The sequence below is a fragment of the Pararge aegeria genome, chromosome 3 (genome assembly GCF_905163445.1).
Source record: "Pararge aegeria chromosome 3, ilParAegt1.1, whole genome shotgun sequence".
NCBI classification, from domain to species: domain Eukaryota; kingdom Metazoa; phylum Arthropoda; class Insecta; order Lepidoptera; family Nymphalidae; genus Pararge; species Pararge aegeria.
This window is the reverse complement of record NC_053182.1, coordinates 6,526,468-6,598,556: the sequence shown is the minus strand read 5'-3', so window position 1 is coordinate 6,598,556 and position 72,089 is coordinate 6,526,468. Positions and strand designations below refer to the sequence as shown.

General features: G+C 34.9%; 2 protein-coding genes across 2 annotated transcripts; both read left to right on the top strand.

The window, feature by feature from the left end:
• Positions 1-27,849: 27,849 nt before the first annotated feature.
• LOC120637268 (ras-like protein family member 11B) lies at positions 27,850-61,915 on the top strand. The gene is made up of 7 exons (XM_039909024.1): positions 27,850-28,066; positions 46,172-46,261; positions 52,180-52,236; positions 52,343-52,443; positions 55,425-55,619; positions 57,322-57,499; positions 58,063-61,915. The coding sequence occupies exons 2-7, from the start codon at positions 46,189-46,191 to the stop codon at positions 58,161-58,163; spliced, it is 705 nt and encodes a 234-aa protein (XP_039764958.1). The 5' UTR covers positions 27,850-28,066; positions 46,172-46,188; the 3' UTR covers positions 58,164-61,915.
• Positions 61,916-64,158: 2,243 nt separating this feature from the next.
• On the top strand, positions 64,159-70,276 carry LOC120637316 (class E basic helix-loop-helix protein 22-like). Its single transcript, XM_039909101.1, has 4 exons — positions 64,159-64,456; positions 67,026-67,122; positions 68,623-68,762; positions 69,947-70,276. Exons 1-4 carry the CDS (start codon positions 64,257-64,259, stop codon positions 70,089-70,091), a joined length of 582 nt encoding a protein of 193 aa, XP_039765035.1. The 5' UTR covers positions 64,159-64,256; the 3' UTR covers positions 70,092-70,276.
• Positions 70,277-72,089: the final 1,813 nt, after the last annotated feature.

Here is a 72,089-nt window from a genome sequence, read left to right as displayed (position 1 = left end):
CTTTGGTTAAGTCTGGTTAAAAAGATTTGTTCTGCTCAATGTTCGGTCCCTGAAAGCCACGCAAAACAATAAATGCAAATATCTCAATAAAATTGCGATATTTTCCGGATTAGAATAAGAAAATCTCCGACCTGCGTTTCAGTTTCTCTATTTGTTAACTTTTTCTGATTTTCAATTGTCAGGTTCGTAAATATTTTTGTTATGTAAATATGGCACACTAAAATGTCGAAGATTTCCAGAATAATTTAATTATTGATTCCGGGTGCCAGACATAGTTATTTTAAAATTATCAATAATGTGTTTCAGAAACTAAAGGTAATATGCTAGATAAGACTGTAGGTCAAATTATAAATAGCTTATCGATGCGATTTTTTGCCAATTATAATTCTTAAATGGGAATAACCTACAACAACTTCTTCTTATCTTAGCGAGGTGTGACATGAAATTAAAATAGGAAATTGCGGAACAAATTAAATCCGACAACAAAAATAAATCGCAATGATAATTAGTTAGGAATATATTTGTATCATTCTTAAGAAAGAAACGCTATCCGAAGTAAATTTTAAAAATATACTTAGTACTTAGTTTTATTTAGTAAACAGGGAACGTACCTACGGATAAACTCACTTCTATTTGCCGCAAGAGAACAACGAGGAAAATCATAAAAGCGGACAGAATTAGGCTAAAGACATCGTAATGAACATTAAGAGTAGGTTTCCTGTGGTGTTTACGTTTTTGGCGACAAACGGGACCGGAGACTGACGATGTCTGCGACTCCCTCCATGGCGACGAGTGGCGGGCCTGACAGAACACGCCACGCTCTAACTTTAAAGCTAAACAGGAAATAATTATTGCGTTAATAATTTCGTCTTTCATATAGAAACACAGCTAACCAAGGTCTTTCGAAAATTATGCTTGAACAAAGCCTTTCTTTGATCAAATGTGTGTCACATAGCCCAAAACTGCCTCGAGTGTACAGCAGTTAGCGTATTGAACTATGGACTACATAGGGCTGAGTTCAATACCCGGGTCGAGTAAAAAATGTTAATGTATGGTATTTCTATTATAAAGTCAGCAAAGAAATTGTTGTGCCCTGTCTGTGTGTGAATAGGTGTTGCCCCCGTGCGTCGGTCCCGGTTATTTTTACCAACACCTGAGATCAATCGTTAAAGACTGAGGGCGAGAGTAATGCGGATCAACAACAAAATCCTGTCTCCTATGTGAAACATACCCAATAGAGAAAGTGTATGGGAAACGACATTTGGCACCTATTTATATATATAATATATATAGTGTTATATTATATATAGTAGGTATTTACTAAGCCCACAAATTAGCACCTACTCTACTACGTTGCTCACTAATAAATTATTAAACTATTTGGTAACTTTTTATGGTGTCGCGTCGCGTTTGCATGCCGCAGGAAAGCTAAGCCGAAAGCTAAACTAGTGGTTGACTTGTGCTGCGATGGTGTGCAAAACGGCCAATCACAAGACATCGGTTAGAAAAGAGTCTTTGTATTGGGCCAATGCAGGACCAAAACTTTGCGTGTAACCGAAGACGCAGGTTGAACGCCACGGTGTGGCCTTCGCATTAATACCGCTCAGAAAATCTGAAACTGGTATAGTGCTAGTTACACTCGTATACAAAGGCTTCTGTACTTAGATGCAATATTTTTTCTTTTCCTAGTTATGGAAATCAACAACCTTATGCTAAGCAAACCAGCGCCCATCAACCTGAGCCGTATATTGAGCCTTATGTGCCTTTTATTACAACGGAAATCACGTCCTTCAAACTCCTTGGCGGCTGAAATAAGCATGGCGAAGCAAGCGATCTATTGCCTACTACTAAAATATGAAACCCATACTACAGCTTAGTGTGAATTTTAAGTGCCTTCAATTTTCATCTTTTTTTAACGGCAATAGAAATTACAAAAAAAACGGCTGTAAAAATTCAACTCTCTACCTTTTATGGTTCATGAGAACAGTACAGCCCGCTGAAAGACAGGCGGACGGACGAGCACCTGGACAGCGCAGGCTGAGTAATAGAGTCTTTTTGGCATTCTTCGGATACGAAACCATATACAAAATAGAAATAATCTCGAATTAAAGTTTGACTTTTATTTTAATTTACATTGATATTCATTTTACATAAAGATTTGTGGAAAGACGACAGCTAGCGAATTTGGCGGCCGGCGAAACAGCTGCGATTCATTCTGCTAATTGTCACGTAAGTAATACCGCGGATGTATTTCACAAGCTCGCGACCTCTGGTGAATAATAGTCGTATCGAATTAATTCACTTTATTTATTTTCTTACTGAAAAAACAATCAAAACATCTCGCGAAAACTGGGATAATTTTCTCAAAGGCCTGTGAAGTCTACCAATCCGCACTTCACCAGCGTGGTGAACTACGGCCGAGAGGCAACCCATAACATATAGTGGACTGGTACTTTGATAATGGTAGTGTACCAAAACCGTCCGACATCTGCCTGATGATTGTAGCAAAATGAACATTTATTTAAAAATTTAAAATATTTATTTATAATTTTTTGAAGACATCAATCACTACAGCGATGACATACAAACATTTCGCCACTCTGCATTATACCTACTTTAAATACTTAGCGCTATTTCAAAATGTGTTGGATTTTTCATGACCAGTGGCTTAATGTTTTTATTTTGAGGGAGTTGCAATCCGACAATTTGTGCCGGCAGCCATCTTGGAGCGAGTCATCAAACGTAGTTAAGAACATATCCGACTAATTCACCTTTCACAAAACAAAAACAAAATCAAAATTGGTTCATCCGTTTGGGAAATACCACAGACAGACACAAACACACAGACACAGAAATGCACGCGCGTACTCTCTCACACACATACACGCCAAACTTTTTTGCGTCGGGGGCTAAAAATAGATCTAACTACTAACTGCCCAAAATTATTAAATCGACACTGCTTTGTTGAAAGGATTCCAGTAATCAAAATAGACTTCTATAACAATAGGGCTCCTCCGTGCAAATGCCCAATAATTGTAGAGTTGAGTTCTCTATCTTTATTTATCAATTCCAGTTGGCATTTAAATGTTTAGTCTGAAGCTGTTCCAGATAACCTTCCGCTTGAATAGCCACATTTCGGAAGTTTTTAATCTGGTTTATTATTTTGAGAACACCAGTTTAGAAACTATGTAATAGAGTTGACTACGTATAATGAGTTAGAGTGGAAATAGATGTAATGAGAGTATGAATGAGAGACAATCAAAAAGCAGTGAAATTATCCAGCTGTAAAGGTCCTATCTGTATTTGTATGAATTTTGTCACTGTTTACATCGCAGAGTGCACGACGGGTCGCGTGTGTGGCCTTAGCCGAGGCCACGCGACCTGAATCCGACAACCGGTCGAACGAGAGTGACTCATTATTTTCAGTGGGTATTTGTAATGCGCACTGCGTACTGATGTTGCAGTTTCGTACATGTGTTCGACGAGATACGGTTACTGGTTACTTTGTAATTTAGATCTAAGGCCGATTTATTTGGACGACTGGCGCAGTGGGCTGGGTTCGATTCCCAATTGTGAAAAATCCCAAAAAACTCCCAAGTGGAAAATGTTTGTGTGATGAACATGAATGTGTTTCATTGTCTGGGTGTTTATCTGTATATTATAAGTATTTATATATTCATAAAACTATTCATTAAATCATTAGCTATCTTAGTACCCATAGGGCCATATCACGAGCTACGCTCACTTTGGGGCTAGGTGGCTATGTGTGTATTGTCGTAGTATATTTATTTAAGGACAAATAATAACACCATCATGTATAAGTGTACCTATTATACCATATAATTGTATTATTAGTATTTTTTTATTACCTATCATATTAAAAAAATCTTTTTATTACTTTTTAGTAAAAAATATTTTATTGTTAAATAAAACCCTAGACAAAATATGTAATTTGATTTTATTTATTTTAAAGTTTTATACACGTTATTGAGTTGGCACACCATGTATGATATACAAGTACAAACCTAACTATTTTTTATTACCTGTCATATTTAAACAATCTTTTTTTATTACTAAAGTGAAAAAAATATTTTATTGTTATAAAAAATCGCTTGTCTGTAAAGTCGGTTTACGGACGATAGTTGAACGTGACAACGCCATAAGAAAATACTAATGGAAATTATTGTTGCATTTTTCAAAAGATTTTAATTTTATTTGTTTGATAGATATTTTGTTTGGATAAAGAGAAGTAGGTAAATGGAAATCACAATTGAATTGATCAAGTTACATTTGTTTTTACGCATAAATACAATTATGTAAATTATTCATCACAATTGACACCACATTAACTTTTCACTGAACTTCATACTTCACGAAAACATGTAAATGTATTATTCTATAGCAGCTGTCCACGCGGACGCATCACTCACTCAAGTAGAAGAGAGTCAGATGTCGAACGCGGAGGCCGATTGTGCCTCTTTGTCGCTCGTTCCAAGCTCTCGCTTGCACTTCAAGCCTTAAATGGAACGCCTCAAAGCGAGGTAACGCCGCATGAGTCATGTTTTTCGTGTGTGCAGCTGGCTCCATCGAATTATAAGACGTTTTCACGTCATAAAAACCTTAGACAAAATATTTTATTTTTAATTTGATTTTATTTATTTTAAAGCTCGTACATAAAATACATAAAATTTACATAAAATTTACACAAAACATTCTTTACACCAAAAATCAATTAAAAGATTGGATATAAGATCGGTAAGAAAAATTTAGTTTAAATAATATTAGGTCTCATAGGAGAAAGGACTCGAGAATCGAACCCAGTACCTCATGATCGATGAAGACATTTATAATCGGTATTTATTACTAAACATAACAACGAAATATCAGAGGGCATTAAAAAGTTGTGTAGGTTTCTGGTATAATATTTGTGTTAATTTGAAACAATTCACAATTACTACCACGAAAATCCCGTGGTAGTAATTATCTACATAATAATACGTACGTTACTAATTTAATAAATAATAACTGGTGAGTAAAATAGCCCAGTATTATTACGTAGTTACAGCTCGCGCCATTAAAGAATAGATTTATATAAGCGGCCGATGTACGAACTAATTCGCAGCTCTGTTTACGCCATACATTGTGCAAAATAGATAGCACTACTACAAAATTAAGGACATACAGAATACTTAGTCAGCCGTGTGTCGTGTCCAAAAACAGTGAAAACGCCACGCGCACGTCTATTATGAATGTTGCTAGCTAGGCATGAAGTAACTAACCGTTTATTCGAGAAACAACTCTAAAGTGGAGTGTTTTTTGATGCTTTAATATATGTCGAGTACACGGTTTTTTACGCTCTTAATTCTGTGAGCACGACATCAGTCGCCATTTATATATCAAAATAATTGTTTAAATCGGCTATAATTTGTCGGAGTTATGGTGTAAAATCGTCAAACACTCATCCCCTCTCCCAAAGAAACCGAGCTTAATGTCGGGATAAAAAGTATTCTATATTCTTTCTAACACTTCCAAGAATATGTGTACAAAATTTTATGAGGATCGGTTTCACGCAAGAACTTGTTTTTGCGTGAAAGCGTAACAAACGAACTTACATTGACATTTATAATATTAGTAGGGATATAATATTAGTAGGGATTCTTTAATGGCTTGCGATATACTTACTAGACTTACTCAGATAAATACTTAGGAGATGATTTATTTTCCTATGCTTTAAGAATGAGGTGGGCTATCTCTAAAAACACGGCTGCAAGATTTAGCCGTGGTACCGTCTGCCAAACAAAACATTGTAAATGTGTAAAACGGCTACGTTTGTAGAGCACTGTGAATTGCGGACAAGTTTCAGTACAACACCGGTATCGTGAGGAATTTGTCTACCTCCCTGGCGCAGTGGATGTGATAATAATATAAGTGGGAGTCTCAGGTTCGATCCCCATCGGGGGAAATTTGGGAATTTATAATTTCAGAATTTTCATTGGTTTAGTCTGTTGAAGGTTTTGGATGTTGCTTAGTTAGAAATTTCACAGCAAAGATATATGTCGCTAAACGTTTAAGAGCTCTGGTACTATGCTAACGTAGACACAGATTAAGAGCACAACTTGAAGGGTTTAACATAAATGCCATGTCCCGTACCTGGGGCTGGCATGTCTTCGGGATCAAGCTCTGGCTGCACCCAACGACGTTTTTCTAGGGCTATAATTACCGTTCCCGTGGTAACTTAGCACGGGATGTCATTTTGTTACTACTACAATTCTATTAAAATTAAAAAATATTATTTATTCATTTCAACCAGAATATAAAATCGAAATATGAAATTAGCGCAGTCCGACCCCAGAACTTGCCACTTATAAAACCTTCACCACACGACCTAGGGCCGTGAGAAAGAAATGCACTTCTAGACTTCGCATATTGCATATGAGAAAAAAGAATTTTGATTTTGTGTTTATATTTGATTTCTTACTTCAGACGGAAAAAGGGATACCCTTATATGACGCGCGGCGTACGCACGTTATTATAAAGCTTGAATTAATAAAACAATACTTGATTGTAATAAAGCTTACAAATTATCGCACGTGGCAAACGAAGCTCGGTCATCCATAAACCTGAAAAATTCCAAATGTGTGCTGAAAATAGGTCACCTTAATATTTTTCTTGCTTATTGTTTCTTTATCATGGACTACCTTGACTGTGGTAAAATAGTGATATCGACCTGTTTTCTAATTAAGCTTTATACACGTTATTGAATGATATACAAGTACATACCTAACTACTGAAGCGATCTTAACTAAACATTTTGTTTTTTTGACGTGACAACGTCTTATAAATTGGTTTGCCGGGTGACACTTCAAGAAACTGCGTTACGCTCCGCTCACGTTATGCGCTCACAGAGAGCGAGTGAAAGGCACGCGCCCGCCAAAGAGCGAGAGAGACAGACATAAAAAGTGAAAGGCACGCGTCCCTTTGTAGTAAACGCTGTTTCATTGTACGCAAATGTATTGCAAGTTATTGTATGTATATTTGTATATAAATACGTATGTATGTGTAAAGGTAAAAATAAAATTTTGTTAATATGAAATTCAGTGCGAGATTTTTTTTATAAATTAATGTTTTACATATAATTCTTTGTATAAATAAATGTTTTAAATTGTTACTATTATTTCATTCTTCTTCCTACTATACGAATGAATATTCACATTAAAATTATTTTACCACTCAAAGTCGTTGTCACGTAAAACTTTCGCCCGTATACCGACTTTACAGGCAACCAATTTTTTTTTAATGAGAAATCTTCATGGATACAATTGTGCCACCGAAAGACACTTTGGTATCTTGGCCCTCCACACCACGTCCACGAACAAGCCAGCGGCACCCGCAAAGGCAGACTCCTCCTACAATATGAGGAGATCTCCAACGGGCGGTGATCAAGAGGGTATGACGCGGACATGTGCAAACCACGTACGTTACTATTACGGCGGATCGGTTGAGATTCCACGGTGTCCTTCTCAACCACTTCGCCGCCACCTTCACTCTACGCAGCTCATCGCTTCCCAAGACCTGTCACTGCCAGCCATAGCCTTGACTACGGGTGGCAATTACAGATCTTGCCCGAGACACATGTGGCAATATTGCCTCACGTGGCTATTGGGGTTAAATAGTATTACAGTTTATCGATTACAAACAAATAAAATTGATCCCAAATCTAAGCATGAAACAGGAACAGGAAAGCATGTATGGTGAAAATCGATCCAAGATGACCGCCGCCACAAAAGCGGTTTAAATATTTTTCACAACTCCCTGAACAAATGAAAAGGAATTACTAGTATAATCATGTACACTATATTAAAAGTCCGGGGGTGTTTAATTTTTTTAATTTATGTATTATGAAATTTTCTTTATTAATAATTATTGTGCACTAGAAGGAAAATTCGATTGGTAAAAATTTAATCCACTTGTTGAGATCGTATTTGAAAACTAAAATAATCTTTTAAAAATAATGATAACGATGACGAATCAATGCGCGATTCACGGCGTTTTTCACGCTGCAATCGCGGCGCAAACTCGGCGAAGCGAAGAATTTGTGAATCGGCTCCACGCTCGCGTTTTGCGGCTAGTTTTCGGCTTCGCGTGCTATTTGCTCGCGAATCTGAAACGGACATTGTAATCTTGGAAATAGAGCCCTTCCTGTCCAGCACCAGGTAGTTGACTTTCTCTTGTCTGTACAGTGCGGTAAGAAGTAATTTTGTATTGATTCTACAACCGTTTTAAGTTGCAGATTCTACTTAGAAATTACATCGTGAGACACAGCAGTTGTTTTTTTTTTCAAATCAAGTGTGCGATGATAAAAAATAAGATTTCTTCCGAGCAACGTTGACATTACGTTTTACTCTGACTTTATAGAGTAGGTATAGTTACTCGAAGGCTTTCGCGAAGTCTGCATTCTTGTACTAAGGGTACTTAGCTGAATTTTTCAGCTTATTGATTATCGATCACGATACAAAGGATAGGTTTTCCACACGTGAAAGGTTTATACATTCAAAACACGACGTGCTGACCTTTTTCCCATTTACATTTTGACCGTTGTTTATGTTGTTTACATAAACAAAGGTAAGAAGTTTTTCTTAAATATATTATTGTTATGTGATTGCACATTCATCATCAGGACAATACAGGACACGGGCTCACACGGACACACACACTTCCCTCTTAGCGGAAGGGTTAAGGCCGTAGTCCACTACGCTGGCCAAATGCGGATCGGTAGACTCTCTCTCAAGTTTCCTTGCGATGTTTACGATCATCGATAAAGCTAAAATGTTTAATTGTGTAAAATACACATAACTCATGAGCGGTGCGTGCCGGGTTTCGAACTCGGTCCCCCCAAAATGAGCCTAACCAATTTCTAACCACTTGGCAATGACATCATCATCATTTTATACTGCAGTTTTTTTGTTTTTAAAGTGAAATGTAACATTAATATAATACTAATAGGATATATTAAAAAACGGAATATTTTTCAGGCATTTTCACGATGAGTCAGACTAAATAAAACAAAAAAAAAATCTACAACATGCAAATAAACAATGTCGACTATCCACTGCCAGTCGTACTTATTTGCTTATCTTCTATGTGCAGTCCACAGCAAACCGACATACAGAGGCGTCAAGGGCCGGCAGCTCCATTCTGCAAAATGTAGAAGCCATATTACTTGACTTCATTAGCCCATTGTTATTATGCTTGTATAGGGGTCAGAGCATTGTGTCCTTATTATTATACTTACTCTGTATATACCTACTATGAATAGAAATTGAATCAAGTTAGACATTTTCTATTTCGGTGTTTTAATAATAATTAAAATAAAAGAAGAAGAAGATTCTAGGTTACAGAAAATGTTTGGAACCCGTGCTTCGAAGAGTTCGTTAAACAGTTGGTCCCGATAATTATCACCTCTCAGTCAAAATATTCGTTAAAGCCCACCAACCCGCTTCGTTTTATTTATTCATCTCTACCTATACTTAATATTATAATCTGGAAATGTTTCGTCGTTTGTTTATAATTTATAAACTATAACACTACGGAGCCTATTCTAAAAACTTTTTCAACATATAAAAGTATTTTATCGCAGCTATAATCATGTTTCAGCTTAAAATAATAGTATTCTTAAAGCAAGCTATAATTAAATACACTATCGAGTTTCCTAAATTATGTGTCGTACTTGTGTATCAAAATACTAGTCTTTAGTACTTAGATCTAAACAAATTCTACAATACAAAAAACCTATCTCCTAAATGGGTACACAGTAATGCATTTTATTGCGAAAATAATTATTTACTTATTATCTTTCCATAAAAAGATATTTTCCTATTAAGATATTCTTATTTACATAAATAGTTTGTTATTCATAGTTTAGGAAGTAAATTAACGAAATATATACGCACGGGAGGGGTATTTACGTCTACCACTATGAGTCGCAAGCATAATTAAAACATTAACGCGCGTGAAACCACGGCATAGAACGATAGAAGAGAACCACTAGTTTTATTTAAGTTTGAAAGTAACTTTGTTTGTCTTTGTTTTTTTTGTTGTCTGTTTTTAAACCACGAGATATATGGCAGCCTAGAAATCGAACGCGTTTCGCGGAACATTATCATCATAAATAGATAATCTTTAGAAAAAGACGTAGCCTTGTTTAGGGGCTCGTTATTGAGACAAAGCCTTTTATCATATTCCAAAGAACGGCTAATTGCCTACGCATAACTTAATTTTTTGTTGAATTTACAAAACTCACCAAGTAACAAAAGATTGATTAAAACTGGCGGACGTTGACCCTTCCGAATGCTAATGTGCTTTAACTACGCAGGAATGAGGACGAAATCAAGAGGGATTACAAACATTCTCAGGTGAGGACTTTGACCGAGCTCTTGACATCGCGGGGATTCCGAAGCGGCGCCCAACAAATTAGAGCGTCAAGATTAAGTTGTCACGGAAGAATTTGGAAGCAGCCGGTGGAAGTTCCACCCGCTCAGTGACGCCGGATGCTGTCTCGGCCGGAAAAAGTACCTATCGAACCGATCGTCTGTGATTGGGATCGATTAACTTCATATTGACTACCGTTCGAGAACCGAACAGTAAAAGAAAATAAAGTTAAGCTATTCTTTAACTAAATAGAATTCTACAAATTCGTATTTAGGGGTTTTAACCGAAAGGTGCCAGTGACATCCTATCATTCTAAGCCCACTACTACTACTGGTTAATATACTTTGTATCCTGCTTAAAATAAACCTTGCCCTAAACTAACTCCCACTGTCCCATGGCTGGATACCTGCCTCCTCCCACATAGAGCTCAAATCCATGGTGGCTATTCCAATATCAATTGCAAGGCTATCTAAATTTGTTACGTTGATATTGAAAATGGAATCGAAAATTTCACTAATAGCATTTATATTTTACTAGCTGTTGCCCGCATTGATTTGGCATTCAATTAAGTTATAGTTCTAAAAAAAATTAAAGTATTCTGTATCGCTAAGCCTTAAATGAGGGGTTTGCCGCTGTCCGCTGAGGAGTTCTGTCCCCTATCTCCAACCATATTCATCAGATCTACACAAAGTTTGGGCAAAATTAAAAACATGTTATAACCTATATAGTACAAAAATAATTATTTCCGACCGGTTATAATTTGTCAGAGTTACGGTGTAAAATCGTCAAACACTTTCATCCCCTCTCCCAAAGAAACCGAGCTTAATGTCGGGATAAAAAGTATCCTATATTACTGTACAAAGTTTCATGAGGATCGGTTACGTAGTTTTTACTTGAAAGCGTAACAAACAAACTTACATTGACATTTATAATGTTAGTAGGGATTATATTTTATACAAATCAAGTAGGTAAATGTTTCTACTCTAGACTTAAAAACTCACTTATTGGAATCTCGTTGCCGTGTAGATCTTGCATTGAAATGTAAAAGAAAATCGGCCTCCAAATGCCGATGTTCTTTAAACGTTATAAATATGTCGATGCGGACAATTAACTAAATTAATGCTTGCTTACCATTTGTTTACAAAGTGTTAACGCCTTATTACACTGTTTCGACCTAATGGCGATTAAAAACCGGGAAAAAAATGTTCCGTATCAGGCCCTGTAGTGAGTAAGATGTATGTTTTCTTTGATGCCATCAACGTAGTTAATGTTATTTCAGTGTACTCGTAACTCATTACTTCTTTTATGATAATTATGTTATCATTTTTTGAAGTCTTCCGGGGGGGAATACATATGAAATCACTTAGGTTTGTTCCACTTCTGATACTGTTTTTTTTTCATTTGAAGCTATTGCTATGCTACCTTAACATGCCTGTTTGTTGATGTTATAGTGTTTTCCCACTAAATGCATTTAATGACTTTAATCATTAAAATAGTCTTACAATTACCAACACAAAAATAATATAATGATTGTACGATGGATGTTTGTAATAATATATGTGTTTATAGCCTCCCGATATTTTAACGGCTGAATGGTCATTTCTTTTCAAAAGTTAAAAAAAAACAACATAGGTGTAACACCTATGTTGTTTTTGTTGTGGTGTAGGTGCACATACGCGTTTGGTTCATTTTATGCGAATGATAATAAAAAGGTTCCTTGAACCTTTTCGTAAGTTATTGTTTGAATGCTAGAGAAAAGTAATTCTACAATTCTTGGCCGAAACAGCAAATAACGGTCTCGTTCAATTTGGTCCTTATAAAATAATTTCGAGATAAGCTGGCAAATCGTGTTTTAAATATTGCTCGGCTGTCAATTGCTTTATTTTAGGCCTGGGGTCTTTATATTATTAGCAATATTATTTCATTATTTTTTAAGCTCTTAAATATTGTTCTTTTAAGGTTTTATTTTAGGGGAGTCAAGGTTCGACCTACAAAATTACATTTTAAAATAATACTTACTGCTTTCGGCGATCGTTTGTTGCTCTAATCATTCACATGGCGAGACTTCAGGCGTATTCAATAGGTAGATTTATTATAGGAATGCATAATACTGCATTGTGGAAGCTTGAGTGAATGTTACCCTGGAGTTTATTCGGGCTTTTATTATCTAGAGGAGCGTACACTCAACGCAACAAAATATTTATGTTTGGTAATCATGAACAATGTTATTTCAATGTCAAATTTGCTTATTGTGTTATTTAACAATATTGCTTTGGTGGTTCATGTTAACCCAGTAGCAAATAAGAAATATTATAGTATGTATTATTTAGCAGTTTGAGTTAACTTTGAAAATAGAAAACATGTCGGTTTCTTTTCAAACTGATCACAAATCTTGTCCAGTACCTACTTTCAGCACGTATATGTTGTTATATATATGAAAATGACTTAAGGTTAGGGGATTCCAACATACTATTACAGAAACAAAAGTAGTGTAGAAGTGTAAAAGTATTAGGGTTGTGTCTTTTCCAAATGTATTGCAGATGTTCAAACTTCAACTCCTCAGAATTCACGAAATTATCCCCTTCTTGACTGCTCCAACGCAACACTGGCGAAGTGTCATGTGCCCGAGTGGCACAAAAAAGGCAATTAAAAAGTTTTGCATTATTTTAAATCGTAATTTTACCATAAACAATTTTTGTTATATAAATATATGTCTATAGATGATATCTTTGATGTTAGAGTAACCGCTATACCTACTTACACAAAGAATAAGTATAAATAAACAGAACAACATTCAAATCCACCCAAACTGGAGTAGGTAGGTTCTCGCGTAAAGTCTTGCGCGTAATCTAACGGTCCTTCGCGCCATTGTAAAAACTGATAACTTAAATTACACACTGCAATGTTGGTAAGATGAAATCTCACAATTAGGGTCTATCTTGAACATAGACCCTAATTGTGTTCAATTTAATTTTTAGTTATCCATCTTTAAAATAACTAAAAACACCGATGTCAATATCAATAATTCCCTTTAACATTAAAATTGAAATACGATGTTGCAGTGAATGTCAAATTCTTAGCATTATTCGTGACTTGGCAGTTCAAAACACCTAAATAACAGCTAATTTCATTGAACAGTTTTGTACAGGTAAGATCTGTAGTATTAATAGTATAAGGTTTGATTGTAAAGAAATCTAAAACCGTTAGCACACGATACTTTTCCATAAAATGTAATAAATCTAGAATGTAATGTTCCATAAAATGTAATAAATGTAGGTCTAAGAAACGTCTTAACAAGCAATCGCTTGACTGTAAAATAAGTACCTTATCGTATCTAGTGGTATACTTTTTTTGACGGTTTTTGGTCATTTGACGATTTAAGGTCATGCTTATTTGTGCCGCGTAGCAGCATTGCTTAATAAGCTCCTTAGAGTCGTCGCTCAGGCATCCCCTGACAGCGTATTTATTAAACATTGGCGAAAAGTGCACCAGATTCCAAACACGAAATAATATAAAATAGTTGGATATTAAGTGAAATTTAATTTATTTTTTAATTGAAATTTAATTTTTTCTAATTTTTAATCCTAGAAAATCATTAATTCCTGTTTTTTTTTCTTTATTTATTTATTTTTAAAATCTGTCTTTTATATTTATTTTGTGTTGAATTTTGTATATGGGTCCCCGACCTAAAATAAAATGATTTTATTTTGATTTTTATTTATTTATTGCTGCGTTACGTGGCGTGGGCGTGGTTTCCGGTGAATTACAGGCACGTGAGGCTCTACCACGCCAAAAAAAGGCACATGTGACTAAATACTCACGTTTCAAGTTGATGGACACAGGGCGGCATGCCGTGTTCCTTGCGCCGTGTTAAGTTTATGGTTTTGGACTTCCTATCAGGCCATCTGCATCGTCCTTCATTTAATACTTTAGAAATAAACATTATTTGTCTTACTATATTAAAGCAAGCTGACATTGATGAAGATTATATAATTGCAGATGCAGAAGATGATTTAACAAAAAAAAACCTATACTCAAAAATATCTTAATTCAAGTAGGCCCATAAATGGCACTTATAATGCATACATAACATGAGAAATGTATACACAGTGGTAAGATGATGGCGATAAACATATAACTAAAGGTACGAGGATTCCAAAGGCGCTCTGGTCTAAGAAGATATATAAATCCGCAGTATAATCGAAATTACACCGATAGTTTGGTAAAATAGTTGGCTTAATCTATTAATTCAAACCTTAGACCGTAGACAAGCGTCGCATTCTTGGAAACTCATTAATCACTAGGCGATCTCGGCTGAGTGAATCACGAGCAGCTTGGAAGCGGTGGGCGACAAGTAATCCCGTTTATTTTTATATGTTCACTTGTGATACAATAAGAGAGTAAATTTAGAAACTTGTTACGTCCCTGTGTTTATTTATACGACTTTCCTTTTTGGTAACGTGCGCATCCTTAATACTTACTGTTTGACAAACTGGAGCAAGTGATATAACAAAGCCTAAGTTCGGCGCCGAGCGGATTCTTTGATATTCATAAACAAAAAGGATGACAAGTTTCACCTCGTTTTATGTTTCAATAATTAGTGTCCTTGTTAAACAACAAATTTTATGAGTGATTAACCGGTACCTACCGCACCGGTAAACGCAGCGTTGGTCGACCCTCAACGAGGTGGAGAGACGTCATCAAACGAGTCGCTGGGAGCAGCTAGAAACAAGCGGTCCAGGATCGGGATATTGAAATGCCCAACAAAAGAACTATGTCCAGCAGTGGACCTTAATCAGTTGAAATGGATTGAATATAAGGATTTTAAAATATGTACTTACACAATTCATCAACTCGAATACAAAGTGTAAATAGTTGCAACTTTCTATACACATGTTGATTCCTGCGACGAAGAATCTAGAAAAGTGATCGACATTTAATCACAATGTGAACTAAGGTTTCATCGCGTTTTTTCCAAAACAGAACTATCAAGTTGAAATGTAAACTGCAAAATCGGTTGGTTATTTATGATATCGCTCCATTTCCGCGAATGTGTTATTCATATATGTATACAAACTACTTAACAGCTTAAAAACACGTAGACGTTTTTAACCGCTTATTTTACATAGGTTACTCAAATCTTCCAGTCTGTATTAAGACCAAATCAGTGAAACCATACAAGACATACCTGGTTAGTCGTCAGAGAGTTGTGTAGTCTCTTCAGGTTCCAAAAAAGCCAAGGTTTCTATGTATAACAGTAGGTATCGTATTTTTCCTTTGTGTCAAGCTGGAAGTTATACAAAATAGCTCCGGATGAAGTTTATGTTATTACTTTTTTTAGTCATAGAGGATAAGGCAGACAGACTATGTAGGCCTCACTCCGTAGTCTTGACCATTTCGTTGGACCTTCGTACCCTTACCACAGGCTTAGGATAGTAATAATGTAAAAAGTTCACGACAGTTTTGCACATTCGCGCGTGCATAAACACACGTTAAGCTTCATAAATACCGACACTAACTTTGCATAATTCCATGACATGGCATTCCATTACGAAAAATTATATGACATGGCATTCCATTACGAAAAATTATACGGACAAAAGAAGCTTATCGTTGTGTATGATAGCCCCTATACTTACTTAGTGCAGGTAGTAAGATACATAAACTAAATATTTATTACGTTAGTGATCAGCACGTTCGACTACGGTTTACAAGGTAAGTAAGTATCGGTTTTTCTGGCAAATAATTCTTAGTATTAGCCAAAGTTTTATCGGGTTGATACTGATAGACTTAGAAATGGGATGTCCCGGTTTCGATCCCAGGTAGGGACTATTTAGCATTTTATAATTTCTGAATTTTAAATAAAAATACAGCTCGGAACAGGTACACATAGAAACACCTGGAGGAGGCCTATGCGTCAGGAGACACGCTGATTATTATAAACTGTAGTGCGAGATATTTGTGATTATAATTTGAACATATTGTACATACTTTATATCAGCAATAAAAGCTGATTTATTTAATAAAAATAAAAATAAAGAAATTCAGCCTTGCTAGCCTTCAGCCGTGATTTATATTATTATTATTTATATTTATTTATATTTTTTTTATTTTCTAGCGATTTAGCATAGAAGTCGATTTCGGTTATAAGTTTAATGTAACTGTAAAAGTGGTTTAACCCATCACCATTTTTCATTATCGGACCCATACGCTAGCACTTGGTATAATAATTTAAAATAGAAGATATAAAATTTAAACCGACTAACAATGTTTCTGTAATTTCTGTAAGAAACAGTGAGATGTGAATTATCAAAAATGCAAATATGTATATGCAATCTGAAATAACCGTTCCTTTTGTTTGCTTATATGTTTGCGTTGCTCAAATGTATTGCATTCGGGAGAAAAGTGGAGAGTAAATAACAAAATCACTTTCTGCTTCCTGCGATGTGCATGCACAAAGGCGTTGTTTGCAAATGAAATCGAAGATTACAAGAATCGTGAATGAACCACTTGATCATAATAAAGACAATCCGATATCATCATCATATAATGGTATACATTATATTTAATTCACTTCCAAATGATCTTATCCTGTATAATAAAAGTAAAAATTATTACCGTAATACAATAATATTAAAGATTATATACCTATTTTCACATTAATAATGCGTTTGATTATTACTAATAGCGTCATCAACGTAATTTATCACTAATATTATTGTACTGGGCCATCAAAGAACCCAAAGCGGTTCCTGTTTTGACGAACATTTGTTTCGCGAACTAACAAAGCAATGGAAACTCTTCTAAAAGTGGGTGTTAACAACTTAAAAAAATCTCAACGTGCACTGTAGATAGAGGTCTCATCGATGTTCACACTTTTTTCACTTTTACTTTTGAACCTTACTTGCTAAGCCTAATTGGGATGGCAAGCTTAGAAAGCTCTATCAGGATGTATGCCGTAAAACTCGAAAAGACAAGAGATCGTTGGCCTCGGGGCGCCTGATGTAAAGACAAACCTCAGCGTAGGCGATGCAACGATTGAAATGACGGGGAAGGTCTGACGGTGATTATTCGTTTGCCTCCGAGGCATCCCAGGCGCCTCCGTCGCTGGTGAAGATGTTGTGTTGAGATTGTAGGTGTATTAATTCTTATGTCTTGAGTACTTGCATTGTCAGTAGTGATTGGATCGTCTGGAAAAAATCTGCACCCCACGCAAATTCGTTACTCTGTTGCTGATCCGTTGCATAGTCCGCCATCCCGCATTGGAGCAACGTAGTGGATGATGCGTTGCGTTATATTCACATGCAACGTGTCTCTTTATATAAATCTATTTATGAAGATAGTAAACGCAGTTGGACGTAAAATTACGTCGACCGTGTGGGCGACTAACAAGCATGCATGCGATTTAGATTTACGTGGAATATTTATAGGCTTAAAAAAATAACCAATAGTTTGGGTTTAGGATATACTATATAATGATGATGAGTTTTTGACGACCTTCCTGGCGCAGTGAGTGCTGTGAATTTAAGCAGGAGGTCCCAGGTTCGATTCCTGGCAGGGGCAATTTAAGGATTCATAATTTCTGTATTTGCTCTGGTCTGGTGGGAGGCTTTGGTCGTGGCTAGTTACCGACAAAGACGTCCCGCTATGCGATTTAGTATACCGGTGCGACGTCGCGTATAAACCATACTCCCTAACAGGTTACTGGTTAGCTCGCTACAAACTTAGACTTCATCCTCACTTACCACCAGGTGAGATTGCAGTCAAGGGCTAAGTAGTAGAGGAATAAAAATAAATAAAAATTATTAATAAGTAGGTAGGTACATTTAGTGAGTCAATTTCATATTGAATGTACCGACCTCCAAGTAACGGTGAAGGAAAACATCGTGAGGAAACCGCATTCGCATTTATAATATTACTAGGATGGTACGCATGCATTCGATCATTGTCCCATATGCCTTGCGACTTGCTGTTATCTGGAAAGAGTTTATGTCCTTTATGTCCGACAATATTTATCAGATCTTCATTTAATTACACAATACATGCTTGTTAGTATACACTTTAAAATATTTATTAAAATTTAAAATTAAAATTGAAATTATGATAATTATTATTATATAAATTATGCGGGATGGCGGACTATGCAACGGATCAGCAACAGAGTAACGAATTGGCGTGGTCACTACTGACAATGCAAGTTCTCCAGACATAAGGATTAATACACCTACAATCTCAACACAACATCTTCACCAGCGACGGATGTGGCTGGGGTGCCTCGGAGGCAAACGAGTAATCACCGTCAGACCTTCCCCGTCATTTCAATCGCTGCATCGCCTACGCTGAGGTTTGTCTTTACATCAGGCGCCCCGAGGCCAACGATTTTATTATGAATTATTAAAATCGGTTTAATTTGAACAGAGTAAAATTGATAAAAAAATTCTTCCCATTTCCCGGAGGAAACTTATTATATAGTTACCCGGAATAACAGCTACCACTATACAAAACTGTATCTAAATCCGTTCAGTAGTTTTCACGTGATTCCCGGACAGACATGCAGACACACAAAAATTAAATAACAATCTGTTTTGGACTCAGTATCGATTGTAAAGCGTCCCCGGTCAAAATTTTCAAAAAATATTTATTATACAGAAATCTTCCAGTTACAGTTTTATTATAACTATAGACAACTCATTTTTCTCTAGAAAATCCCGTGGGAACCCTTTTTTTTCCTGGGATAATTAGTAGCCTATGTTACTCTTTCTCCATACACTTACTCCATGCTAAAAATTGATCAACTTTATTGGTTGCTTAGTTAGGGCGTAAAGGAAGGACAAACAAACAAACACACTTTCGCAATTTATAATATTAGTATGGATTGTATTCCTAGTATAATATCAAACGCTTCCTCGTTGCCGGCAAGCAATAAACATCCCACGTCTCTTTGAAAACTATATCTATTTTATAACCTAAGAGACATTCTCACAGAGTAAACTATCAATTGAAAAAACTATTAACTTCGTATTCACCCACACCGTGCTTCAAGTTACCTGATATACGGCCAAATGACCTTAAACTCCTACCTTTTTTATCCTGTAGCTATATTACGGCTGGGTATTAGAAAATTCGGATGGTCTGTAGATAAAAATATACCGCCAAGCGTCTTAGTATTCCAGTAACAAGGTAAATAGACTGAGTAGGAAATAGCGGTAAAAACAGGACACTAGTTGTTTTTTATAGCGGTACTTATTGTTATTATATTATTATTTTATTAACCAATGAACCTTGGGGTCAGAAGGTATTGGAATGGCGACCCCGCACCGGTTAACGCAGCGACCCCCACCGAGATGGGCAGACGACATCGGGTTAGGAGCCGCTGGAGGCAACAAACCGAAGATTGTGGATTGTGGAATTCAATCAATTGTTTGATTTGATGATGATGATGACGATGATTATATGATGATATTATTATTTTGGGTTTCACTAGGCCCATATCTAATATATACCAATAATAATCTTATACATATCATACATATAAAACTATAAGCATGATAGCATCATAACTAAGACCGGAACAATTTCTCGCTTCACTATAGTAACGGTACACAATTTCCTCAGTCTAAAAGTACTAGCTAAGAAACACGTCCTTTCACAGGGCCATAGAGCACATAGAAAGTACTGAAGGTAGCCCAGGGTCTCGCTGTATATCTGTATTGCGTATTATTATGACGAAGAGTATTCACTTTTTTGATGTTACGAATTGACTATTTTGCAGTCGCTTATGCAAAACCAGGCTTAAATAAAAAGTCAATTTTGAAAAAATTTTGCACAGCCAAAGCTTCCTTCCTAGAAACAAACATATTCTACTTTTGGCCTGGAAGAAGAAATGGTTCTCGCAGGTTTTTACTACAACGAAAGAGAAGCGTACAAAGTCGGTGACAACAGCTAGTACCTAGTTAGTAGGTACTCGTATATTTCGGTACTCCAAACATTATAATTTCCGCAGATTTGTCCAATAAACGGTGGGTTTAGTGAAATCTTTCAATGAAGATGTTATGACCCTCACAGTAAGCGGAATAATTATAGTTTGACAATATCCGTACTTATGAGTCAGGCTTTCATTCTACGAAGTAATACTGTCACTACTGGATTCACAGTTCGGGAATGTGCAGCTAGCGCTGTATTGTAGCAAGCGAAATAATTATAAATCCCCAGGAAGAGCACTTCGAAACTCGTAAATACAAATCTAAACTTCTGAAGCCATATAACGTGTTCTTGGAAGTGTTTGCAACACGTTAATTTGCAATTCTCTGAAACTGATATTAGTAAATGGTTGTGAGGTAGGAAGATGTGGCGTGGTCTAGTTGGGACAGCTCATACGGTTCCCTGACCGATTTCGGGCACGTTAGCCTATCTCCAGAGATTGTATAACTACGCCGGAGATATTATATTGCACAAGTGTGTGCGCAAACACAGATGCAATCTCTATTCCCTCATTCTTATACTCCGATGGGACGGTAGCTCAAACACGACTCGAAAGAGATCAATGGCAGGACCGATAGAGGCACTCGGTTGAATCACCACCAACTTCCAAACTTCGGGCTGGTACCAAGAACTTCTTGATAGAAAAACCCAATACTTATTCATTGGTCCGACCCAGGGATCGAACCCAGAACTTCGCGATCTGCAGTCTAGTATGTTTACGACTATACCAACGTGGCAGTTAAGGTACTGCTCACAGCCGATATTTCGTGTCACCTGATTCGATTTCTACCTGGATAAGTCCCAACTTTAGGAATCCAATCCAAAGTTCAAAGGTACCACTTACACTAGATACAAATTTATTTATTAATTTACTTATTTAGTAAAAACATAGTCTTTTCCGTTGAGTCGGAGTCGTTCCCTAAGCCAGCCAGCCAAATTGAAATAGCATGGTGGCTCCAGCGTCTATATTTTTCTCTCCCTCTTCCATGAAAGATGGATCTCGCTCGCGATAATATTATTAATTATTATTAATTATTCAGATGTAAAAATATATTAGGCAGGCAGGCAGATAAGTACAAAATATTCTGTATTTACATATAATATGCCAGTTTTATGCTGGCTTACTGTAAGTGGCGGAGTAATAGGAGTTATTTGACACTGACTTGCGCAGTCGGCAGCAACCCTGCTTTCTGAGTCCAAGGCCGTGGGTTCGATTCCCACAACTGGAAAATGTTTGTGTGATGAAAATGAATGGTGTTCAGTGTCTGGGTCATATGTATATTATAAGTATTTGTTTATTTTATTCATTCAATTATTCATTAGTCATCTTTGTGCCCTAAACACAAGCTACGCTTACTTTCGGCTGCATTGTCGTAGTATATTTATTTATTTATTTATTATATTAAAACCATATCAGTATCTACGCCACATAGTACCTATAATTAGGTTCTCGTTCAAAAGTGAATAATAATATTTCAAAATTGATAGGACGGACCTACTCACCTACTGATTAATGTCGATCCAACCGACCGTAAAGAAATGCAATGATTATTATTTATATTCAAATCACTTCACGCAATACTAAATACTTAATCTTCAAAGATTTACCTTTTGATGTATTTAAGAATTTTATTGAGTAATAAAACTGAAATTCCTCCGGCCGCTGCCGGGACGGAAGTCATTCTATATTTAGATAATTTTAATAACAACATCTCAGAAAATGACGTTTTTCTAGAGTATCCTTAGTCATTAATTCAAATTGTGAACGCGACGTCAATCGGTAGATTACGCCGGTTAAATAACTCTCACCCGATTCAGTAACTGGATGGGAGACTCATTTCCGTGATCCATATTCGAACCTAGTTCCATATTATTGATAACTTGCGTCAACAAGACCTTGCGTATTATTGTGGTAAAATATAATGAAATTATTAGGAAATCTACAGAGACTTCAAAACTAAAACATCCTGCTCTTACTTTTAATTTTAGATACAAGGTTTTTGTATGACTTTTATTTCTTACAAGTTACAGCCCATTTTATCTGTTTTAAAATAATTTCATAGATTTTTTCCCCAAATAAGTTCCCAAAATAACTGTATAATTTGTATAGGTAAAAAATATCTAAAAAAAGATCCCCATATTTGACTTTTACAAAGCACGTCTATTAATAAACGTAATAAGCACCCACTTGACGCCATGTGAATTTCCATGAATCGCGTCTCTAGTACGTGTCATATGACGTGCATGCAATTTGTAATTTTATTGCCACTAAAATCCAATAACATATCAAATTTTGCCTATCGTATCCAATATTAGACAACCTCCTTGGCGCAGCGGTTTGCGCTGTGTTTTTAAGTGGGACGTCCTGGGTTCGATTCCCAGCTAGTTACTTCCCTACAAATAAAGACTTCATGCTAAGCGATTTAGTGTTCCGGTATAATGTCGCGTAGAAGCCAATTAGGGGTATGGTTAGCCCGTTACCATTTTAAACTGCATTACCACTTACCACCTGGTGAGATAGCAGTCAATGGCTTACGTGTACTGGAACAAAAATGATAATTAGGTTAGTAAATCATGTCCACAACTTTAAAACATCGTTAGAATAGACAAGGTCTCCGTTTGTTTCCCCGAATGACTTATACGGAAATAATTTCACGCACTAAAAGGTATTCCCAGTATTTAGGCGACTGTCATCCATGACGGGGGCGTCATGGATGACAGTCGCCTATAGAATAAGTGAAGCCAGTAGAATAAGTGAAGAGACTTAACAAATGTCCATAAGAGATTTTTTTTATTAACGATAGACCAGCGCTTGACGACAATCATGCCCGTAAGAAAGCAATGATGAGGTCTAGGTTGGAGCACGCTTGCCTAGAAAAAGCCTAGCCCAAGCCCACATCTTAGCGGCACGTATCAGAAACGTGGATAAAAAACGTTTGGTGCGTGTTGATGGAATATCAACCACATAAGGATATTATTTGGTTCATAAAAGGGACTGGTAAGTTTCAGGGATGCTGTCGGGACACCGGTAAAACCTGCGCCTCAAACATGGGGAATAGGGTTAAATGACCCTTACATAGTGTAGTATAGGGGTGGAATCACCCGTCTAGTAATGGCAGGCTTCCCGATAATAAATACAATACAAGCCTTTACGCCGAGCTCTCGCCTTTCAGGTTACCCTGTAAAAACGTCCAGCTATAAAACACGAGAAATATATCTTTACTAGCATGCAGTGCCTATACACATCTACGTTTTCCGGATATCTAGATTTAGTTATTTATTTTGCATGAACGAGATCACGGCATGATCATCTGATAGTCTGTTTATTATTAACCTTGTTTTGCGTTCTATATCGCCTGTCCCATTGATTGACTTTTACGCGGGACTAAAATAACTTTCTCTAAACCATCACGAAAGGGTTATTATGTTTCCAGCAGTATATATTTGTTCGTACACGATAAATAAACTTAAAACACTAAATGTCTTCAGGTTATATAAATAATATGAAAATTTCAAATTATATTTTTTTCCATTACAAGTTAGCCCTGCAATCTGATGTGTAAGTGATGATGAAGTCTAAGATGGTAACGGGCTAACCTGTTAGGGGTATGACAGTTATATTTAACGCTCAATCGCTCTGCGGCACGTCTTTGTCGGTAGAGTGGTAACTAGCCACCAGACCAGACCAGAGTCAATTCTGAAATTATTAATATTCTATTGGTTCCTGACGGGAATCGATCCGGGACTTTCTACTTAAAACCACTACCCTAATGAAGGAGGTCGTCAAAACAGGATCTTACTGACGTCTTAAAGTAACATTCTACAATGCATACAGAAATACCTATCATAATATTTACGAGTAAAGTGGACGTAGGTAGTTTCCTTCAAGCTGGGGAATATTTTGTACATTTGTTTATTTACAGTACTATTTTACTCATCTTATGTAAGAGTCACGTCGTTTGACATATAGATATATTGTACAACACCAGTTATATAGAGTCCACAGCATTAGAAACTTCGAGAACCCTCATTCATCTATTATTGCATGCAGTGCTTTGTATCCAAAAACAATGAAAATGCCCCGCGCGCGTCTCACACCCTCACCCGCAGAATGTTGCTAGCTCACAATTTTTTCCCATTTTCCTCATTTTATGGTTAACGTTAAGAAAATCAAAGGGAAAATAATAAGAGTCAACTGCTAAATGGAATGAAGTTACTAACCGCCTGTTCGAGAAAAACTACAAAATTTGAGTGGTTTTTGATACTTCAATACTAGTCGTGTACACGGTTTCTGTACATTCTTTATTCTGTAGTAAAGTCAATCAGTACTTCTACTAAATACCTACACTTTCTAGTGAAGGTCAATAACATTTTACTATATACATTTTACATATAAATACCAGTAAGTAAATAGTGAAGTTTGTTAACTGTGATCACAGAGTTACACAATGTTATTGTTACGTAATTGAATTTTGCTGCGTACTTATAAGCTAAAAGTTTTACACAGTAAATTAAAAAAATATTTCTTTTATGTGGTTGGAATCCTTACTGCTTCGTACTTTTAACTGACTTTCAAAGAAGTGAAGGTTTAGGCACCGATTATCGGACGTTTAATTGTATGTAACCTTAATTTTCTCTATAAGAGATGCTTTCGGACGGACACTTATAAAATTCCAAATAATAGTTTTTTTTATTATACGTAGTTTTATTACACATTTTATTATATTTTTATACGCTTGTCCGTTTCGCAACAAGCCTGCTCTTATATGACACTGAGATATTTAACGTTGTAGGTACGTTAAATATCTTAGTGTAATATATGATCTTTAATGGAAACGCCAGTTAATAACTTTAAGAGGATCTTCTAGCGCTAAACATATAAAGTAGGTCGCGACTCTCAGTCCTTTATGGAACTTTGTACATAAACATGAAAGCGATACCTAGAATGCTATTCAAGCCTCAGTGATATGTAGACAATGACTTCGTAACGCATTTGCTACGGCTACGTATAAGTTGCTACGTCGTGGTATATTGAAGCACATATTTTATAAAGTCCACGCAAAATAATGCATAATATTATTAAAATGAAATTAACACAATTTTAAGATTTAAAAAACGCATAGGTAATAATCAAGCCTGCGCCACGCATGTTGACTCAAATAAATTGTAAGTATTTTGGATACCCAGGTCCCGCTTTTGCTCAAAAGTATATAGTTTCGGTAATAAAATAAAATGAACTTTTTAGCTTTTTACCTTAAGCATAGCAGTTAATTAACTACACAGGGCTGGCTTATTTTTATAAGCCATTTTTTACACAAATATATAAATGATTCATGCGTCCGATGTGTACATGTTTAGAATCTATCGAAACCAAACCTGACCCGATAAAATCTATAAATATAAACCACTCTCAAATAATATTATTTGTTTTTTCTCCGCTTCAGAGTTGGTGCCGAAGCTTGCCGAACAAAATGCATACACTTTTGTACAACATAGAAAAAAATAACAATAAAATCGACGTAAACGTAGAGCAAGTTAGATAGAAAGTACAATTTGGTGACTTTGTCGATACATTGCAATATCTTTGTCTGAGTGAGTCGCCGGGATGTACCATACTTCACTTTCGGTATTTCCGCGTCTTAACCACCTGATCCTATATTTCACAGACAAACCCTTCGGTTTCCCCAAAGAGATCACCGAAACGCAGCCATTGCAGGGACGCTTTTTTATCCACATGTGGCTCATGAAGAGCTTTAAAAAAGCGTCCGTGCAACTCCTTCACCTTCCATACGGTCTCCCGATCAGAGGTGCTAAGTACAAACGGTTTCTGCCACTCGGTGCTAGCCAAAGACAAGGGAGTGAGTCCTTTATCACATTCTATGACTTCCATATGCATCGGAGACTCGGTCTCGAAGTTGGTCCTGAGATTGGACAACTCCCGATTATGCATAGTCTTGACGCTTAAGAGGCCTCGACCACCACACTTTCTTATTATTATTTATAATATTATAAACCCTGTGTGGTTTGAGACGAGGTCAGTTATCGAGCTATCGTTACATGATTTAATCTTAGTTAATCAAAAAAAAAAAGGAATTGCAATGAGGAGATCCATAGAAAAACAAGATTAACTGACAAAAATAAACGACTTGGAAACATAGAGAACAAATGAGAACTGATGGACACCTGTTTCCCGAGATGCTGGAATAGCGACATCATATAGTAATCCACAGCGTTGATTGACCCCCACTTGGTTGACAGACGACACGGAACGAATCGTAGTTAGTTGCTGGACGCAAGCGGCACGAGTACGTAAAACATGTACGCATCAAAAGTGCCACCTGTGGGCTTACTTGAATAAAGATATTTTTGACTTTGACTTTAAAATTTGGAAATCCCTAAAAATACCTTTGTTGTTTGTTGACGTATACCGGCTGATATGGTGTTGATGATACAATTATAGTAGACGGTCTAGCAGACGACCCATTTTTACTTTAGTTATATTAAAGAATTTATTTCTTTATAAGTAATGTATAAATATATAAAGGAAGCCCAGTGGGTAGAACTTCGACTTTCACTTTCGGGGTGCCGAGTTCGAATCCCAGCACGTGCCTCTAACTTTTCTAAGTAATGTGTGTTTTAAGGAATTAAAATATCACTTCATCTGTGAAGGAAAACATCGTGAGGAAACCAGCATGCCTTAGAGTTGTCATTACTGTTCTCAAAGGTGTGTGGAGTCCACCAATCCGCACTGGCTTAGCGTGGTGGATTACAGCCTTAACCCCTCCTCATTGTGGGAGGAAACCCGTGCCCTGTAGCGGGCCGGTAATGGGTTGATATGATGATGATGATGAATGTATAAAGAAGAATAAAGATTTCTATACGTAATTAATAGTTGCAAGTGCCATACCATTATGTATTCGATGGAACTAGGTGCTACTTATTTTGCGCTATCACATGTATTGAGACCGCACCATTGCAAAGAGTTATTTGCAACTCTCCGTTGTACTGTGAACAATCAACCTTTTCATGACGATGCTCCAATTTCGGTGAGTAAAATGCGTAGAGAGAATGTAAAAACTCAAAAGGTATGATGTAAGACTCACAAATTTGTCTGGTTGTCGCGGATTAGACAAATCAAGCTTAGTGTTCATTGTATGCCACATTACGGTCCCACCATATAAGGCAACTATAAAATCAGGGCGGATTAATAAGTAAGTCGGTCATTGGAGGCAGATTGAAAGAATCTGGTCAGCTGTCTCGATGCACGGAGATCAACGCTCTCATTGTGTCGGGAAAGGTAGTGACAGAGAAAATTAAGCTCCAGATTCCTCCGGTATTTTTGTGTATGAAAATCGCTCGCAAGGCGGGCAGATGTGGCTAGTTACGATACGTATATATAGAACGCAGTACGCCAGCGCCGCCCAGTCGTTTACAGCCGTTCGCTCGCGTCGCTTGTTATTTCGCGTACACGGTGCGGTTTAATCCACGTTTCTGTAATCAAATCAATTTTTCGTACAACGTTTTTTGTATAGAGACATAAATGAACAAGAACTATTGTTGTATTGTGTTTTGTGTTAAGACTGTTTAGATAAGTGCTGTCTTGCATAAATTTTACCTGAAACTGAAAGCTCAGGTCGCATATTTCATAAATTAACAGGTAAGAGGCTAGACCGTAGTATATGTATTTTTGTTAATATATTTATTTTATATAATAGATTATTGGGTTTCTATGATTTTTGCTGCCAGTATACCTAATGGTATTTTATACATAGCTAACTACTAATTTTATGTTGTTGTTATTATTCATATTATGTCAATGGATGAGGCTGTGTTAAGAACCTTCTTCACCACTTTATATAATACATTAATTACACACATCGAATAGACTGGTATATACTGACATATGTTTCTAGATCTATTTCGTAATAATACTAAACAGCCTCCAGGTTCCTTGTGTATGAATTTTAGTTAAGTTAAGTTACTCTTATATAGTTTAACATATATATAGTATAACATATTAGGTGTAGATAATTAACTAGCAGATGAGAGAACTGAAAAGCTTTACGCAATCGTAGTTTGAGAGAGCGATTAAGCAATTTTCTCGAGGTTCCTACACCTATTTTCAACAAGCAAGCTACAGTCAAAGCTTAATTCACATATGTAGCACGTTAATCTTATTTTTTCAAGAAAAGCCAGTCAAAATTATATGAAGATATTTCGAAAAAAAATGTTTCATAACTAAGGACTATCATACATAATTGTAATTCTCTATTTCACCCGTTTGTAAGTATTATACAACATTCCACCCCGATTTAGGGGTAGAATTAAAAAAAATCCTTTGTAGGTCTATAGGGTAAAGAATATTCTCTCAATTTTTTTTATATTCTACGTTTGAGCTGTTAGTTCAACGATAAAGAAAATCGCATCGTTGTACATATTATTTAGGACATAGGGCTATGATTTAGGCTGATTCCATAGGATACGACTTGTTAGGGAAAAAATATTTACAAGCAGTTTCCAGTGACTTTGTGAGCGCAGGTACAATTTCTGATTAGTACTCTTTCCCCCCAGTAACAAACCGAAGCTCTTCGATACGCTTAGCGTCTTTTCTGAGTTTCTTTCTTGCTGACCATTCAGATCAGCAGTCCTAAGGGGCGAAGCGTTCATATAGACTAGACTTTCTCAAGCAATGCTCTATCAAAAGATTTTACAAATCCTCCGTAACTACAGAAATAGACAATAACGTTAGCGAGTCAAAACAAAATCTATTTAGCTAAACATGAATTATTATAATTATTTAAATATGAATTAATTATTATAATGGAACAACGGGAATTCAAAATACTAAGTTTTAGGCTAAAGAATCCTACGAATCGCGCACCAATGAACACACAGGTTGTACAATGTACGTTATGTCTAGTCTTTGAAGTAGCCGAAGCCTACGTTTTAGCAGCTGCTGCTTTGTTAAATAATTGTTATAAAAGTCTTAAGCACCTCGGAAAGTGCATAGTTAATTTAATTAATTTTTTAAACATTAATTATTCAGCTCAGATAAAATTGATTATACATACTCGTAGACGTTTTTAAATTTAAAAACTGATACAGAAAGCCATCCGTGGTTTACACGAGACCACTTATTTCCGTTAACGCTAACTCTTTCCTACTCGTTAATAGGTATCCGCAACATGATAATCCCCATAACATGTAGGTATTATTATGAAATGTAGCGGTGTTTTTCCAACTCTTAATTTTATTTATAGACGGTTTTTGTCAAGAGCTTAGATTAAATTGTGATATAGTAGATTCTAAATTATGCCCACCAATCCGCACTGGGAAAGCGTGGTGGACTACGGCCTTTGCCCCATCTCATTTTGGGAGAGACCCGTGCCCTGTAGTAGTCCGGTAATGGGTTAAAATAAACACAATAACATTTCACAAAGTACAAATAAGTTTTAGAAAATTTGACCGATAAAACGATGTTTTCTTTTCGATGGATCACAATGGATATTATTATATTTGTTTGATATGGATATAATATATATGTATCGATACTTTTTGGCAATTCAAAATTCAAACGCATTAAAAAGTAAAAAACGTTCTAAATCCGGAAGGAACACATTTATAGACGATACTATCATAGCTAATGTGGATACCAACGAAAATATTATTTATTGGAAAATTGTTAACTGTTTATAAATTTTTTTGTTGTATTTTTTGCATTAGTATACTACCACTGAGATATAATTGTAAGAGCAACAAAAAGCCAGGTTTCCTACTTTGTAAGCCATTTCGTAATTAAATGACGTTCGTTTGCGATAACTCTCAACCGCTGATGCCAAAAGTTTGCAATTTACGTAGGTAGACTTAGCGTTATAGGTAATCGCTCCGTCAAATCTACCAAAATGGTTAAAAGCAAGATTTGTGCGATACTTTTTTCATTTGTCATATTTCTGTAACCACTCACGCTATGGAGTATACTACAACACACATCGCCATCAAGGCCAAAAGTAAGCGCACCTTGTGTTATGGGTACTAAGATTAATGATGAATAATTTTATGATATACATAAATAGCATAATACATATACATATACATATAAAATGGGTTTTTATGGGACACTGAAAAATATTAATATTCATCACACAAACATTTTCAAGTTGTGTGAATCGAACACGGCCTTTGACTCACAAAGCAGAGCGCCTGCCCACTTCAACAGTCTGTCGTCAAATAACTGTAGACATACTCAACTATATTTCAAATAAAAAGAAAAATATTGCTATAGGGTAGAAATTTTTAGGTTCCTCCATCAAAAGGGTTTTATTTTCACACTCTCAATTAGACATCATAAAAAAAGCTATTTAGAAATCCCACTCAGAGTAATGCAATGGCAGTATGATTTCAAAACATCAGTAGTATTTACATCAAACAAAAAGTACATTTTAAATTCGCTTTATTATTTTGTACTATTAGTAGTTTTAGTAAATATCAAACTTTTACATAATCGATGTTATTGAAACTAAACCAAGGCTTCGATCTAATAATGCTAACGTAACAAAAAATGACCTTAATATTCAATTTCAAAGTTATACATCTAACCGGGTTAAATAATAATAATTAACAAAGAAACCACCAGACTTTCTAGTAAACAATTTCTGTTTAATCCCAACAAGCAAAACTGTGGTTATTTAGACAATCTTTGTTATTATGATAACATATTATGACATTGGATCGTCTGTTAATTGATCGAACTGGGGCACACATTAATGTAAGAAATCGGTTAGGTATAGTGTGGCGTAGGTAGTGGTGTGCACCGTGGTCTTATAAGCAGGAGTACCCGGCTTCGATCCCCAGCAGGAGAGTTTTGGGAATTAATATTGGTCTGGTCTGATGAGAGGGTTTTCTGTTTTTTTTTTTAATTATTAATTGATTGACCAAGAGCCCACCTGATGGTAAGTGGTAAACCATCGCCTATAAACAGAGCAAAGCTTCCAAGATAATGCAAGGAACACATCCAGTGGCGTGCAATTCATACATGCACAAAAGCACTGCATACCCAAATTATCTTATATAACTCGTATTGATGGGGAATTTTTCCGTTTTATGCCATGTACCTTCTTTATGCATACCCTGGTCACAAACCCTGCGCACGCCACTGAACACATCCTGCCAATTGTTGCCCTGTGTCCATCAACCTGAGGCGAAGGGGTTAAGCCGCATGTGCCTGTAATTAAACCGGAAGCCACGCCCTTCAGACCGAACACAAGGGTTTAGCTGTGGCTAGTCACCATCCTAGCGAAAAAGTCAAAACGCCCAGCAATTTTGCGTTGCAATACGATGGCGAGTAGAAACTGATAAGTTGGGCTTCATCAAACAATCAATCCTAACCGTATTCGGTGACAGCGACTGTTTCGGATTTCGGCTGAGAGCGCCGCTGGTGAGCTCTTAGGTGACTCGCATAACCTAATTTTGTGCTAAACGTTCGGCTGCATCGCTACACGTCAACACAGGCAATATAGTTATATGATACGGCCGCTGGTGGTCGGGCCTTTAGCTCATCGCGTTTAGCATCAAACTCCTTAAGTCGTCACAACTCAAATTTCTTCACGTTCGTGTTCACTAAGCGCCGCCAATGTGAGCGGTCTTTCGTAAAGGTCTCCCATCTTGCCAGAACAATGGAACATTGCTTCATATGACGCTTCAGCACATCTTTATACCGCAGAAGCTGGCCGCCTTGTTTCCGCTTGCCATCTTGCAGTTCGGAGTAGAAGATGCGCTTTGCAACTCTCGGTGGGCTTAATATAATTAACCCTTAACATATTAGCCCGCTACCACTTACCATTAGGCGATATTGCAGACTGCAGTCAACTTGTAGGTCAAATATAATGACTGAATGAATGAATACACTTTTATTGTACGCCACAGAGAAAATTTGCAGAGATACAAATACAACAGCACAATAAGGTAGAACGTACAATTTGGCGGCCTTATCGCTAAATAGCGATCTCTTCCAGGCAACCAAAGGCATACAAGAAAATGTTATAAGAAATAAGTAGGTGGTACAACAAACAAAATTAAATATTAGGACTTAAAACTAAATTAACATAAAAAAACATAAAACATAGTATATACTAAACATAACATATTAAAGATATGTACAAAAATATAAAATATATTCCATACATATATACAAACATATAAACATACAAATACGCTACTATAAATACTTAATTAAAAAAATAAATAAAAAAAAATATAAAATAAAAAATTTAATAAAATAAAAGAACCCTCAAAAATATGTAGAAAACGAAATAAACAAAAATGAATACAGTGATCATTCCCATCAATGCCCGGCCGATACAGACAAGTAGTGATCCTTCACTTGTTTCTTAAAAATAAATATAATAAATAAACTACGAAAATGTATATCGCCTTTATGCCCCAAAGTAAGCGTAGCTTGTGTTATGGGCACTAAGATGGCTGACGAATATTTTTATAAACAATATACAGAAATACTTATAACAAACAGATGAACACCAAGACACTGAGAAACATAAATGTTCACCACACAAACATTTCCCAGTTTTGGGAATCGAACCCAAAGCAGGACTCAGAAAACAGGGTCGCTGCCCACTGCGCCAATCGGCCGTCAGTCGTACTTGAAGTACAATGAAAAATAAAATAAAAACCCAGAAAATTAATGGTGCCAAGTAGAAGACTATATCAATTATAATGAGTCACTTTATCTTAGCACCAATAGACGCTAGTATCCTAAGATCCAAAAAATATCCTAAGTTCCAAAATAATAATAGTTTCCTAAGATACATAGTATCCTAAGATCCAAAAAGAAAAGGCAATCCGCATCTTAGCTGCTTAAATTGGCCTTTCAATCAAATTAATTGTGTTGGGTAAATTACCGACAAAAGTGGATGACAAAACATCTCACTCCGATATCAGATAGTTTAAAATTTTATACATTTCATACTGTATAGTATTATTACATTTATTTATACATCAAAATATTATCTCGACGCGTCATTCGGTAAATTTCGTACGGGTAAATGGATTTGTCACTGTCTACGGGTCCGGAAAAACCAATTTTTTATCAGAATTCCGCCTGCGGTGTTACCCGTTAGTTATCGTTTATGTGCCATTTGTTTTGCTTAACTCCACTTTTAGTTTTAGTTGGTTTCAAATAAGAACACCTGTAAAAGATTTACGGGAAAGTTACAAATATCTTCTATTGATTCTCATTTAATTGTTTCACTGCTTTTGACTTGTAATATCATTAGTACAGAACATGATTACTTATTGGTGACGATAGATGGATAGATAGATGAAATCTTCATTGCGCAATTTACAGAGAAAACAAAAGATGAAATAACAAAAATAATTGCGCAAAGGCAGCCTATTACTATTACTTTACTCTTCTCCAGACAACCCTTGATGGAAGAAATGAGAGACCAACGCTGCTACCCCAACGTCCAGCTGTTCTGCGGGCTATGTACCTAGTAGTTCACATAAAAAAAAGAAAATTACTAACATAAACTCAAATATATTCGATAAGAAGTAGGTTTACCACAGCGGATTTTCTTGACAAGCGAAATTAATAACTTCATCCATGTGACCGGAAGTCGGGTGCTGAACGGTAAACGTGCTGGCAGTTTGTTTTGTATTAAAGATTTTCGTTTATTTACGTATTTCTCCTTTACATTGTGGCTAATTTTCAGTTAGATACTAAGTTTATATTGATGCATATAAATTTAAGAGATTTAACAACTTGTACATCTAGTGATTACGTTTTTCATTTCTCCTCGCATGGGAGGAAACTTATTTTAGCAGGTAGGTACTGTCACAATATATTGGGATTAGAAAACATCAATTTGCAAATCAGTTCTTGTACTTAAAATTTCAATGGCATAAAATCCGTACCCGAATCAGAATGAAATTTTAATTATAATGAAATATAAAGTCGCAGAAAAATTAAAAAAATATCTTCATTATTCATTCTTAAATTTTTTATAATAACATTCTTACAAATCTTGCATAGTAAACTTTATATTTTAAACCGTCTCATTAAAGCATTTTTTTGAGAAATTCTTCCAATTACATAATACGAACAACTGTTTTTTAGTGATGAACATCGTTCGATTAAAAATTCATCATTCATTTAATTGGGCAAAATTTAATTTTACTTCGAAGTCTGCATTCCTACTGTCTCGTCCATGAGGTGTTCGTTTCTCGTTCTTTACAATGCACAGTAAATTTTCATTTTGTTAAGCTGTCAATTAGTATCATACAAGCAAAGGACGACATACATGATGTAGACACTGTGTTCCGTTTGTGAGCCCTCATTAGCCTAATTTTAAACGCTTAACCTCCTATGAGTCAGCCGAAACATTGTGCAATTTTCATGACTGCGTTGGATCTTATTGTTGGGCCAACAACTAGGTCAAGTTTACTACGAACTCTGGTATCAAAATCTCCGTATTTTATGAATATTTCCACGTTTTTCTCAATTTCACGGGATAGCCTTTCATCTCCATCGCCATTAAACAAATAAACTCCCAAGTTCACGAGCCCTTCTATGATACTGAAGGTCTGTTCTCAAAAATATTCCTGTAACGCTCTACATTGAACTCTAGCAATTGATGAACATTAAATAGCAGTGTAAACAACGAGCAATGAATGTACGCCTTGATGAATGATGTATACAAACCTCCAAATCGATGCCAGAAGTAAAAAATATTTTTGGAATGGAATAGTTTCATAAAAGACCTTCAACTTTTCTGATCTGTTTGTAAAATTTCGTAAGCGATGAATGAATGCATCAGAGGTAGCACTAGAATATACAATTTGATCTAATGAATGAAAAAATAAAATAGTAGATAAATTTTTTCTTGATATTATAGTTTATTATTTCACGATTAAATTATTTCCTGAATGTTTTTTCATCGACAAAATAGTAAAAAATTTTCTTCGTCGCGCTGTAAAAATAAAAATGACGGAAAAAAAATCATTTCATGAAAAAGAAGTTATAAGGTCTGTTGTATAAAGATAGACAAATTGGGTAATATTAATAAGATACTCAAAGAGTTGTTCTTAATTGGTAGGCAGGCAGTAAGTATGCCCAAAGATCTTCAAACGCGTTCTGAATAACTTCGGCCGTCAATGTACCCAATGATTAAAAAGTCTAGTACCCAATGTTGAGAAGCTACGCTAATAGAAGAAATTTTAAAATTAATCTCTGAATAAGATAAACGAAATTCCTCTTTAATTTGACAACGAGACAGGATCCAATAAATATATTTTGACAAAAAATGTATAATAAATTGCGCATGTCAAACGAGAGTCATAAATAGTTCCCAGATAATGGCCGAACTGTGGCCATTCAGATCCAGAAGGCGTTCACCTCGTGGACTAAATATAAATCGATCCACATGCCTGCTAATCCAGTATAACGATGCATAATTGACTGCTTAATAACAATATTTTTCTTATTTTTAAAGTTAGCCCTTGACCCATACCCATAATCGGTTTTTAACATCATACCGGCACTAGCCACAGCCAAAGCTTCCTATAGAGAAAATATAGCATATGATCACAGATATTAGCTCAGGTCTTAGTTCTGAGCTCTTGCTTGATTAATTATTAATTTCCCGACTCTCCTCAACTCACCAAAAGAGGAGAAACTACAAAAGAGGTTTACTCACCCATTAAAACCATTATTGGGGCGGTGTGGAGGATCTAAGGTATTCAAATTCAAACTTAATTTATTAAGTAGGCTTAATTAATAAGCACTTTTGAAACGTCAAGTCAGTGTTTGTAGTGACTCTACCACCGGTTCAGAAAGCAGATTCCACTGAGAAGAGCCGGCAAGAAACTTTCTGTTTTGTGAGAGATGAGAGCGGAATGGCCTGCTTCCAAGCAGCCTTGTCGTTAAGGAATTCATCAATCGTGTAGTAACTACGATTTGTTAAATGTGTTTTAATATATTGTTGAAACTTAGGTAAAGGTAGATCTAATATTACCTACGGACTTTAGCGTTGTTGGACTACGGCCTAACCACTACTGATCTAATATTAATAGGGGTTAGGCCGTAGTCCAACAACGCTAGTCCATTGAGGATTTGTGGACTCCACACGCCTTTGAGAACATTACGAAGAACTCTCTGGCAAGCAGATTTCCTCACGATGTTTTCCTTCACCGTTGAAGCAAGTGGTATTAATGAAATAAAAAACGCTCATAACTTTGAAATATTAGAGGTGCGTGCTGGGATTCGAACTCGGCCTCCTCAAAAGTGTAGCCGAATTCCTTGCCACTAGACTATACCACTTCAGATATTTTTTATAGTAGATTAGTATAGAATAATTAAAAGTTCAGAAAAACATTCACTAGGTAGATACCTAGGTCACGTTACACAACGCAATGCAACCACCCGAACCAAGCAATCTAGATAGGCGTGTTGACTATGTTTCTGACACCACGTGTCTATCTTTCACAGCCGTCGACGCTTATGGTGCTCCCACATTGCCGTTAGAAAATGTTTAATAACGTTAGTAAACATTTGTTAGCAAACATTTAATCACAAATAAATTTTCATGTTAGAAAATGTTTAGTAATGTTAGTAAACATTTTATAACAAAACAAATTATAACAAAATAAAACATGTGTTATCTTTTGTTTGTAAACATTTTATAAGGGTGATGGCGGGATAGGCGGCATCCAATAAGAGCGCTTTTTCTTCTTTTTTAAACAAAAAATAAAAGCTATTCCAATGAGCAAATCTTCTTCCATTTTCGTGTAGACGTCCTCAGCCCTCAGAAGGCGAAACCAAACTGCGAGCCAATACTAGATGTTATAAAATGTTTAAACATTTTCCATCAATGTAGGAGCACTTATAACATGTAACAGTTTCTAACAAAGTGCAACAATTGTTAACATTTGTTAGTAAATGTTTTGGTGTTATAAAATGTTTACAAACATTTTATAACGGCAATGTGGGAGCACCATAAGGGTCACGTGCAGGTTCTGGGCAATGTAAGTGATACACGTGACTTGTCGATAAGCCTTGCCGAGTGGGATAAATTCATTTTTTAAAGTTGGTCTGTTTCGGTTTGAAAGGCTGATCGTGCATAGAAGAAGCCGCCAAGAGACTGATTTTTGAAAGAGCAGTTGCTCTTTTCAAAAATCAATGTAGAACATTTTCTTACCAATATATTCGAAATTATTCAAAAGGAAACTACTTTCCAAAAATATTCTCTTATAATAAGTAATTAATGTCCGATTCAGACCCGAAATTACTAAGCGTCACCGACGTTGTATTTAAATACATTTCAAATCTTAAGAAGAGATGCAAAAGTGTAAAAATATTAAACACGTGGAACATGAAAATGAATTTAAAAAAATTAAATAAAAATCTGTCCTCATTTCCTATCTAAAATCGTTAATAATGTTTTGATCTCAAATGCTATGGGAAAATTGTCAATTATAAGTATATATACTTTGTAAGAAAAACATGTTCCTAATATTTACAACAGTTTTCCTGGTTGTAGCCATATTGCAATAAAACTAAAGTTTATTATTTTAGTAACCAGTTTATGGCTTACGAAATACTGTATACTTAACAAATATTTACGGTTTTCTCTTTAGGTGCTCTTCAAATCTCGTTCAGTAGGTTTATTACTCTCATTGTGATCTTTGTGTGAGCGGTATGACTGAAAGTATCCGCAAAAGTTACAGAAAGAAAGTCTTTGATCTCTTAAATAAACCCGGCTAATGACACCGCAAAAGATATAATCCAGTTTTGGGACACCGGATATTGCATATTAAGAAATGTGCTATTTCTTATGTAACTGAAATTGTATAATTTCAAATGTTACTTGGTCTTGCTTCTCTCTGTGGCAATAGAGTAACAAGTAGGTAACACACATTAAACTGATATAATAGTTGACTGCTGTGATAAGTCAGTCTCGCTCGAAATAATTGTCTAATCTATTAATCATACCACATTTTAAATACCAACCTACCAGTTAATAATGTAAACAAGGAAGTGAACAGCGAGACCTCGAATCTCTGTCAATGTCAAAGGATTCGCAAGCTTGGCTAAAGACCTTGAGGCCGCCTTGTGCACTTGGGACGATGGGAATTAGCCGCTTCTATTGGAAGGTCTCGACCTTCGTAACACAGTAAACCAATTGGGGTCTTTATACAAAATCAATATGTAAACAGGAATTTGTTATTGGAATTGTGTAACTCGAGGTCGAAGATAATATTAAATTATATTCGCATGAACAATATTAGAATCGGCTCATTGGCACAACATAAATAAAATTTGAAGAGTATTCTCTCTAACATGATGTTATTTGTAGAGTACCATCATAATCAATCCTTTACCGGCCTAATGCAGGGACCAGGTGTCCCTTCTATGAGATATGTTAAAGGCGTAGTCTACCACGCTGGCCAAGTGCGAATTGGTAAATAGACTTTACACGTCTTTGAGAACGTTATGGATGACTCTCGGGTATGTAGTTTCTCTAACGATGCTATTTGCGTCATAGTTAAAGCAAGTGATATTTTAATTGAATAAATTTAAAACGCACATACCTTAGTGCATGCCGGAAATCTAACTCGGTAAAATGGGATAGTACCTACTATCCCATTTTTATTCGTCTATTTCACTCTCTATGTAAATAAAATGTTAATAACAGTTGCAATTTTTTATGTGCTTTAGAAAAATGTATCGAAAGTATATACATATATACTTTCGATACATTTTTCTATACGGCATTCCGAATCGAATGAGCCATCGTTCATATTTTTGGGAGCTTGATCAAGAATTAACACATTTTCGAACTTGTTGACTGTTCTAAATAAATTTATCCATAAAATTATAAGAAGTATGCTGAACAAGTTTTTGATAAACGGCAAGGTTAGCTTAAAGACAATGATTTCCAAATTACTAAACACAAATAAATGTGGTCCTCGTAATAGATTGGAAAAAGTTTCCGATTACAGTTACTTACCTAACCTAACAGCAAAGCGTTGCTTACAAATACTTCAATTGATAGGAAATTAGAGACAGAGACGTGTTAAATCTTTAAAATGATTACGATGATTCAAGTTCAATGTTTGAAATGCGAATTTACACCCACTAATCCGTTTCTATCTTCGTAGAGCTAAAGAGATTCACCCACGCCTCGATTCGTCTCACTGTGACTAATATAAGCTTAATTTGTTAAGTGAAAACCGCGCTTAGTAAAAAAACACTGTCTACACCTACGCTTATGACCTTTTGCATGTGTAACTTAGATACATTTTGTTATTCGCCATAAACGGAATAGATAATATTATGCAAAGTTATTAGGTATAACTTTATTAAAATAATCGTGGGATACGGTTTCGCTTGTTGAATGTAACTTGACGACCTCCCTATAACCCAATGAGAGGGTTCGATTCCCAGCTAGCAGTTTGGAATTTTTGAATTTCTTATTTTTTTTGTTTGGTGGGTGGCTTCAGCAGTAGCTACTTACCACCTTACCGAAAAAATCACATCGCCAAGCGAATTAGCCTTCCGGTACGATGCCGAGTGGACACAGATTAGGGGTATTGGTGTAATACTAGTAGAACTGCCTTAAAAGGTTTGCCCGCCTACCTTCTAAGACTGCAACATCACTACTCAGGTAAAGTTGCTGTTAAGGGCTAACTTGTTTCGGAGTAAAAAAAAACATGAAACTTCCGGTACTGTTCCACCTTTCGTGGTATTTTACAAATAAATCATGTATTTTATTTTAAAGTCCTTATTACCAATCAAAAAGTTCTTTTGACTGAAGCAGAGACTATCACGTGAAAGACAAATCAAATTATTGAGAGATAATTTAATTAAATTAACTTTCTATTATCGGTCAATGATTGCACTCCACTTCGCAAATCTACGTTTCAGTCGAAACGCACCCTATGCTTTTTATTTGTGAACAGAAAACAATACTTATAATGCGATCCTTTCCAACAAATAAACATTTATGGACGTTAAACATTTTGAATTGGATTCGTTTTTTCTATTCATTGTAACTGCACTGCTCTCTCTGTGTCCTATGGGAGTGGAGGCGTGTGCCCAACAGCGGCATGGAAACTGGAAACAAATACTTTCGACAGTATTTCCTTCACTGCATTATTCTGAATAGTTTTGAAGCATTTCCTGGTATACTAACTTAGAAATTTAAAATTTCGTTTTTCCTAATTTTTTGTTACTGAGAATAGGGTCTTGTCTTTTTATATAGCAAATTTATTTAAGATTTAGTACAGAAATGTATTATTTATCCCCGAAAATATTAACTGTAATCCAATTTGTATATAATCTATAGATTACTCAGGATACAAATTGGTATTGATTGATAAGAGAATATTTTTGACATATTATAAGCCATGCTGGATCATCACACAAAATCTGATCTACGATAGGCATAACAAACATTGACGGGCGGTCGTGATTCCACGTGCCCGAGGCAGTATCTGTTATTATAAGTATCGAAACAAACCTATTTATTTGATAATAATTAATTAAAATTGAAAGACGTACTGTTAGTGAAAGGAATGTGGATTGTACTTACACGTTTATCAGGAAATATTATTACTATCAAACAGTAAATAACAAAATAATTAGTAGTCTGATTTTTGATCTTTTTAAAATAATTTATAATATTAACGCTTGTTAAGGCACTCACGCAATACGTGAAATAGAAACATAGACAAAGAATAGGTATTGGGATCTCCGTATTCTTGTAATACCACCAGATGATTTTGTTTCAATACCAGTATCAAGTTTTGTTCAGTTGGATAACAGTAACAAGTTAGATAACTTTTAATTGCAAAATATCTGCCTGCTCTAACGAAATAAATGGCAATTAGATTTCCTCTACAAGTCTATCTTTGACTGTAATTGTCTTTGACTGCACTTTCTACTGGTTGTAAGTGGTGATGCGGTCTAAGTCGGGGTCTCACCTGTCAGGGGTATAGAAGTTATATCCATACCATTAATCGGTTTCTACGTGACCTCGTGCCGGAAGACTAAACTGCTTGTCAGAACGTCTGTGTGAGTAAATTTTCGTAAGCTCTAAGTATAACAATCCTTTCATCATACGTGTAAATGAAAGCCGATATAATACTTCAGAGGCTATAAAGGGACATTATTTACTGTCTCTGAGACTTAGCTGTGAAATCGAGACGCTGATAGTTTTGGAGTGACCCGTTGCCATAGTTTTTACTGAAAGTACCTAATCAGATGCAGCCCTAAAATCAAATGCAAAAGTAAAACCAAGTGACTCCTGTCACTTATTAGTTACGCGTCGCATAAAGTAGGTACTAACCACGTTTCGGTATTTTATCTTCAATAGGGTTGTCATAAGTAAACTTTTAGAATTTTTTGAAAAGTGTGTATGAAAAAATGAATATGCTTTTTTTTAATTTAATATTTTCACAGGGTGATTCCTTATGAAATATACTTATGCACCTTTCAACAGTATTTCGTAATTCTGTTACACGTTGTATATTTAGTTGAACTAGACTAAACCTATTCTACAGAAAGCCAATATCGATTAATTACTCACTATCCAGCTCCTTTATATATGAATATTTGTTCGAACTGAATACGAGCACTCCTCACATAATCATAAGTCCTTTTGCATATATTAATGGATTGTGGAAAGGGTCTGGTAACTTAAAACCTTTTTTTTATTTCGTACCTACCTTAAGCAACAGCGTCAAATTCCATCTTAAATCTATTTAATACGTAAACGTGGTCATAATAAAACAAAGAGCTTAATGAGTTTTTTAGGATTCATTAATTACAAAAACACAATTTTACGAAACCTTTTTTAATTCCTTAAAGCTAATGTACTCCGTATATCGAATTTGTAAATTTTAAATGTGCAGATTTTACTTGCGCATTTAGCTGTCTACTGCTGCGTCAAAAGCAAATGCTTGGCAGCATCCGGCGTTTTTTTAGCGACAGGGAGTGGAAATTATTTTATTTGTTGGCGCCAAACATAAATAAAAGCTTGACAGCGTCGCGAGTCGCGACGCAATATCCATACACTACCGGCGACGGTACACGGCGGTGAATCGAACAAGTTCGCTAATGTGCAGGGCGATTTTTTTATTCGACTAAAAGTTAGCCCTTGACTAGAATTTTCTGGTGGTAAATGATGGTAGCGAGCTCTTAGGAAGTATGGCAATTATATTAAAACCCTATATCCCTAATATTCTATATTTATGAGCTGTATTTTCGATATCGTACCGGAACTAAATCGCTTAGCGGCGCGTAATTGTCGTTAGGGTGATAAACTAGCCACGCCCGAAGCCTTTCACTAGACCAGACCAGACAAAATTCAGAAATTATAAATTCCCGACTTACCCATGTCGAACCCGGGGCCTCTAACTTAAAACCACAAAACTCACCGCTGCGCCAGAGAAGTCTTGATTTGAGTATTGCTATTTTCATGGATCGTTATTTAATTAATTGGTCATTGCTATATTAGGTTTTAACTGATCATTCGATTAAAACCCTAGCGTGACCGGTATTTTAATAATAATAATATTATAACTTTTCAATTAATTTACATTAATTTCAATATTAAATTTTATCTACAGACATGAATGAACTGAACGCAACTAAAGTACCAAACGTGTTCTTTAATCTACATTCTGTAACGAAGTCTTAGTCAAACATTCAAATCGTAAGGCATCGCTCATTTATGAACCGCAATTCATACTCCGACGGAATTAAATTCTGTCAGCCTCGTAATTGCGAATTTTTACATTGCATTCGAACATTCTTACTGTTTTTAGATTATTCTAGATTGTGCATCATGTCGAAAAATCTTTACATAAAAACAACATAGGTACGTCAAATATAAAGCAATATCATCTTTTAAACTTTAACTCATAAATTAAAATCAAAAATGTTTTACACTTAACAAAAAAGCTTTGGTTAGTAAAAGCTTGGCTAGATTTGAACGCCGAAAAGATAAGAGCGTACGAAATCAATGTTTAAATTGTTCCATCCCATAAAATGGTCCTCGCAATAAAAACCAACGATAAAATCACGTAAGAAACTAGATTTACTATCGAAATAAAGTATACCGGCTTTTAATTTGACTTCGCTTCTTCGCCCAAATGATAAACGACTTAGCAAAACGAATTTGTTGTACCTATTCGATTTAAATTTAAATGAAAACTTGTTTTAAAATATAAACGCTATGATTTCCTCGTGTCTTGTAATTTTAATCCAACTTTTGATAACGTTATCAAAAAGGAATCTACGAAATTTTAACTTTTTTTGTAAGCTAGCTGTCTTTTTTTACTTCTTAATCGACCCAGGTACCTATACTGTTACTAAGTATGATATGTACATTGTACGGTCAGGTATAACCTGTGCATATCTATAAATACCAAATACTTTGATAGTAACTGAAAGTAATTATATAATATTCAGAAATATATTCTATAATTAGTAATTATATAATATTAAGAAATATATTCTATAATTACTTTGAATTAGGCAGTGATAGCGCATTGGGTAGGCGCTCGACTTCACCTTGAGGTGGCCGAGTTCGAATCCCAGCACGCACCTCAAGTTTTTCCAAGTTATTTTCGTTTTATGTAATTAAAATATCACTTGCTTCAACGGTGAAGGAAAACATCGTAAAGAAACCTCCATGCCTGAGAGTTCTACATAATGTTCTCAAAGGTGTGTGGAGTCCACCAATACGCACTGGGCCAGCGTGGTGGACTACTGCCTTAACGCCCTCTCAGTGTGGGAGGAAACCCATGCTCTGTAGTGGGCCAGTAAATGTGATGATGACTATTTATTTATTTATTTATTTATAGGGTCTACCAGTGATTTTACATAAATAAAAATAATATTACTTATCATATAGACATTACACAGCGTATGCAAAACCATTTAAAGGTAAACACTACATGCTAATTTCGCTTATGAACTAACAATTTTCAAAGAGAAGCAATAAAAACGAATAAAAAGAACAACAACAAAAGCCGAATCAGCTACAAACGGAAAAAACTAAATTATTATTATAAAAGAAGTTATGATTAAAATTAAAATTAAAATTAGAATATGTTTAACTACTCTACATACTAAAGAGACTAATTATAAAAAATAAACAATGATTAAGATAGTATTAAACTCGGGATGACAGATTGGTTAATTTACTGATGATAATTTTACGAAAAGTATAGCACTTTTAAAGTTAATGTCAATTGACTGACTGAATTTATTGTATAATTTACATAACCGAGGGATAGTGGAGTTTGCGCCGAAGACTGTTCTGGTGCGTGGCGGCACGATCGCTATATACTATCAAATAAATTCAAGACAATAGTTCATTTATGTAATAATATTACATAGATAATTGCGTCATTGTTTGCGACTGTCACCTGCAAGCTCGTCTATACGCAACGGACTACGGTTAAAGCGTTTAGGAAGCAAGTGCTGACGTAAAGCAAGCTATTAATATCCTCTAAGCTCCATTGCGATGTTATTGTTGAGATTTTTGGTGAATTAATCAACCGCATTTCACACTTCACATGCCATCCGTCTTGTAGAGATGTGAATCACCCCAAATCTCTATTAATTATAAATGAAACATCTTAGAATACCTGTCAAAATACTTAAGTTTACATTCGTTCGAGTACCAAACCAACCTACCTTATATTGTTTTAGCAGTCTGTTTTCGATTTGTACTCTTTTTTGGATCAATGCCCTTTTCGGAATTTCTATATTATATTAATATAATAATTAATTAGTAATAGTGCTTTTAAAAATGCATTAGTAATTATTTTTCTCTTTAAATTTTATATTATGTTATTATGACTGGTTGAAACGATCTTAATTTAGTTTTAGATCGCGGTTGTTTGTTTATGAAGATCATAATGATCGTAAAATCTGGCTATTTGCTCTATAATGACGTATTTAGTATCGTATACTTATTTAATATAAATATAGTACCTACGAAAGTTGGTAGACGTCATCGGCGAGCGAGAACTATCTAATGAATGAAACCAAGAACGTCTCATGTTATCCCGCTGATTTTAGATTTAGTACTTGGAAGAGTTTCAAAACAATCAAATATTTTTTGTGGTCGCACGCCCGTATGTTTTCTTGAAATAATTCGCCGTCAGAAAAGGCAAAATAGATATTAAACAATGACTCAGGCGCAATAACGAAACGATAGGTTGTTTTTTTCGTATTTTTAGTAATCATACATTGTGGTGTTTTGGGTATTGGACCCATATGCCGTCACGGCTAGGCGCTCTTGTGCCGTCATGCTCATTATTTATTTAAGAAAATATATTAATTTAACAACGTTTGTTTGTTAATTAATATATTTTCTCAACTCTTAAACCCACTTCTATGTTTTATGTTTACCTACTGAATATTTCTTTCATTGACTGTAAATTTTACAATAAACATCGCTTCCGTATCCAAAGAATAAAACGGAACCCTATTAGTAAGCACAGCTGTACTTGTTCGACCGTCGATCTGTCTATGGTATTTAGTCAGTTGAAATTTGCACACATGATGTATTCCTGTTGCCGCTATTACCACAAACACATTGAAATAAATGTTTGTGGGGACAACAGACATTATTTTTTTTCGTTCTTATAGATAATGGTACTGAAACCTTCGTGTGCGAGTCCGACACGCAATTTGCTGTTTTTTTTATTAACATTGTGTTAATTGTTTCAGCTGAATTGCATCCAACCATGAGGGACGAGCGTGCTTGCCCGCCGCGCGTGCGCATCGCTGTCATTGGCAGCTCCCGAGTTGGCAAGTCTGGTGAGTAAAAACGCTTCTCTATTTATTTTTCGCAAATCAACATTCCTGTACAAATATAGATTTGATTGATACTAATGTTTCCCTCACTAATGTATGAATAAAATAAACTAACCATCAAAAGTTATGCGATCTTAATGTGAGTTATTTACACGAATGCTAAACAAATCACATTACGTAGATCGTGTTTAGTTTACACCGCTAGCGTGGTCCGCGACTTCTTACGGTTTTTAATAAAAAAAACCTTCCCATTCGTTTGTATGGCAAGGTTATTTCATGTTTATTCTCCACCTTTAAGGGTTTTTTTTTTTTCCTACTGGTAATAATAGCCTTTAATAACACATTAAATCTGTTAAGCCATTCCAACAGCTCAGACCACCAGACATTTTATGATGATGATGATGCTGTCTAATGTCAAATTACGATATTCTGAGCTCAAAGGAAATTATTTCAGCTCAAAGAAATACACAGACAGAAACTTCAATTTTTTTTGTTGTATATATAGACTAGATGCCTTTAGATACCTTTACGTCTACGCGACACACAAATTATATCATATGTATACGGACTCCGCTAAAACAAAACTCAGAAGCCATAGCTACACATTAACAATAATAATTTTTGAAATATCTCATGCGTTCATAGATAGATAACATCTTATGACCCAAATTCCTTATGTTTAAATGGTTTATTATAGTATGAAAATATTTTTGGCCCACTTTTACTTCTATCGCATTACAGAAACTTGAAACTGTACAAATTATTCATCACGTAGACATCTAAAATATTCTCACCTCAATAAATGATTCACAGACATCTAAATGGACAAAGGTGTTGATGTGACCTCATTGATGTAGTACATTATCGTATCATATATACAAGCGAGTGAAAAATATTTCTGGACTTTCAATAAATGCATAAATCATGAAAATTATTCAATCAGTCATGTAAATCCAAGAAAAGTTCAGTGCGTAAAGTTCGAAACCTAATACATTTTTAAAATCACTTTTTACGAATGCTTTATCTCAGAAACAATAATATTTAATTCAATGAATTATCTATAATTTAATTATAAAACTTTTTTTAATCATAATTATTTATCTAAAACCACATAGTGAAAAAACAATAAAATAAAAAATATAAATATCAAAACATGATTCAATCAAAAGACGAATCCTTAACTTTTAAGTCCTCTCGTAAGAGAAAAGTTTCTATAGAACTCAGATGCTGCCAGCCCTTAGCAGATTGGTGGACTTAAAAACAAAAACCAAGTTTCAGTCCAGTCCAGTTAACTAAAGGAAAAATTTAACTTTTCATGATCTCTTAGCCACCGTGCTTTTGGTTATGCGTGGTTGGATAAAGAAGTTTCTGTGCCCTGTTTGCCAAAATTAATAAAGCAAAATAACAGAACTCCAAGTGTTGCTGTGAATTATGGTCTAATTAACTAAGTAAGCGTAGCTTGTGTTATGGATACCATCATAACACAAGCTACGCTTACTTTTCTACTAGAAAGTTTTTGAATAAAACGGTTGTAACAAACAGCAGAACTTACAGACATAATTATTGATATTAGTATGGAAATGTTCTAAATATGGAAACGTAAATATAAGTTTTTTTTAGTTGTCAGAACAGCTGCCAGCGGTTTTTCTAAAGCTGAGTGAACTATAAACCATTTAGTTTATTTACTAATTAAAATATTATGAATATTTTTATAAAATTTTTTGGCCGAAATTAATTGCAATGACACTTATCGTTTTCATAAAGTATTATATAATCTACAAAATGAAAGGTTGTGTTATGTAAATGATTGAGAAACAAGCAGATTTATAGTTTTCAACTTTATAAAATTAAACATCCTCGTACGTGTAGGTACTTACACGTGTTTAATAACTTATCCATATCACTGACGTTTATTATGAAAACTAACGGATGAGTAAGCTCAGAGCTTCCGCGGTTTTTTCCGTCTCAATATTAATCCGAGACCAGCGTTATTTTTTTTTTTTTGCGAGCATCTAAAAGAAATGTCTGAAGTGTACTAAATCATATTGCTTTTGCTTCTGAATGTTTACCTACTTATTACAAGGCTGGCTCTCTTTGTCAGCACAACGTGCTGGGATTCTCCTATTTCCTTAGTTAGGAAGAAAGTAAACAAAGTGCGGTATTTTTTATTCGCTGAAACGTTTTATCGCAAACAAACACTGAAATCGTGGGTGTTTTATGGGATGGAATCTTTTGATATAATTTAACACGTCGATTGACTTATGAACGAGATAATATATATTATCAGAATACCATTTTGTCTTTGCTAAATTTTATTTTAACCGATTTCATAAATTCTTAATCAGATATGAGTCCTTATATGTTTCGCTTCAGACAGTCCACCTTTACCCCTCTACGCATTATTATATTATAAAAAACAATAAAATAAAAAATATAAATATCAAAACATGATTCAATCAAAAGACGAATCCTTAACTTTTAAGTCCTCTCGTAAGAGAAAAGTTTCTATAGAACTCAGATGCTGCCAGCCCTTAGCAGATTGGTGGACTTAAAAACAAAAACCAAGTTTCAGTCCAGTCCAGTTAACTAAAGGAAAAATTTAACTTTTCATGATCTCTTAGCCACCGTGCTTTTGGTTATGCGTGGTTGGATAAAGAAGTTTCTGTGCCCTGTTTGCCAAAATTAATAAAGCAAAATAACAGAACTCCAAGTGTTGCTGTGAATTATGGTCTAATTAACTAAGTAAGCGTAGCTTGTGTTATGGATACCATCATAACACAAGCTACGCTTACTTTTCTACTAGAAAGTTTTTGAATAAAACGGTTGTAACAAACAGCAGAACTTACAGACATAATTATTGATATTAGTATGGAAATGTTCTAAATATGGAAACGTAAATATAAGTTTTTTTTAGTTGTCAGAACAGCTGCCAGCGGTTTTTCTAAAGCTGAGTGAACTATAAACCATTTAGTTTATTTACTAATTAAAATATTATGAATATTTTTATAAAATTTTTTGGCCGAAATTAATTGCAATGACACTTATCGTTTTCATAAAGTATTATATAATCTACAAAATGAAAGGTTGTGTTATGTAAATGATTGAGAAACAAGCAGATTTATAGTTTTCAACTTTATAAAATTAAACATCCTCGTACGTGTAGGTACTTACACGTGTTTAATAACTTATCCATATCACTGACGTTTATTATGAAAACTAACGGATGAGTAAGCTCAGAGCTTCCGCGGTTTTTTCCGTCTCAATATTAATCCGAGACCAGCGTTATTTTTTTTTTTTTGCGAGCATCTAAAAGAAATGTCTGAAGTGTACTAAATCATATTGCTTTTGCTTCTGAATGTTTACCTACTTATTACAAGGCTGGCTCTCTTTGTCAGCACAACGTGCTGGGATTCTCCTATTTCCTTAGTTAGGAAGAAAGTAAACAAAGTGCGGTATTTTTTATTCGCTGAAACGTTTTATCGCAAACAAACACTGAAATCGTGGGTGTTTTATGGGATGGAATCTTTTGATATAATTTAACACGTCGATTGACTTATGAACGAGATAATATATATTATCAGAATACCATTTTGTCTTTGCTAAATTTTATTTTAACCGATTTCATAAATTCTTAATCAGATATGAGTCCTTATATGTTTCGCTTCAGACAGTCCACCTTTACCCCTCTACGCATTATTATTTTAAAGTACAAAATATATAAAATATAAATCTAATCATTTATAAAACACTTCCATTATTTTATTGGAGACCTAAATTATATTAAATAATGTTTTAGAGACTCCTAAGTTACGAAGAACTTCATAAGGTTTACCTAATCAAGAGTTTATTAAGTCGACCAATAAACACCATATCCGCATTTCATATTCAACTGAAGTCACATACGCGAGCGTTGCGTATGTTTGTGAACGTAAAGAGTGCTAATTATGCTTTTACTCCACAAACTTTCGTAACATAATTTTCCGCAATTTGTACGGAAAGGATTTATATTTAGAAATGTCAAAAACAAATTCTTTTATGTGGGACACAGCCATTTAATTTGTTATTAGCTCTTTGATTTTATTTTAAAGGTAAGTAAATGTATGATTATTATATCTGGTCGTCTTATACTATACGATTATCTGTATAGTATTTAAACGGGCAGTTTTTTTATTTTGCTTTTTAGTACTATGGGGACTGCAATCACACCTGGATGGTGAGTAATGATGCCTTAGATGGGGTGAGCTTGCCTAGAAAACGACTATTCACTCTATATTTTAAAATACCCAGATTTACGAATCGATTTTTCGGGGAAGACGGAAGATGGATATTATATATATATTTTTTATATTATATGTGTACGTTTATGAAATAAGTATATTTTATTTTATTTATTATTATTTATTAATTTTCGTAATTTATGTTTATTATTTTGTGTACACCCTAACACTTCTTCTTAAATTCATGTACTTTGGTTGGTTGCCTTGTAGAGATCCCTTTTAAGCGATAAGGCCGCCTATTGTTCCTTTTCTTTATTTATTTTGTGTTTATTTTTAATCTAATTTTTGTATTTGGTGTACAATAAAGTGTATTTTGATTTGATTTGATGAGGGAAGGGCATTCCAGACCTTTGCGGTGAGTATTAGAAAGAGAGAAGCAAAGTGCTTCGTATGTATTGATGGTATTTCTACTACATGACGGTGAAGATTCCTCCAATGATAGAAAGATGGTTTAACCAAATCGAATAGCTCCTGAACACACTCTCCGAAATGTATCTTGTAGAATAGGCTGTTCCGTATATGAGCGTATCAAGTTTAAATTTTTGGATTGAATATGAGTTTTTTTCGGGTATTGTATGTATAAAGCTAAGGGAATCCTAGAACATTGGTTTAGTCATATCTAAAAAATAAATAGAAAATGCAGCATGATAAAACGACCTAGATACTTTATATTACATAAACTACAAGCATACCAGTGAGTGACCCATTGCCCTAGTCTAGCTAATTTAATACAGAGTGTTTCCTTTAACAGCATCTTAACTTGCCACTGAAGCCATCAACTTTACTTGCACGTAAATTGCACTTCATAATTTTATTTCGGTCACTCAAAAAGTAGTACGTGTTGATTTTAGCGATTTTCCCCGTCGGCATGGTTTAAAGAAATGTTTTTTGACGACCAGTACGCATTCGCTTTCATGAGGATTTATTTTTACCTAAACTATTAGTGGAACGACCAGCGAACCTAAAAATATTTTCCGTTAATGATAAAGTTTTTCATAGGGATAAAATTATCAAAGATTTAATGTAAAGACTTGCATCCTATAATATCAACTTTTAACTTGTACTTTGCTAGGTTGCCTAGCAGAGATAAAGCGATAAGGCCGCTTATTGGACCTGCGTATATGGTGATTCTAATTCTTATTATCTATTCTGTTATGTTTTGGTTTAGAATAAAGTGTATTTTCATTATAATTTTTATTTCATTCGCGCGTATTAGTTTTATTAGAATAAAAAGTATACGTATGTTGCGTCCTTCACAACGGTCATAATTTAGGTGTGCTTAGGCAGTAGCCAAAGATATAAAACAATATATTATAAATACAACATGAAGGAAATTTTGCATAATTAAAAATAGGTACTGTAAATGTGAAAGTGTGTTTGTTTGTTTGTCCTCCCTTTACTCTGTAACTATGCAACCAATTTATGGCCAAGAGTTAGATGAAATTACGAACATTGGTTTTTTTTCCGAGGAAAACAAACGGTTCCCTCGGGATTTGTAAAAAAACCGTAATAGACGCGGGAAAAGAACGTCATAAAATTAATAAATATTTTAATAATAATACTTAGATCTTACCGGATTAATGTTAGGTGAAGATTTAAAGATTAATCAATAACTAAGAATTAATAAGTTTTCTATTGTTACAGCTCTCATCGTACGGTACCTCACAAGGCGATACATCGGCGAATACCATTCAAATACAGGTGAGAGTAACATTAAACAAACCTGGAATGCATGGTGGACTTAAAATTCCTTTCCAACAACATTCACTTTGTATTTATTAAACAATTGCTATTTTTTTATCCACAGATCTACTTTATAGGCAAACGGTGCCAATAAACGGTACCCCAGTGGAGTTGGAGGTGATAGACGTATCTGGCTCAAATGCTGACAAGTTTCCGGCAGAACAGGTAAATTTATTGACTCCCACAATATAATATCGATCACAAACTAACTGTCACGGCCAACCAACCTACAAGGTTTAACTAGATGGAATGACTACCTGGTACTAAATTTGAGTGCTGAAATACTATACTGACATTTAAAATACGGCTTTGCGGAAGAACGAGAAATAAATAATTCAGACTTTCACAGCGATTCCAGGTAGAAATAAAGTATCAATAGTTGAGATAAATCAGAATTCGATAACTATACGGCTCTAACAGTTATATATAGATGATACTGACTTGACCTTTCGCGTAAAATTTATAGCTAAAACTGAAATAAATATTGATTATAACAGTAATAAAAATCGAACACAATTCAATCATGAGATGTAGGTTAATGCAGCACGAAGACCTTGTTCAAACAGTGATATTCACCTTCACAAACCTAACCGGTGGCCTTTGGCACCCCTAAACAATAATACAGTTACTAAATCACGTAAAGATTAAGGATATTTATACGAGTTTTCTTTTAGAATAACAACAATAATTTCCCGAGGTCAGGTCGTTATATGAGTCTAAATTAACAAACGAGATAGAGTTTTTATTTCTACTTTTTTACAGCTACACTAAAAGGTAACTTCCGTATTGCTGTACCATAAACAAACGTATCAGTAACCATTTTTTTTCCGTGCAATACAATTTAAATACTACTGATCTGTTAATGGTACAATTTGGAGTAGTCAAAATATGGCTGTTAGTGAGCCGTAAACAAAATCGTAGATTAAACTGAGGCTGAACCCATTATTTTCTAACAAGTGGGTTAATCACCGCGAATATTATACGAGTGGCATGAGGAGTGAAGTCGCTCCAGTGACCCGCACCACGCGCTCTTAGTGAGTCACTTTGTTTATAGTTTCATACCTAGACTTAAAATAATAATATCGTCGGTAAAACTAAATTATTGCGTAAATGTTTGAAAGTTTACCAAATATTAATAATTTAAAATAGTGTTGCGCACCTCGTTTTCCTACTTTTCAAAAGCATTTCATAATATTCATATATCTTTTAAGTGAAACATTGAGAAAGGTACACCAAAACCAAACGATCTAGCGTTCCGGGAAGATGTCGCGTGGAAACCAATGCTTCCTAACAGGCCTGCCGGTTATCATCTTAGACTGCATACTTGACTGATAATGCACTCAAGGGTTAACTTGTGCTGGAATTTAAATAAAAATAATTACCTCAGAAATAACTGTACTGGAATAAAAAAAAATAATAATTACCTCAGAAATATATGGTTCAAGATAGTTCCAAAAGACTATGGAATATACCTATGTATGTTTTTAACTTAAGGGATTATTTATAAGCTTTTAAGCATAATCATAAACTTTTCTGAAAATGATACCTGACTAAAATTGACAATAAGGAAGTATTTGGTTGAAAAATATAAAAATTTAACTACAAACGAATACAGAACTATGCAAATAGAAATAACTACAGGCACTTTATAAAAATAATTAGTTTATTTCGAGTAACAGAGGTATTATACCTACTTTACACAAGCTCTTGAGATCAGACTTTAATAAATCTTTTCATAAGTTGTTTACATGCAGAACTGTCCATTAATGAAACGCCTTACACAATCAATTTCGTTAAATTAAACTAATTCTAACCTGTAATCCATTATAACCTAATATTATAAGCTCCTGTTTAAAACAATTACCACAGAACAGAAGCTGTAATTATGTGGTAATAATTGTGTTACGTATTTCGATAGACACGATATTATGATCGGGTACAGGTTTATGTAAGAAGGCGACTGTTTGTCGGCAGTAGATACGCGAAATCGATACATTATATTACATATTCAAGGACAATATTATATCGAAGGCCAGGCTTCCGTGCTTTTATCGATGTTCGCTGTTGATTGCCTACTCCCGTTTTATGAGTTGTGTTAATATTTGAATTGTATTGTTCTCTCAACAAGAGATTGGAATTGAGAAGCCGGAACGATAAAGTTTGCTTACAAACACGGGCCTTAAATAAGTAGGTATCATTTGATTACTATTTTATTTGCGCGCCAACAAGATTTGTAAAAGTAGTTATATTCGTTAACCTGTAAAAGTAGCAAAAAAAAACCTTCTTTTAAACAATGTCAACTTGATTTGAAACGAATCACCGTCGCGTGCTGATAATATTAACATCGCGGATAATCGTAATTTTAAATAACTTATCTCGAACTCCAGTGGCACCAAATTAGCCTCCAAAATAGTTTCTTAGCCTTTTAATTAATTAATGTCAGAACTGTTCCACTTTCGGCTAGGTGTTTCGTCTCACATAGATGAGGCACTTGAGTCTATTTCTAAATAGGTTAACCTGTCAGGATGTCAGATACGTACAAAAGCAACTTCCGAGACGGTCCGGTTACACAAATTTGTATTGATTTCACATGAAAAATATATATTTTACACCTTTCAAGTTTCAGATTTCTCTTTCATTATTTTTGTATCCTCTCAGTTTAGGCAATTAAAAAGACGTATAATATTAGGCGTATAATAATGAGTCTTTTATTTATAGCATTAAAATATATTTCATTTACTCAATTTATACAAAACGTAAATAAAATTATAAATTAACTATTTTCATATTTCTAGCTTATGGTTTCCAATGAAAGAAAAATATAATATAATAATTAGGTTCAAAGCAGCAAGCTTGTCCGCGTCTTTTAAAATACAGAGTAAGCATAGGCGCAGTGTTTTTATGTACTGTTTTTACCTTATACAATTACGTTCTTTAAAGTAAGAAAAAGTTCTTTAAAAATTACACTAAAAGCTCCATTATAATCTTAAACAAAAGTATACAAATTAAAAGACACGACGCGTAAGTACAATGTGTCTCTATCTTAACCTATGTGCGTAACGTAATCTAATAACCACCTACTCACCTAACATTTCGTCATTCTATTACGCTACGGTAATATATTTACCATGTGTCTCTTGTTACAGATACAATGGGCAGATGCATGCCTGCTTGTGTATTCAGTGACTGACAGAAGTAGCTTTGAATACGCCCAAGAAATCCTAAATACACTGAAAAGGTCACCTTCGAATAGCAGTCCGGCACACGGACCCGCTGCAGCATCCTCGGGCATGCCTCTTGCATTACTAGGAAACAAAACAGACTTGGATCATCTAAGACAGGTTAGTAAAGACACTTTCAGTAGGTAAAGCTTTTTTTTATAATTTAAAATGTATATATATTAAACGCTATACGCTGGTAGTGCACATCACTTAAAAAACTGACCTCTGCAGTTTTTATGTTTGCGTAAAGAAAACTGGGAAATCCTTTCTGGAAATCCCTTAGATTTTCTAAGTGGCTCTACAGTGGAATTTCTGCATTTCGAATATCTTTGTTCGCACTTCTTATAAAATTCAGGCATTTCTTTATAGAAGAGTTCTATTTTTCTATTTAAGATGGGTCTGTCTGTTTCTAATGTTTTTGCAAATATATCAGTCGATTGCATCGTTATGGTAGATACGTAGAATTAGGTATTAGTGTAGTGTATCATCATTACAATGATGTCAAACAATGGGCGTACTCTGTTGGACATAGGTTTATGTCGTCTGTTCCCTGACTAGCTGGGCAGATGTCATCGAGTCGCAAGGCTAGACGCAAGCGGCAGTGATAATGCCGGCACAAACCTAGAAAATCAGATCTCCCTACAAAAGACCCTGTATTATATATTGATAGAAAATTACGATCGATGTAATTAACATTGTTAAGGTTATTTCCCGGCTAAATTCAGTTTGCTTGCCATTTCTAAAATTACACCGAAGAAAAAATACGAAACCTCAACAAATCCTAGTTGATTTGTTTGCAATTTTGCCTTGACTTGCCAATAAGAAACCGCGTGGGCTTGCGTAACCTTTTGACATTTATAATCGGGTTACTGCCATAGATCCGAGTGACATTTCAGATATGATCTGATTATTAACTGGCATATAAATGTGATACAGGATAGGGTCTAGAGCCCAACAGCCAAGATAAGTGTGGGAAAACAAACATGAAAATGGGTTGATGACATCATAAATATAGCGGGAAAAGATTGGATGGGCCACCTACAGGAAAAATGGGAAAATATGGAGGAGATTTTATACCTCAGGAGACCATACACAAATATCAAATAAGACTTAATTTATATGTTTCAATTTAAAAACAATAAATTGTAAATGTGTTGGAAATAAATATATAATACTTAATAACCCAGCAGTGAGAGTCGAAACAGTGTGATGATTATGTCATAATCCAATATGTTAAACTAACTCGTACATACATACAATTTTATATATTTTATATGCATATAAAAATTGTCGTAACCGACAGGATTTGAATCTGCGACTCTCTGGTAATTGCGGCCTGAGCGCTTTGACCACTAAGCTATGGCTCTCCGGGAAAGCCGTCGAAGAGTCATCGAAGCATCGGTTCCGGAAATTGTTGTATGCATTTTAAATTTATGAAATTGATATTTCCTCCAAGTGTAGGTAAAAACACTATAAAAATTATAAAATTACCTAAATACATCAAAAAATGGGTCTTCAAAAAATGGTCCAAATAAATACATTGAAGACGTTGTGCATTTCATGGGGATCAAAATCATTGTTCTTTTCAGCATATCATTAAAGTTAATATGTTAGAGGATATCAGAGATTAAAAAAAAACCTGGGGCAGGGCGGGTTGCGACATTCGAACTCCCGAAAAACAAATTAAAATTACATACACACTTACATAAATTGGAGCCGTGCGAAGCCGGGGTGGGTCGCTAGTGTATCATAATTTACAAGTACCCACATTGATAGTGAAGAAATTCATTAAATTAACCAACAATTTCTTCGGTTGATGCAGGTGCCAACTAAAGAGGGTCAGGCGATAAGTTCAGCCCACGGCGCTTCGTTCAGCGAAGCGAGCGTAGCAGACAATTCCGGTGACCTCTACCGGTGCGTCGACCGCTTGCTCGCCGAGGTCCGAACTCCGCAGAGGACGAGAAAGTTCTCGGTAACGAAAATGCTGGGATCGTTAATAGGTATGTATTACTTCATTAACTAATATAATAGTATAATTTGTCGATAATTTGTGAATAAGACGTTTGGATGCTTTGTTGCGTGCAGGAAGAACGATATTTGGTGTAATAATATAAATGTTCTTGTAACCACGCGAAATTTGATGTTTTTCCAAGTAAGTAGCCTGTTTTTAACGGACGGTTTTTTCTTGCTTCTGGATAAAAAGCTTTTTAAGAGTGAAAGGTGTTAAAATGAGTAAGGTAGTTGAACATAGATTGCAAATAATTAAACATATCTTTAATGTTTATAATATAAGTATAGATTAACACCTGTATCTTTTGATTGCTATGACTTAGAACTTGTTGTTTTTCACAGCTCCAAAGGTTTTAAAATTTGATTATTTTGTATTAAATTCAACTTGATACCTCCTCCTCCTGATTAAACATACTTTCGGATTTATAATAACCAAGTGATTTTCCGATTTCTATTTCGAATTTTGGAACTGAAATCAAAAAATCATCAAACTTTTCCAAACGCGACCTATGAAAAATGACTGAGATAATAACTATGTTTATCTTTTTTCCAGGTGGTGCAACCAACAACAACCACAGCACCCGGGGGTCAGTCGTTGCCTGCCCCAGGGTCCCAGCGCCGGCAAGGCCCCCACTCGCGGCCGCGGCGCCATGACCGGAGCCGCAGCCAGTGCACCAGGCTCGCTGACGCCTCACCGGCGCCGCCTGCCTTGTCTGTCTGCCAGTGACGTCGCCTACATTCTTGTCATCCGCAAGACTGTTTACCAACTAAATGTTTAAAAGTCACCCTTATGTACAGTATGCACGATCTAAGTTTGCCGGACTGAAATTAGTCACGTTTGACTGCGCAGATACCGCATTCAATTCGTACATTACATAATAGTCTGCAATCTTATTGACAGTCCTGTAGGGTACTAAAAAAATACAAGTTTAGTACGCTCGCAAACGCAGTCTTTTACGAGTATCAAAACATACATCTTTGTAACAAAATGGATCTAATTCACCTATCTTAGAGACGGAAATCCTGGACTGCTAATTTTGATTTTTGAAACGTTTTTCTATGCGATTGTCTTAAGAATTTTTGACGAATCAATGCAGATAATTCCACGCTACACTGACGTTCCAGCGTTTCGATACTCAAAAACGACTTTACGATTGAGAGCGTACTAAGTATTAATGTCGCTCAGTACCCGCGCCAGCTCAGTTTAGGGCGGAAAAACTTGCTTGCTTGTATTTAAGAACGCCCTAAAGTACACGCAAAAACTTTTCAGGGCGGTCAGAAAGTTTAGAGATTATTTATTGTAGGTACATGCGTGAACGTCTCAGACAGGCAAATTTCGGCCCGGCCTAGTATGATTGTGCGACCTGTAAGCTGCATGAGATCATTTTAGTGCGCTCTGATGATTGTTTGAACAGATTTGGTGAACTTAGACACTATATATAACGTGAGACGCTATTCGCTAAGGTGTTCAGGGTGTGACTACTAGAACTTTCTATAGTGTATATTCTGATCCACGTATCCAATGAACAGTTACGCCTGTAAAATTTAGGCATAGGATACAAGGACATATTCCTAAGACTGCCTCTACTTTTTGTATGTAGTTATTGTATTATTAGTGTGAGTAATAACAAATGAAAAAGGAAACAAATAAGAGGAATAAGACATTGCTTTGTCATATTGCTTTTATAAAGTGTATACAGCAGCCTTACTCAACGTGCAAACAAACAAAACTTTTTAATTCCAATGCCCAAGGTAATGAAAAGTAATCGTAAGTGAACTTTGAGGGTGCTTGGTAGTAGTTTAACGAGTGATTTTTTAAACGTATTTTGTATAAAAACCTATATGAGGCAAAATAACGCTATATATAGATAGCTACTATTCGGAAAACAAAATTAGTATTGTTTGGATTAAATATCCCTATATTAATTTTAATTACAACAAGTGACAGGAATGGGATATTGGTGCATATTCTAAGGCTTTAAAGGTCTCTTAAGCATTGATCAACGCAAGCAACTGGGTGGAAATATCGACAAATTCAAAATATTATCGTGGTATGTACCCGTTGATCTATGCTTAAGAAATGTTGATTAACCACGAAAATATTAGTTTAAAAGCTTTAAAGGTCGCTTAAACTTTGCACTATAACTGATGTGTGTACCTTCTTTATCTATAAGTAAATATGAGTAACTAAAACTTTATTTAGATTATAAAGAATTGATGCTTAAAATTACTATGTATATATATATATACTGTATCTATTTTGAATCTTGACAATAACCACCTCTTGGAGTCATCGTTGAAATAAAGATACCTGATTAACTAAATAAATAAATGTGCCAAAGATCTTTTGTGTTTGTAGCTGTAGTCGTAAGCGTTATACGATTATGAATTAAATTGTCCTTTGATGCACACCATTAAATGGATGTGACTAAATCATTGTAAATAATTAAAACATAATATTTTAAATATTGTTATAAAAATATATTACAAACGAATATTGATGTTGCAAATTACAAAAAAATGATATAAAAGAAATTCATCTGGTCATAAGCATTTAGTAGATGTAAAATTGAAATATGTAGTTTTTGTGAGATGTTTTTACCCCTAGAGAACTCTAAAATCATCTGGTATCGAAAAAACTGACCTGCCTACGTAAGTAAAAAACAAGAATGAGATGAATGAGTGATAAAATCAATAAAATTATATATTTAACTTATGTGAAATTGCAGTCGTTTTTATTCGGTTATTTTAATCAACATCTGAAAATCTAAATCTAAAGATCTGAAACTGTTTACAGCTCACTCTAAAAGTAATAAATAATATATGGTAGATTTTGTTTGTTGATACTTTACAAACCAGTAGTCATTTTCATTTATTAACGATTTCTACTTATTTGTTTAAATATTGTCAAAATATAATATATTCAAATGTACTACTCATGTAACTGTATGAACACTTAGACTCGTTGTCGGGACTTACTTTTAGGCCACGAATATTGTATAATTCTAATTATTCTGAGTATTCTTAAGTGTAGCCAAATTTGCATACAAAATCTTTTCTACTTTTACACAGTATTAATAATTTTAAGATTAGTTTTAATCTTATTAAAAACGCATCTAAACTATATTGAGTTTCTCCCAATCTCAATTTAATTCTTTGATCATATTTGAGTGTTTGCCCTATCAGTAGAGGTATTCATTAATGATGTAGTTTCAAAATGTACTCCAAATATATAAGTGTATTCAAAGAGAATAGAAACACAATAGGGGTAGTTACGATTTTATGTCATAGCAAATCCTGGGAGCTGACTTCTATCGCTTAAAGCAGTGTTATTTTAATATTGTTGACGAAATTGTTTCAGAAATATCATAATCCTCGTTTTAGAGGCATCAAGGTATTTCTTAGAAACTATATTTTGTTTAAATTATATTGCTTTTAGCAATATGAGTTCTCTGTATTCAGAAACATGCATATTTCCAGTGCATATCTATGATATAATTCAGTAAACTTTCTAAAAATTGTTAACCGGTGCAGTGGACACCATCAAAATGTACCTATATTGCACATAATTTGATTTGAGTGTAATTTGTCAAAATACCCAGACTTGTTTAAGACCTCACATTGGTAACTTGTCGGCAATCAGGAGTTATTTTTTTTTTTAATCCTTCAACTAGTTAGCTATGTTTCATAAATAAATTGATCATGAAATTATCACTTTGCGATGGCCCAAACAGCCGGGGTCCGTTTTTAGGTAGTACAAATTACGTTCATTATTCAACGTTTAAAAATGCTTTTTGTCAAGTCTAGTCATTAGGTATAGGCTGTGAAAAAGACATTGTAGAATGAAATGAATGTTATTTTCATAATTAATACCAAAGAACCAAATATTAGATGTTAAAAATGAACAATACTGATTTACATATGTGTCAAAGACGACCTATATGTTTGTTGGTATTCGTCTTTGGAAACACAGATTGACCTAACCTAACCTATTAATAGGAAGATACTTATATAGATCTAATTATCACACAAACTCGCACATGCATATAATACATTATGATGCGATTCTCATATGAACAAATCCGAATTCGGATTGAGACGTTACCACTACGAGCTTCCAGATTCCAAATCAATATAAGATTTTATTTTGATTTGGAAAATTGCTTCTAGTTTACTTTTATAACAATTATTTTGTTTAAAATCACATTCCTTACTAAATTGCCGAAGTTGGTCGGTTGGTTCAATAGGTTTTCCATTGACTAAATGTTCCGAAAACATGATATTTAAAGAGATGGCAAAAGATTATATTAAGTAGATAATATTAAGAGAAAAAGAAATATGAACTGATTGATTTATAAGATGTAAATAGTAATTTTATGTTAATGAATTAAATTGTATGATAATGATTCGTCTCTGTTTTATTTCTGCGAAAACCTACAAATTCTCCAAAAAATTACGATGATGAATCCAAATTAAGGAAGACCTGCAAACCATTTGATCGGTTGATTCTACAATCATACATAGGCACGAAGATTTGAGAGTTCTAAGTATGAAGTTTTGACCGCCTTTAATAAAAGAGTGCTTGACCAAGCCACAACCCCAGAAATTGTTTTAACTACTGCGGCCGGGCACTAGAATGTTTTATAAGCGGTATTGATTTTTTCATAGACATACATTATTTTCGTAAGAGCTTACGAAAAGTCAGAGCTTTGATTTTGCGAAGAATGGTAATTTAAGCAGAACAACCTACTATAGTGTATACTTCAGCCATCTACGAATATTGTATATTATCTTATCTCACTATCAATGCTTTATTAGACAAATTATTTAGCCATTAAGAAAATATACAATTGAAGGTACATCGTGTTACTATATCAATTTTAACCAATAATAACAACACTCAACACTCCACACTCAGTTATTTTAGAATATCTTACAAAACATTATCAAACTTTCCTTAGTGTATTGCGGCTTGGAAATCCCTGAAACAACAAAGCATAAATCCAATATAGATGATTTAATACAACAAGGCTCATCTGTATTTAACCCACTTACCAAAGTGGCGAATAAATTATATCAAAACAAGGTGGAGCTGATTCGTATTGGAATGGCTACAACCAATCACCACTAAACATCCATTTATATCCTTTGTTTTCCTAATTGCCTCAGTTAGGAACTGTACCTCGAAGGAAAATGTATACTGATGAATTAATAACTTTAAAAACGGCATAAAAGGTTGAGTTACCTAATTGCGACAATCAGAGTTATCTCCTTGGTCTAAATTTGTAAATGTAGAGGTATTCGATTTTTTGTATTAAGAAACTGTTTGGATTAGACCTTTTACCTTTTCGAAGAGTATGTTACGCCCGCAACGTAACGTAACGTAGAGTTGCAATGTCCTAATGCGATGAAAGATCTAATTCAAAATCTTAGATTGCATATTGAATTTAGTAGTGCTATCCTATGTACGGGAAGGGTAGGAAAACATGGAATTTCTAAATCAAATGAAGATTTTGGATAATTTACTGTATTTAGTAGTGATATCCTTATGCACGGGCTAGCGGCGTGCATAGAGGGTGTGCACAGGTTATGCAGATGATATAATATGAAGAAAATCTCCAGTACGAGTTATAAAAACTTAAGGGTAGGTTTTTATAACTCCTACAAAACCTATCTTAAATTTTTTGATAACAAGATTTTTTTTCATTTTAAATTATCTACCCGCTTAGTGGACACCCTGTGCATACCCTGTATGTACCCCACTGGTACGGGGAAGGGTAGGAGTAAGAATTTCTAAATCAAATATGCCAGCTTAAGACTTTGGCTAATTTTGATAATTAATTTCCAATTGAAAAGTGGGAAGTGAGATAAAAAAACATCTTTTAGACGGCCGAGTGGCGCAGTGGGCAGCGACCCCGCTTTCTGAGTCCAAGTCCGTGGGTTCGATTCTCACAACTGGCAAATATTTGTGTGATGAACATGAATGTTTTTCAGTGTCTGGGTGTTTATCTGTATATTATAAGTATTTTTATGTGTATTATATTCATAAAAAAATATATTCATCATCTATCTTAGTATCCATAACATAAGCTACGCTTACTTTGGGGCTAGATGGTGATGTGTGTATTGTGTATATCTTAAAGGCTAGTTACGATTCTTTATGTAGGTTAATCAGGCTAACTTATCATCGTATTTTCGTAGGTGTCCGTTTCGGTTTTTACATGAAACTAGCTGTTGCTCTATTCCACAGGAACTGTTAGTTTTCCCCAAGCGAAAAGAGGCATATGTGCCATTCCATACATAATCTATCGCTGTTCTAAATTACATCCAGACCCATTCAGCCGTTCTAGTTTGAGTAACGTTGTGAAATAAGCTTGTATTTCCTACAAATGTTTAATTAGAATTTGAATGAAAATGAAATCGAATACGAATTGCAGAATGTACAAGCGTCATGACCATAATACTCATGACAATAGACGCACCGATTCGGCGGGCACGATAATATAAATCACATTCGCATCCCGAACAATGCCGGAGATCAGAGGGGTGCGCGCCCCAGCTGCGTGCCCCGATCGATCTGCGGACCGCCTCAACTTCTCGCCGCACAGCTTCACAGTCTGTCAACGCCGTTCCAAATTCAAACGTCCGTCACTACTCCAGCCAGTATTATGTGTTTTTAAATTGTCATAGGCAACTTTTTTTTACCTTAACGGACCTTTTTAGTGTTATGTGCTAGTTTCTTTTACAATGGAGGGGCGGAGGACTTGGGAAGGAGTGCCTGTGGGCGAATCGCACTCTCCTCCGCAGTCGGTGCCGGGTAGACGGACTCCGCTGGGTGCTGTCGGCCTCGGCGGCTTTTATATGCAAGGAGGCCAGCCTCCGCCTCCACAACATTGCTATCCCACTGATGAAAATCAGCCGGAACCAGGCACGAGCTATGGCCAAAGGTTAGTTATGTACTGCGTATGTATTGTTTTGAGAATATGTTTTTCCGCGCATGCGTATTAGACTCAAGCAGTTATATGTACTTATTTAAATATATATCAGAATACAACACAGAGTAAAGGTCAAAGTTAAAATTATAATAAAATTAACATACCTAAAATATAATAGAACCGAAAGCCTCACCCACGCACAGGGTGAAATGTCGGTACACTACAATGGGTGTTCTGAAATCTTCGGTACCACTTTGTATGGCAAGGCTGGTATCATGACCAATTTAACTGATAGCAACTTGGCACGGGATTTCAGATCCTTAAAAATATTCTAGCTTTCTCGCCCTACTATCACCAATCGGTAATAAAATTTTCATGCTAGAGATTCCTTACAACATCGGACGATGTGCATACAATTTCTAGTTCTCTTTTTTTTTTTTTTATAAAAACTATCATCTACTTAGTAGGTAAACTTTAAGGTTAAATAGCCTTTTAACTACCTTAAGAGAATTGGGCTATCAAATTCCAACAATATTTTTGAATCCGACTTATAGTTTTGGAAATTAGTTCGATCAAACCAATAAACCAACAAAAAAACAAACTATTCAGATTTGTTATTGCAAAGCTTGGATTGCTCTACCTCTTACTTCTAGCTTACATCAATACGACTTAACACAACAAAGGTGAGATGAGAAGCTTTAAGCAAGTAGATAAAGAATGTAAAAATCCATCAACAACACAGGTTACAGAAAAATATAAAAGGAGGCAATGCATTAATGGAGCACGCCGCACCTTACTCTAAATAATCTTCATGCTTACTCTTGATATTATATAGGAAATGGGAGTATCCAGATATACAGTGGTGTACACTTCACATATGTGTAAAGCACTGCCTACCTTTAAGTTTTAGGTCACGGGTTTCCACCAAGAATGAAAAACTCTTTCCTTCCATAGTCCACCAAGCTGGCCATGGGATATCAGCGAACTTCACACGCATGTACGATTCCTCACGATATTTTCCTTCACCGTTAAAACAAGTAACATTTAATTGCTTCAAACGCACATAATTTAGAAAAGTTAGTGGTGAGGAGAGGAAGCCAAATCTTATTACAAGGCCCGCTCGCATCCGAGGAATACTAATTAAAATGAAAACTGTAATTTTACTAATTTATAAAGATAGCTATAGGTATACATAAAATGCCGCAATTCGTCCACCCTAAGCACTTAACTATGACCCTAGTGATCGTTAGTAGATGTGACATACGAGAACTATATTATACAGCCCCGTTCAAAGCACACCATTCAGTAGACGCACTTGTTACGCTTCCCTTCACTGAAGCCCCCTGCACTGTATAATTCTGCGGGGGTTAAAAATCGCCATAATGGTACCCTTATGCCCGTTTTCACTAACGACGGACTATTAGTATAAAAGTAAGTAACGCCTAATCAAAGAAGATTCCTAGGCATACATTTACCTTTAACCAATCTATTTTCACTAGGCAACTCATATAACATAACTTGTTTATGGCTCTTGCCACAAGGAGTGGAATTTTGTGTTTGTATTATCATATTCTTCATTTTCGGATGGAATTAAGGTTACTAAAACAACCGAATTAAATTTTTTTTTCATCTGTCAAGTGCCTCATCACATAGGAGTTCGTGAAACGTTAATTTTCTCTAGGAATCGATTAATGCGATTGCTTGATTTAGTTAAAACAGAAATATGAACAGCAAACAAACAGTCGTTTTCGAGTATCAAAACACTAAGCGTAAAATGACACAACGAGTAGTTTATCTGGTTTTAAAGCTTAGGTAAATCCGCACTTCTATATCCAGCGCTGTTTGCTAAGTAAAAAAAAGGCGAACGTAGAAAGCATGGCTTCAATACGAGGAAAATAAGGTTTATTACTTTGATGTACCAAATCTTATATGGGTACTAAAGCTAAGATTTCGACTTTGCTCGACTTAGGAATCAGTTAAAACGAGAGTCTCGTTTAGCAATAACTATTCTTAGCAAAGGCAGCCTTTATTGACAAATTAGATGGCCCACCAGATGGAAATTAGAAATCCATCGCCTATCGCATATTAAAAGAGCAACACTAAGTAAGATTATCTATGATCAAAAAATGTTTTTGTTCCTCCCAAAGATGGCATGCCCACAGTCGGTGTCATACGTGTGCTAACTATTTAACGAAGTAGGTAAGTCGTGTGTTCTGCGTGTAATTACGTACCTACCTATACCACTCGCGCACTCCTAGTTCTCATTCTTAGTTCCTACCCTTACCTCACAACAGACTATACAGAAAACTTAGCCCCATTCAACTCGTTACGACCACAGCAAATTTAACCTAAGAAAATAAAAAATGGATATCATACACATCCTTAGCAACATAGAAAAGCAGCCTAAGAGTTTAGGAAAACACAGTTTTTGTTGTTAATCGCGCGAAAAGTCTAGTTTATTCTGATTATTTAAATTTTTTTTTTTGAACTTAGGATCAGGGGTTAAAGCGAGCACAAAAGTTTATATTATTGATTATTGTTATTGAGTTATAAAATTAATTAGATTTTTTTTTTTTTTCAGGGCTCTTGGGGATGGAAAATCTAAACAGAAAATAAGACAAGGAAAAACCGTGCGGCTTAACATAAACGCGCGAGAACGAAGAAGAATGCACGATTTAGTGAGTATTTAGTATAACTTTTTATATTCTTTGGATATTACTTGCAGAAATTCAAATGAAATTTTTTATTTAATTATGCCATTGCAAATAATGCAAAGATAAATAAATAATAATAAAATAAAATAAATAAATTAGGCAATGGTTATCAACGGTGTTCAAGGCACAGTGAGGTTATAACCTATCCATTCAAAATTTGAGGACAGGAGTAACAAAAACCCATGCATCCATACTTCCTCACAAACTTTATAATATTAGTAGGATATAACCTAGTAGGATTTATGCTGTTGTTAGAATAATTATTATAAACATTAAGAACAAAATACATATTTTAGGGGGCGTTTTAGGAATGTTACATAAAACTGACATTTTAAAACAAAATACTTACTGCTTTTTGGGCGGCATTAAGTCAATCTCAACGCTCATTTCTAAAATAAGCAACAAAAAAAGGTCCATTAGCTGCTTATCCGAATTGACTGTAAATCAAACACTGAGTCAGTAAGCTCAACTGTTCAATCGATAATGTATAAACGTTCATAAATTCCTTCTTCCGCATGCATGTTGGCTATAAAGATTATTTAAAGAAACTGATTATGAATGAATCCATTTGAAAAGTAAGCAAGATTAATAGAGTTTAAGTGGGTTGCCTATAGACGAAATCTGCGGTGGATAAAAACAAGACGGCAATCTGAAACGGATGGTGAACAGATTTTTGGAGAATCTGGGAAAGTCATGAAATATTGTGCCGGGAACCAAATCAAGTGGTTATGTGATACTTCACTTTTGTCTTGATCGTTTTAACAAACGTGCGATACAGCGGGAGGTGGTACAAAGTACATACGCCTGCACCGCTCTGTCTTAATGCTGGACAAGTCTTGTGGAATGAAACCTGACAATAATTTGATGTTAAATTTGAGTTATTTCTTCCGAATAAGAGATTGATAATAGTTAATGTACATAATACGTGCTCGTACTTTTTCTTTTAATTCGATTTCTACTTGGCCCATCTCTTATTTCTTCCATAATATTCTTTTTTATTTGGGGTTTATTTTGCTGATGCGAATGAGCTTTTTAAAGCTATGAATTGTTTTCTATATTCATACAATAATAATATTATAAGAAAGGATTATTTTTTATGTTTCTTTATTTGTAAGTATTCGATAAACTCTGAACCAATTTTAATAATTCTTTCATCATTCGAAAGCTATTTTATCTAGAACAAGCTGTTGCCCGCGACTTCGTCTGCGTTTGTTTTTTTTTTAATGTGGCATTAAATTAAGTAGTAGTTCTAAAAAAATTTAAAGTATTCAGTATCGCTAAGCCTTAAATTAGGGGTTTGCTGCTGTCCGCTGAGGAGTTATGTCCTCTATCTCTAACCACAGTTTAGGCAAAATTAACCTCTATAGTACAAAAATAATTATTTAAATCGGTTATAATTTCGGAGTTATGGTGTAAAATGTGTGTAAAAAAACATAGTATTTAATCATTTCTAATCAATTTCAGAACGACGCCCTAGATGAACTTAGAAGCGTGATACCTTACGCCCACTCACCCTCCGTGCGGAAGTTGTCCAAAATAGCCACACTGCTGTTAGCTAAAAATTACATCCTTATGCAGGCCAGCGCACTTGAGGAACTGCGAAGGTATCATCATAAATAACATTAGTAGCTTATAAAAGTTCTTATTTTTTTTTCATTTTTATATTCTACGTGCTAACGATACAAAGATCGATAACAATTTGACTAAAAATTAAAAAATATATTTTGGTATGGGGACATTATTAGTAATGACAAAATGTATATTATTAAAGACAAATGTGGGGTCAACTTTTCAAATTATGGTATTGTCATCGGTTTCTTCGTATGTGTGCTAAATTCCAACTTAATCTGATGGTTTGAAGTGCGTGAAAATCACACTCAACAATTCCATTACACTACATACTGACATACCAAGCTAATAAAAGCGTGTTTAAAATCAACTTGTATAAGAAGTGTTTATGTTTTTGGACCTACATATTTAAGAATTAAAGGATCTTGGAAAAGTTCTAAACTCTCCCGGAAAAGTTGGGCTCGATTCCCAGGCCAAAAATTCTTGTTTATTGTTCTGCGCGTTCTGCTGGCCAAAAATTCTTGTTTATTGTTCTGCTGTATCGGCGATTTTGTAAATCGGCACTGTCAAATCTGGCGACTTAGACGACGATCTACTTTCCAGCTATACATGACTGCTATATAAATACAATAGACCAAGTTAGATAAAAGGAAACTATTTCATGACCATATCTCTACATGTGTTTTTTTATTTATTTTATTTAAATAACTTTATTGCTTGAGAACGGATAAAAAGTACAGGAAAAAATTAAATAATATTCAAGCAAAAGGATACCTAATAACTAATAGAGATCCCATCCAGGCTACCGTAGCGAAAGGAGCCAATAAGACACTTGAGCGGCGGGCACATAACACAATAATACACACATAAATACATGCTAGATAATATATAAAATAATAAACATAATACATATATATTTATACAAAACACATACAATCAGATATGGTCAATATAGTAATAGCACAAAAAAAAAAACAGAAACTAGTAAAAAATATTTAGCGACAGATAGTATTTCTTTACACGCAATTTATAAGCTGCTAAAGATAATTATTTCTTTATTACAAGTCAGGGAGAACGATTGCATTGCATCTTTAATGGTAAAGGAAGCCGAATAGCTAAGCAAATTGGCTTTAACAGTTAAGATTAATTTCTGTCAAGGAACGAACGCTCTTGTTGCTTAAGTTTCTATCTCAGTCACAAATTTTCTCTTTCATTCCAGGTTAGTAGCTTATCTGCAAGGAACAGCAACCGCGGCAGGTATAGTACCACCACCTGGGTTCGACCTGGCTGGGTTACCGGCTGCCGCAAAGCTTCTACAGCCACCGACCTCGGGACCTCCCGCTCCTCCAGATCCACCGTCTTAACCATAGAAACAGCTAATAAGTCAATACATAAATATCTTAAGATAATTAGGTATAGTTTACAGTCAAATTAGTGTAGGGATTGGAAAACTACATTACAGAGCAATGCAGAATATGTAAATTGTAAAGTTAATAATCATAACAATGGAGGCGTCATTAAATGTATTTTCCACCGCACATTAGTTAATTCAAAATTTGTAACGACGTTTTCATTTATAAAAACCCAAAAATTTCAAGACAAAATTTGAGAATTAAAAACTGCTAATCTGTAGTTGCGTTCGGTAAAGGCTAAAAATATTTTATTCCCTAGCGCTCCTTTTTTACTACTAGAGAACTTTGATCCAGGAACATCTATGTGTTCCAAACAGTATTTTACACAACTGTCTGTATAGCTATAAAACTGATGTTTGTATTACAAAATTAGTATGGAGAAGTTTTCTTACGCAATTATCAATTATCAATTATTGATTATTATTTATCAATTATTATAATATTTATAAGCAATTTTAAGCAATAATTATTGCTTCTACGCCACAGTCATGAAAGGGGAAGCAGGGATGAATTCTGAAAATCGTTGTAGTAGATTTTGAGTTAACCGGAAAACCTCTTTGCTCACGAAGGGGTTAGAGCTACATGCAAACAGTAGGAATACATTTTATTTTAATATGGATGTGACTAAGATGTGGCCGAAGATTAACAGAAATGTTTGAAGATTGTATTGTGCTCTAAGATAAAAAAAATAATGTCATACGGTTTTACCTTTTGTATATTTGTGCGATGTTTAAATAATAAGTTTTTGTTTTGGAGAACGTTTAGATAAGCAAGGGTACAGTGCTCATATTCTACATTAATTAATCTACTTCTAGTAATGAACCGTCTTAGCGATCGTATTGAAATTATTTATATAACGTCATATTTATTTTAAAATATAATATAAAAATATATTTATAAGAAGAATGGTAGTATTATAAATATTAAGAGAACATTTGAAAAACTTGTAAATAGCTCTAAGTACTCGTAATGGACTATAAAAATGCTTTCAGTATATTATTTTAATTAAGATAAAATCTTTCATCTTACTCAAATATTTTCAGACTGAAATGCTGAGGCAAAAATGTACATTATATATGAAAAACATTATTCACAAACACCAACGTATAATTAATTCTGTCTGGATGGCTGGTCTGAATTTAAGATAACCAAGTATTAGTAGTAGAGCTTTTTGTGACGGATCTCGTCCAGGGAAGTATTACTCGGGTTCTTATTTCTGCCGCTAAGCAGCATTCCTGTGGTTCGGTCTAAACGGACGTACGTTTTCCGTCGTAATAACAGGCACATGAGGGTAAACACCTACGCTTCAGGTTGGTAGACCAAAGTCTATCTTAACAAATTATGTTACTTGATTTGTTGCTTGACGATGGAATCTACGATTAGGCGGACAGTCTGCTTGGTATTACAACTATAAAAAAAAAAACCTTAACAAAAGATATTTTTTAATAATAATTCATTAGTAGATCGATTAAATTCTTGTATTTAACTCGCTTTAGCTACACTCTTATCCTAAAGTAATTTTGTATTTAACATAATTCTAATTACTAAATATAAATAAATAATACTGGTACTTAAGTATTATGATACAGATTCATATATCTAATGAATTTCGAAACTTAAAAATACTCGAGCATACCTACGTAGCATATGTATTGCCATAATTTCCATAACCATACTACTTGTTGCTCTTTAATAATTCAGTCCATAATAGCTCCCAAACAGATTCCGTATCCCGCAAAAGGACCGAACTCTGTCCCCTCCTACACTTGCAAAATTAAAAAATCTTATTCTTTTTTATCTGTTTTCGATAACCAATATATACGGTCAACATTTTTGTTAGATTCAATATGCTTATATTTCTAAAACTTAACAACGCAAAAATGTAGAGTCGTTTACAAGCTCTTCAAATATCTCAACAATTAAATGTAGGTAAGTGTAATTTAAGTATTC

Bases quoted from the DNA above. Each gene is read 5' to 3' on its own strand.
- LOC120637316 (XM_039909101.1), top strand. From the start codon at position 64,257: ATGGAGGGGCGGAGGACTTGGGAAGGAGTGCCTGTGGGCGAATCGCAC. The intron at 64,457-67,025 runs GTTAGTTATGTA...TTTTTTTTTCAG, and splicing joins GGCACGAGCTATGGCCAAAG to GGCTCTTGGGGATGGAAAAT. The intron at 68,763-69,946 runs GTATCATCATAA...CTTTCATTCCAG, and splicing joins GCACTTGAGGAACTGCGAAG to GTTAGTAGCTTATCTGCAAG.
- LOC120637268 (XM_039909024.1), top strand. From the start codon at position 46,189: ATGAGGGACGAGCGTGCTTGCCCGCCGCGCGTGCGCATCGCTGTCATT. The intron at 46,262-52,179 runs GTGAGTAAAAAC...CTATTGTTACAG, and splicing joins CTCCCGAGTTGGCAAGTCTG to CTCTCATCGTACGGTACCTC. The intron at 55,620-57,321 runs GTTAGTAAAGAC...CGGTTGATGCAG, and splicing joins ACTTGGATCATCTAAGACAG to GTGCCAACTAAAGAGGGTCA.